The following is a 72,089-nucleotide window of genomic DNA, read 5'->3' as shown; positions in this document are numbered from 1 at the left end:
TAGATTGTCAGCTAAACAGTAAATCTGTAAATCGATCTCCAAGTTTTCTTTGCGCCAAGTGTTCCCTTGTTTAATGTTGCGTGCTTGTGTCTTTAGCTTCCTGCACCTCCGGATCATTATACACTTACCTCCATTCTTACCTGGATTTCTTCTGTCACCGGTCCCTTGCCCCAATTCACTGCCTGCCTGAATCTTCCTCCCAGCTGCCGTCGCACCGTTCACTCGACCTCCTGTCAAAAATATGGAAATTCACCTGCCTGCCCTCCTGCTCACCACAACCATCCAACGCTTCAGGAAATAATGTCTGACGTCTTCCTTCACCTGCTGCTCACTTCGCCACTGCCCCTGGAGAGTCACCTCTCCCTCAACAGCCTCTACTTGCCAGCCTGCCAAGTAAGCAACCTTCTTTACTCACCTAGTTAAAAAAGTCACCTGAAATCTCCTGTACTTTAGATAATACCGCTCTTTCCGTTGCAGTGGATCCAGGCTCTGTGAAGTTTCCTCTGTGCTACGTTCTGCTATTGATTATCCCTGTGTTTAATAAAATCAGTTGTAATCGGCCGTGTATTGGGTCTGATTTTGGGTCCACTTTCACACTGGCCTATCAGCCTTTTAACATATTTAAAAAGCTTGTGTCCGGTCCAGTACAAACATATTTCTGCAACAAGGTGGTAGTACCAAAGTGGCTTTTGCTAAGTTGTCTGCAACATGTAGAGACAACCCTTGTTCATCCCTTGGGTTAGGTGACTTTTTAATACTCAAAGGAGTTATAGGTCAGTTATTTCTTGTAAAATGGCCCAGTACAAAGGCTCGACTCAAAGTGCGTTAAAAAGCAGCCAATGTTCAAAGAAAAACTTTGAAAGACCTCTAGAGAGCCTGGAGAACTATTGGTCAAGACCACTTTAAATAACAAACTCTGGCTCCCTAGAAGAAAAATATAAAGAGATGGCAAGTGTCTCGACACAGTGCTGTTGTTCTAACTTATCAACAGACATTTGAAATGTAACAGTAAATACTCAGTGGATAACCCTAACATCCTTTCATAGATCTTTCAGGCAGAGGAAAGGCGTGTTTTCAATTCATGACAGAATTTAAAATATGATTGAGTAGGCTGAGTAAATTACCCAGATTGAAACTGCTACATCTACAATAAACGCTTTGTTCACAGGAAGTCATGCTCAGCAGATCTGTCTGTGGATTGGCTGTCATCACACCACAGCGAAGACCATCTGCGGGTCAGAGAATAATAATTTACTTCCATCTGTCTGTTCTGTTTTCTATCCATTCCTACCTCCATTCCAAACCCATTCATCTGCTTATGTTGTATCCATTTGTTCATTTATGTGAATTGTATTTAGATGCTCAGTCTGTCTCTGCACAGTCATCATTATTATCCTTGTTTCCTGTATTATAACAATTAGATGAGAACTCTTGGTCAGCAAGTACCTTGACCAAGAGCTCTTAAAGCGTTGCTTGGTCCTTTGAGAAGTTTTGGTGTTTAAACCTTCATTTAAGCACCATTTTTTTTCAGTGCATTCAATAAACACTAGATTATTTTCCTGCAAATCCGATAGCATGACTGCCAGATTAGAAAATTAAACTCTTGCTACTGCCTGACAGTTAGAGATCAGAGGCTACTTGACTAATTACTTTCTAAACATGTTATGACGGGCGATGATGCAGGTTTCTGTTGATAGAAGTAAAGCCCCTGGAGGTTCGTGCTGTGTCATCGTGGCAAAAACAAAAAACAAACAAATGAACAATTTTGTGGTCACATCACATTAGCAGTGATCCAAGGAATGCCAATTGAAATATGCCTCTGCAAAAACAATCTGGAGACGGCCTTTTTAATTTATATTCATGTTTTGTCAGTGTTTTGTTAGACTTCTCTGAGAGGGTTATAGTCTGTCACACAAATAGCCCTTTAAAATGTTCACTAGTACAGCATGAAAATAATGATGACATTAACTAAATTAGGAAAATATGTTCTTTACCACTCTTAAATTTCTCTCCCTCTCACATTTGTGAAAGAGCAACTTGCATCTGGTAAAGACATTTAAAGTAGGATGGTAATGATCTCAAGCCTGACTATCAGTAACTGATGATATGTTGACAGATTCACTTACTGAAGCACTATAAGTGCACTGTGTGATCTAACACTACCCTACATCTCCATTCTCCATGTGACTGCTCAATAAGGCTTTGCTCTGTGCACCGGTCTTCACTGCATCCGATGAGTTCTGACTTGCCACTGACTATATGTGTCTGTCCACTGCTCCTCTGATCCGTGCATGACCTTAGCTCTTTTCCCACTCAGCTGTCTTTGTAGCCCAACTAACTTTGTGCGTCCAAAGTGCAAAATTCACTTGTGAATTTTCTTTTAATTATGCATATAGACAGACTCTTTAAATATCTATCTAAAGTATGTTTATGCAGCTATAGTTTCATTTACACTTTATGTTTTTGTCAGATGTCAAAAGCAGTATGAAATTCCATCATGGCTCATTAATATTGCATCAACCAGTATGCATTACAATGAAAATTATTCTTTTTTGATCATTACAGTGTCTGATAAAAGTGGCCTATTTTCACATTAGGAAAGGAAACATGACAGAAAAGCAGACTTCCCTCACAGCTCGCCAGCCTCCCAGAGGGAAAGTCATAATCTCTGGTTATGATGCCCAAACCTAATTTATTGTAAGAGAAACTTTACACAATACTGTGTTCCATGTCTTCAACTTCATGTGACATATGACAGTTTGGCATAAGTTCAGCAAGAATTATGTTTTCGTTATGATTTCTTTTTCTTTGATGTTTTCCTGTTTTGGGTAGTTTTTTTTTTTCCAGTTCAGTCTGCTCTGTCACGTTCATCTTCTTATGCTGTCAGAATCCTCCTCGTTAATTTTTTAAGTCGCCACCACATTCACCGCATTCAAAAAGATGTTGAAAACATTCCTTTGAGACTCTGATCCATGTTAACATAAATGTGCCACATACTATCTGCAAATCTATTGTCAGCTGCAAACTCAAGCAAAAAAAAAAAGAGTTCTATCACATCCCAAAGGTGCTGTGATGCTCTGGTGAATGGGAATGCCACTGATGTTCAGTGAACTTACTGTCTTTATCATAAAATCAGTGTCGAAATTACTTCTGCATTATTACATGGTGCAGCATAGCACTGAAGGTAGCCACTGAAATAGGGGTAAAGTGTGGCTGTAAAGGGAAGCGGAATGTACAAAGAAAGTCTTCCTCACATTATTCCACTACCAGCATGTTGAGACAAGGCAAGTTGGGTCTACATAATATGTTGATCTTCATTATGGTCAGGTTTTTATTTTATTTTTTCAATTTACTGCTGTATTCTTTTATTGAGCCTGTGCCCACTGCAACCTCGGATTTGTATTTGTTTTTTTCTTGTCTGACAGGAATGAAACTCGATGCGGTCTGCTGCCGGTGTAGTTCATCTGCCTCCATCTTCTGTGGCATCCAATCACAGATGCTTTTCAGCTCATCACAGTTGCAACAAGTAACTCCCCGTTAGCTCTGTTAGATTACTGGTAGTTGTTTCATCCTTAAACTAGTGTGATTCAAACATTGCTGGTTGTGGTATGGCATACATTTGATACCAAAAGTATGTGATACCAAATGTATGCCGTATCATTATATATTTGTATAGTCTGTATGTTGATACCAGGTTGTGGTAAAACAACCAAAAACTAAGAAAATCAGGTTTCCCCACTTCAGAACAACTTAAGCAGTGTGATGGAACAGAGCACAAAGAAAAAATAATTATCTGGAATTAAAATGTTTATTTTACCGCTGCAGCATATTTTAGCAATGTTACCGTGTTCATCTCTTTTCCTTTTAACATCAGTGTTGCTTTTTACTGGTATGTGTTTTATGTTCTTTATAGACTTTTATTTTATAACCATTTGATAATGGAGTAAGTCACGTGATCCATGAAACACCCTTTTTAGGTTGGTCACATGCTGCCAGTGACATATCAGTCATGTATGGATGGCACTGTTAACTTAGTGAGTTCATAACCAACTTTGTGTGCCCGTTTTCCTAAACACCTGCGATCGGGTAAGTGAATCCAGGTAAAGGAAAGACCCTGGATATCCTGAACTCAGTTCATATTATAGGGCCCTGATATGGTCTTCTATTGCTGTAGCTCATCTGCTTCTGGGTTTGATGTGTTGCATGTTCAGAATTATTTTTCTGTATGCCTTGCTTGTAACCAGTGGTTACTTGAGTTTCAATTTCCTTCCTATAAGAAACTATAAAAAATAAAGACATCTTACTGACAAATGATTGATTGCTATAGTCTTAAAAACAAAACAAAACAGCAAACATCCTCTGGGATACACTGCAACTGATATCCAAAATATGAAGAAGTTTGCATTTTGTACTTTCTACCTATGAATCACAGACAAACTCCACATGCAACAGAATGAAAATTGTTGCTGTAGGAGACCTCTCACCATTACTCTAATGCAACTCTCATGTTCAGAAGTTCTAATTGCATTAATATTTGCCATATAATAATTTACAAGGGGCACTTTAATATACGCACTTATTACTCTACCCAAATATGCAGGTATCTTTCCATCATCTGGATACCCCTACCCTAAAACAGGCAATTAGGATAAGTAGTCACACTAAGCTGGTTATCAACTTGGGAAGTTAACTCAGGATTTCTCCTGGGCATTCACATGAAAGGAGTGGTGTTGCCAGCATCTAAACGATCACAACTATGGATAATCATTCTGGTAACAGACTGGCTGATTTTGCAAAGGAAGATAATATTGGGAAAAACATGAAGTTGTTAAACACAGACTGAAAGCAACACAGCTGCTGCAGACAAAGCAGTGTGAGTGTGTGTGGGAGGGAAAGGACTGCAGTAGTTTAGTATTAAAATCACTGTATGAATTTGTGAGAGCTTCAAATGTTTTGTTCAGTAAGAATGGAGAAGAGCTACTACATTAACCTTCATCCTACCAACATATTTTACATACTCGGACAATTTATTGAGGTCCCTTAATTATTTACTGCAAGAAGGAATCATAAAAGGATAATCATAATAATAATTTAATAGTATTAGTAGGGGTAGTATTGAATTTATATGACGAAATCAATCAGTATAATATAAAATAACTGAAATAAACACAAGAGCAGTCAGCCCAGAGATGTAATCTTGCCACTATGTCCTGGGTTTGTCATAGGGGCTCACATTACATGCCAGAAACACTTCACCTATGAGGCACGCTGGCCAGATACTCATACCACCTCAACTCACCCCTTTATATGTGCAGGAGTAGCTGTTCTACTCTGGGCTCCTCACCCTGTTTTTAAGGGTGTGCACAGACACCCTTCGGAGGAAACTCATTTCCGTCACTTACATCTGTGATCTTATTCTTTCAGTCAATACCCAGAGCTCGTGACCGTAGGGGAGGGAAAGAACATAGATCAGTTGGTAAACTGAGAGCTTTACTTTCATCCTCAGCTCTCTTTTCACCACAGCAGACTGATATTATGTCTGCATCGCTGCCTAGATCGCAAAAATCTGTCTTTCAGTCTCTTCACTCCACTCCACTCTCTCCTCACTCATGAACATGCTACAAGATACTTAAACTCCTCATCTTGGGGCACCAACTCGTGGATTTTCATAGGGAGGCTCTAAATGCGTAGCCAGGGTGAGGAGGGTGCCCACTTTGGAAACCTCAGAAAAGCATCCCTGCTTTTTGCAGATGATGTGGCTCTGTTGGCTTCATTATGCTGTGACCTTCAGCATGCAGTGGAGTGGTTTGTGAAAGTGCTGGGAGTGTACACCTCCAAGGGTCAGCACTTCCAGGTCTGAAGTAGAGCAGCTGATTTCTCCTTCTGGGTTGGGGGAGAGAGGCTGCCTCCAGTAAGGAAGTTCAAATGTCTTGGGATTTTATTCACAAGTGATGAGAGCATGAGTTGGACGGGGTTCGTATTGGATTATTGTGGTGAAGCGAGAGTTAAGCCGAAAGGTGAAGCTTTCAATCTCCAAGCTCATATACTGTATGTCCCAGCCCTTGTCTGGAATAGCTGGCTTAGCCTGCTGCCACAGCAACATGAGTTTGGATAAGCAGAAGATAATGGCTGGATACTATAATAATTAAGTAACATGTTTGAAGACAGGAAGGAAAGCCAACAAAGATGCCAACTGTATAGGTTAACAGACTTGTCAGTATCACAACTTTATCAATAAACATGAGCACATCTGATAAATTTTAATGGAGTATTTCTTCAGATACATTTCTTAGAAGGTAAACAAGCACAAAAGGTGCTTTGTTTTAGGATCTTTAATTAATATTTTTATAACAATAAAATTGTCTTGAAAATATTGAGACTACAGTCAGGTAAACCCTAACCTTAGCTGGATAAGATGAAATCTTACTTGTTACTTACTTATTTGTACTTCTGTTAATCTTAGCAATATAGTGTATGTAAAAGGCAATTTTTTGTAATTTTCTATGTTGAATATTTGTAAATTGTTGCCACTGTCCTTCCTCTGTCTTGTTTTGTTGAAGTTGTCGCGTGTTTCCTCATCCTGTGTGTCAAGTGTATTGTATTTAGATTTGGATTAGTTTCCTTTGGTTATTCCTGTTTTAGTTTGAAAGTCTGTTTTCTGTCATGTCCCATTTCATTTTTATTTCCTTCCTTCCTTCACTGATTGTATTCATCTGTTGTTTGTTTCTTCTTACCTGCTTGCTTGTCTGCAAGTGAGTCCCTGTAGCATTCCTGACTTACTACTAAGTGATTTGGGTTTTCTTTGCTCCTTTTTTTGATTTTTGTTTAGTCACTTTTTTTTATTAAGGACTTTGCATTGGCCTAAATAAATGTCCGGCTTTTAAAAAACTATTCTTTCTGACAGTAACACAATTTGTTTTTGATTTATAGCCCCCTTTAATTGTACAGCTGCATTGCAGTTCTAATAGTTCAAACAGAGAAAACTTCCAAGAGAGAGAAATTAAAGAAATGTCTCTTTGATTTTTCTCTGTTTAAAAGATTATCTATGAAATTACTACTTTCCTTTGTAGTGAATACATGAGGATTATCAAACTCTTTGCCAACAGTGTGATCTCAAGATAAGATGTGTGTGTTTTCTCAAAACATTTTGCAAATGACTTGTAAATGAGTAGTAGTGAAGGTGAAAACCACTGACTGTTAAGGTGATGGAGTCCTGTGAGATTATATCTGTATTTGTCTGTTTTTAGATACAAATGTATTATTTATCAAACCCAAAAAGAAACATACTTATGATTTGTTGCAATTGTAAGTGAAAGAATTGGAAATTTAAATTCCCTTTACATACATTATATTGCTAAAAATACTTGCTCTCTTGTGGTCCTGGGTCTTTTGACCCAGTGTTTTGTGTTTTCTATTATTGTGATGTATTTTTGTTGTGGTTTTCTAGCTCTTTGGTTTTGTTCTTCCTCAGTTTAGTGTTTAGTCATTCCTGTCTGTGTGTTCCTCTGTGTTAAGTCCTTGTTCATAGTCTGTGTCTTTGCATGTGTTAGTTCCTGTTTTATTTTAAAGGTCAGTGTCTAGACCTCAGTCGGTGTGTTTCCCGTTTTATTTTGAAGGTCTGTGTTTCTTGTCAGTGTTTCTAATTTCGCTTCCCCTTGATATGTCCAATTAATCCCAGCCGTGTCTCCCTCCTGTCTCCCATCCAGTCAAGTTCTTCCACACCAAACTTGCTTACCCAGGCCTTTATGCACCTTGCTTTGTGCACTGGTGAGCAGTCATGTTGGAACAGGAAGGGGCCATGTTCACACAAGATTGGAAGCATGAAATTGCCCAAAATTTATTTTTATGCTGAAGCATTAAGAGCTCCTTTCATTGGAACTAGCCCAACTCCTGAAAAACAACCCCACACCAATATTCCCCGTCACAAAACTTTATACTTGGCACAATGCAGTTGGACAAGTTTGGAGGACTGTAGCAACTGACTTTGCAGAAACTTGGCGACCTCTGTACACTATGTGCCTCAGCATCTGCTGAACCTGCTCTGTGGTTTTATGTGGCATTTTGAATCTTGGGCAATATATAAAGAATGTGTTTTTTTTTTTAAGCATCCCAAAAACAAGCAAAAAAAAAAAGATATCGGGGATGCTCTTGCATCAAATATCTATGCTCATCTTACCTTATCAAATACTTATTTACTTTCTAATACAGAAAATTTGTACTACCGGTACTCAATTGATTTATTACCTCATTAAAGCATGATGCTTTATTCCGAAATCTTGCTGCACCACTGTTATCAGCTTTACCTATAACAACAATTGATACATCATTTGCTAGATCTTTTAGGGCCTGTCTTTCCTTTGGGGGTAGATTAGAATAACATCTGTTTGCTGCAGAAGTGAAAAAATAGGAGAGACCTAACCTCTTTTTCAACTAAATGACAAAAATGTTGTACACAGGCAATAGTTTCTGGGGGAATAAATAGGCTTAGGCTTGAATTTCTTACTTATTTGTACCCACTAATTGGTTTTTCCTCACTCCAGTAAGCCGGATGTACAGAGGGAGGGGTATGAACAGAGTCCTTACATGGAAAGAATACTTAAGAAAAATTTAAACAATTTAGTCTTATATTGTCACTCCATCATACAAAACAGACAGACCTTTAGATAAAATGGCATTTCCTAATAACTGAGCTGTCTCTTGGAGAGGTCTTCTTTGCATATTTATCTGTGCCCCCCTTTATTTAAGATTTCTCAACACTTTCTGCCGAGTGTAGGTACCTTATCAATTTTAGTCCCCTTATAATACTTTGGAATCCAATATTTGGATAAAGTTGGCCCATGGAGCATACAGTATGACTCCTTCTTCATCAGGTGTCCCATCTATTTAAATTAGGAGTATAAGCATTCTGGGAGGGATTGTGAAGAAAGAAAAATCCACAAAAAATCAAACGTGGAAGCCAATTACTGTGACCATTCACCCCATGTCACAAATATTGCAGCTTTCCCCATGTTTATATGGAAAATTAAAGCACCTGGGCTCTTATACATTTTATACTTGAATAATACAGGCATTTTTCCATGGTAAACAGAGCTATGAATATTTGAATTTTGGCCAATATTTGGTATACCTTAGAAAATCCTGTTAAAAATAGTAGACAAATTTAAAGACCAGTAACAAAATAAATTCCAGTTCAATCTGATTTTCTTACATTTTTTTTATTCATGAAGAATTCATGGCTCCTAAAGATAAAAAGGCAGTGAGGTGAAGCTAAAAATCTATAATTATTCCACAAAATAGAAACCACTACATGTCCTGACTTAATGCCAAGGATCTTGGGTTTTCCCACAAAAAGTGCTCTATGATGGGAAACCACTAATTTCAGCCTGGTTAGTGCAGATTATAGGATAAACTATTTCAGCTTTCTGCCAGTAAAGTCAAATTACCATTTTTCCCAGCATGGCACATGCGTGTTGTCCTTCTTTGTTCTAGAAGAGTGTGAAACATTAACATCAGCTTGAATCTGCACACCACAGGGCTAAATGAATTACTTACACAAAGAGCATACAGAAGAGAGACAATCCCAGAACATCATGTAAAACAGATGGATATAAAATGCAACCATCTATGAATAATAATGAGCAAATATGAGATTTCTAAAGTAAAAAGACAACCCCTTCTCAAGATATTAGGACAATATATAAATAAAAACAGACTAGAAAGACTTTTAAATTAGCTCTACCAGTATGGTGGCTCCATGGTTACCACTGTTGCTTTACAGCAGGAGGGTTCTGAGGGTTTGGACCCATGCTGGACTCTTCTGTTTCTAGTTTGCTTCTTACTGTATTTTATTTATTTATTTATTCGAACCAAGCTCCAGCTTCTCCCAACATCAGGCAGACAGGAATTCTAAATGCTGATATTGTTCCTTCCTGATTAATAAAGGTTAAAAGAATACACAGGTTTTTGAACTACAGCTGCATGCTTGGAAATTTTACTGATAGTCACTATAGTTATTTTGATTTTCACTAAAGATACCTAAAGTCTCTTGTAAATGGCCTTACCCTTTATAAAATCCCCCACTGATAATGCTGAGCTCCCATTCCCCTTCAAAGAAGTACTGAAGTGTTGTTTGAATACTATCATGTTCCGACAGTCTGTATTGTACCCCAGAGCTTAGCATGTTTCCTTATCCTACCAAATTGTCCTTTCACAGATACCTTAATGTGAGATACAGCACATAAAAGACTGAGATAGAAGGGGAAGAGATACAGGGATACCATTTTCAAGTTTAAAGTTCCCACATGGCTTGGAAGGTCGTTCTATCTGGGTGAGAGCTCTCTTTCTAACCATACAATATGTGGCTTACAATCCATTTATCTCCATCCAATCAAATGAATGGAAAGTAGGAGACAGAGGGATTGATTTTGTAACAACGCTCAAGCTATTAGTGTATCATTACATGAATGCAGCACTATAATTGTCACTGACACAATGTCACAGAATGCTGCATTTCATGGAAAATGTTAATGGGCACCACATGTTTATATGATGGGCTCATTTTAATTATTGTTGATTAATTGGTTTATAACTTATTTTTGTATTTTTTGTCATCATTACAACCATTAAAAATATCCTTGAAAAATTGGCTATTTATGCATTATTGTGCTAAATACACACAGACAATGCTTCTGACTTGAAAGATTATCTGGGTAAACTCTTTTCAGTGACTACTCAGTTTGAAAGCCACAAATCATTTTTACTGTTTTGTTTTTCATATCCACAACACTAAACTGCTAGAGACCTTACAAATCAGGCCCAGCTGATGTCATAGATTTAAACAAAATAAATTAGTTTGGATAGGATGCAGTCCTGCATGTTTGTTGTGGACCTGCTGAGAGAGGTATATAATAAAGCCAGATCGACAAAACCAGGCTTTTTTTTATGTTAACTTGCTAAACAAAATCAGAAGCCCTGATCAGAGATGGGGATGATGCTGATTAACCTTTAGATATAAGGCTCTCCCATAATTAAGGATTTAATTGATTAAATTGATTTAGTTTTGACAGAATGAGAGTGAAATTAATTATACTGATGGAATATTCTTTCTGATAAACAGGATGCCAATAGATTAATCAAATTTCCAATCTATGGTTTATGTGCTGCAAGCAGCTGCAAAAAAGCACATTGATGCAGTTTTGCAGCTAAATACCTGCAAACCTTGGGTAAATAGACTTACAGTTGTGAGCTTCACATCTGCATTGCTTATTGAGTACATCTTCAAGAAAATGATTAGCGAAAATGCGAAAAGCTGAAAAATTGCATGTAAAAGATGGAAAAAAGCAGTCATATACTAAGTAAGAAATATTTTAGCAATATGGCTGAGGCTAAAGATCATACAAATCCACTTGACTGTTATTTAAGAAAGTTAGAATTGCTTTAAGCAATATGGACTAAAGCTAACTGACATAAATGTTTATTTTAGGGGTCACAGAAGCCCTGTGCACGGTGTTGAGACTGAAGTTTTAAAAACCAAAAACACGTACATTTAACTCAGCTGGGCTTGACCTGGCTGCTGACTGATATTAGGTTGGCTGTTCTCAACACTGGTATTGGCTCCAGAATCCATATTGCTTGCACTTAGAGAACTGATGGATATCTCTCTAAAATATTGCAGCTGGCCTTAGTTAAATAAATAAATAAATACAACTTTTTATCAAGGTGAACTATTACACAGGCTGAACCAATGCTATTATCACAGTAGATAAACTGACAAAAAAAAAATTTGATTTCATAAGTTGATGTCATGAGTTTAATGTTTTATGTAGCCTTTTAAGCCAATAAAGCTAATGATTCACTTCAGATACTCAGATGGCAATGACAATGGCAATTTTATGTGCTTAACAACAAATGATAAAAACATAAAAACCCATATAGTGTTTACAATGCCTTAAGGCAGTGAAAACAGCAAAATAACATAAAAATTAAGCAGAGCAGATGTCAGGATGGTGTGCCCTGCACTCCTGTGGCCTTAAAGCTGTACAGTATCCAGTTCCAAACCGCTCAACATTTTTTATTTAGAGATCATTTAAAGGGTAAATCAAAATGTGTATTTAAAACAACACATGGAAGCTGAGCTAAAGTTTATGCAGACATTCTGTATTTGTTTAGTGTGATAACAGATTTGTGTTTTTACTGAGTACACCTTTGTCCAATCGATTGTTAATTATTAATGACTATAGTGTGATGGAAATACTATGCTTTCTTCAGCAAAAGGAAATGAACTTAGCCTAAACATGTAACATTTTTCTGCAATGAGGCTATAAGCAAAGAGGAGTGTGATCATTTGTGTGCGGAAGTGAGTATTTGGCATAAATTAGGCAAGCCATCACAATTTCTGAGGCAGTTAATTGGACATGGATTCGTGCCATAGGTTGGCCAAAGCCTCTGAAGCTCAGAGCTCATTTGCTGGGATGCAGAACACCTTGTCAGGGTCACAAGGTGGAAAATCTTCATCCTACAAACACACACATAGACGTTTATCAGGCCCCAGATTGACTTCTTGAATCCTATCAGATATGAGCTATTTTTACATGGGATTAACTTCTTCTTTGCAGAAATGCACTTGGATTTTCTGGGCCAAAGATTTGATTTGTAACATGGTTGTTGCATATTGAGGAAATATTTATTAGACGTTACTTTATGTTGCATTTTCTGAACTTGAAACCAGTTAGTTTCAAATGCTGTAGATTTTGTCTAAAATTAGTAGAGTACATAACATAAAGATACTACCGTATCTTACATGATAACTTTAACATGCTGAGCATCATCCTTTACGAACAGTAGCAATGTGAAAATGATGTGTAAACAATTAATAATTTCCTCTCATCACATTTGCTGAAATAAAATTCTAGCAAATTGATATGATTCATGGTAGTATGGCTGCAAGGTTGTAGTTTGAGGTTAAACTGTCATATCATTCAGTAAGCTCAGTCAATTTGCCTACGATATGCCTCATAAACTAACCGAGAAAGTTATTTTTTAGCACATAAAAAAAAAGCGAACATCTATTCATCACAGGGGCATCGGCTCTCCTTAGAGTGCCCTTCTTCTTAATAGCCCCTCTCAAAGTTTTTCATCTCCTGTGAAAGTAGCAGATCCAGTGACCTGTAGTGTAGTTTTCCTTTCACACTGTCTCATGGTTGAACCTTGAGTGAGTCAATGTGTCTTTCTGACATAAAGGGTACAGACGCAGTAACACAAGAAACAACTTCACCCTCCTTTTTCTTGCTGTTAACAAAATGCAGAGGTGGCCTTCTGAGAAAGATCTGGTTTGTCCATTGGTTTATGTAACTGCCATTTGGAGAAATATCACTCTGTGGGTTTAGTGAAGCTGAGCCTTTGTAATCCGCAGCACAGATACTTTTACAAATCCTGTATTTAATTAGATTTCCCCATTTAGTCATTTGCAGACAGAAGCCTAATTCCAGCACAATGCCTACAGTGAGAGCGTATTCCTGGCAAGCCCGTGGATTGCGTCCTATGTTCTACTTCAGTGTGTAATGGTCCAAGGAGTTCAATTTCACCTCAAATATCCCTTTCATTGTGTGAGCTTAACAGAACAGCAACTGGCTTACGACATGTTTTCTTTTATTTATCAAACGATCTGTGTTAAACAAAAGTATTCTTGTGAGTTATTTTAGCAGCTTAGAAAATTGTGGACTTATGAAGAGTGAGCCAATTAAATTTATAGCTTTTATATATAATACTGTGAAGTAATCCTACATGTATGCTTTTTTATGTGGGCTATAATATTTGATTTACAAGATGGCTTGTATAGTAAAACAGATGCAATTTGGCCAAATACACTGTACAACAACACCATAAAAAACAGGTTTAACTTCAATACTTAATTAAATAAAACCTTTCATAAGACAAACAGATTGAATTATTGAGTGTATGACAGTAATTGTTACATGTCTTATTGAGGTGTTCAATACACATCACTGACTGGTTTGTTTGTGTGTGAACTGTTTCAACTGTAAGAATTCATTGTGTACTGACCACCTTTGATTGTTGGTCGTTGCATCAAGAAAGAAAGTTTAATTACGAGGTCAGATAAAACTTTTCAGCTGATGTTGATTTTCTCTAACTGTATTTTGGGAACTATACTGCTGTCGTCATGGCCAAGCAATGTTGACATGTCACTTTCTTTCAAAAATTTGCCCTCCAGGCCTGTCTAGTTCAAATTAAATCCCCACGGACATGTGAAGCTATTTTCACAATCCTCATCCTCACATCCTCATCATTACTGAAAAAAAAACTGCAGCCAGTAATACAACTATATCAACACAATGACAAAATATTTTACTTAACAAATGTACAATGATAGAATAGTAGATCTTTAGATACCTCTAATACACTTGCTTATGGTTAGAAACAATATAATCTTTATTATAAAATATGAAAACCTGATCATAAGTAGTCAAGATTAGATGGATCCGATACTACAGAATTAGGTATTGGTCCAATATCAGGTAAATATAAGGCTATTATCACTGATACAGAATACTTATACTGATACTTCTAGTGTATAACTTCAGCTTAATTAAGGGAGAGCACTTTGTCTTGATTTATAAGGTAAATACATCATCATTATGCAAAATGGTACATTTTTAGGTATATGTTCACTTCAAATAAGATAATTTATTTAACACATTTAGTGGGCTGAGTATTATTTAAATGTCTGAATATAGTTTATGAGTAATCAGTCTGCTGGAATAACAAAAACAAACCCGGTTCCGGTATTTAAAATAGAAATAAAAATAGAATGCAGTGATTTGCCAATATTATTTTATTTGCAATAGAACATAGTAAACTGAGAAAATATATGATTTTAAGAAAGGCATTAGCTCATTAAGTTACTGGCAACAGGTCAGTAACATGGTTGGGTAGAAAGGAAGAAGCCAAGCTTCACAGGAATAAAGATGAAAAGAGGTTCACGAATCTTCAAAAGAATGTGTATAAAATATTTTGCAGCACTTTCAGAATAATATGTCTGCAGTGCATCCAAAAAGTCCAAGAATCTGAATAGATCAGAATGGGATGCACGTGGTCCTCAGGCCCTTGGGCAATGCTGAATGTTGTAATCTTCTTTGAGCCAAAGCTAATTTAAAATAGACTGAGACCATGAGAAAAACGTCTGTGGTCACACAAAATGAAATTTGGAATTTTTTTTCGAAAAACACGCATCCCACATCCTTTGAGAAAAAGAGGAGCCGTACCATCTGGCTTGTTATCAGTACTCATCTAACAGCCCCACTACTGCCTAGAGAACTTGCAGCATGCACATCTGGAAGGCACCATCAGTGCAGGTCTTAGAGCAACATATGCTCCCATCAAGACATTTTATTCAGGAAAGTACTTGCATATTTGTGCAAGACAATGATAAACCTCACATATCTATTAAAACTGCATGGCTTCCTATTACAAGAGCTTGTGATAGACTTCATCACAGTAGATGTCTTTCTGAAAGCGCTGTAACTAAGTTTAAGAATTCAACCCACCCACTGTTATCATCTTCAATGCCCTGTACCAACATAGAGCAGAGCAGCTACCTGAATGCTACTCCAACAGAGGTCATCTGTTAATAATTTTACCTCCTCACTACGTACGACTCTGGATACTGTAGCTCCTGTGAAAACTAAGGTCTCTAATCAGAAGTACCTGACTCGGTGGTATAATTCTCAAACACGTAGCCTAAAGCAGATGACTCATAAGCTGGAGAGGAAATGGCGTGTTACAAATTTAGAAGATCATCATTTAGCCTGAAGAAATTGTTTGTTGCTTTATAAGAAAGCCCTCCGCGAAGCCAGAATATCTTACTATTCATCACTGACTGAAGAAAATAAGAACAACCCCAGAAGAACAATGGGAGGGAGAGCCTTCAGTTTTCAGGCCCCTCTTCTGTGGAACCAGCTTCCAGTTTGGATTTGGGAGACAGGCACCGTCTCTACTTTTAAGATTAGGCTTAAAACTTTCCTTTTTGTTAAAGCATATAGTTAGGGCTTGACCAGGTGACCCTGAATCCTCCCTTAGTTATGCTGCAATAGACATAGGCTGCTGGGGATTCCCATGATGCATTGAGTTTTTCCTTTCCAGTCACCTTTCTCACTCACTATGTGTTAATAGACCTCTCTGCATTGAATCGTACCTGTTATTAATCTCGGTCTCTCTTCCACAGCATGTCTTTATCCTGTCTTCCTTCTCTCACCCCAACCGGTCGCAGCAGATGGCCCCGCCCCTCCCTGAGCCTGGTTCTGCCGGAGGTTTCTTCCTGTTAAAAGGGAGTTTTTCCTTCCTACTGTCGCCAAAGTGCTTGCTCATAGTGGGTCAATGATTGTTGGGTTTTTCTTTGTATCTATTATTGTAGGATCTACTGTACAATATAAAGCACCTTGAGGCGTACTTGTCCTGCTAGACCTCAGTGCAGCGTTTGATAGTGTTAACCATAATATTCTATTAGCACGATTAGAGCACGCTGTAGGTATTACAGGTACTGCACTGCTGTGATTTGTATCATATCTATCTTTTTAGAAATGGGTTTGTATGATGATTTGTAATACTTTCTAAATGAACATTAACAAATGCATCATAACTCAAAATATTATAAAATATACTAAAATATTCTTACAATATTGTTTGCCTGTTTGATTGGACTCTGTGCTGGAGGTCTGGGTCTCACTGAGACCTTCCTCTCCTACTTTCTTTTTTAGAGTCCTCTTTTTTTTAAATCTGTGTTTTATTCCTTTGTTTGTATAAATTGGTGGCGTTGCCACGATAGCTAATAGCCTTCCTACACATATTGCAACTTGCAGTCTTTTCATTTATGGACATGAAATGAGTCCACAGGATGCTTATATTTTTCTCTGCTATTATGCTCTCACTTACTGCAGCCTACATGTGTCTTCGCAGCACTGCCAAGTCACATGACTGCACAAAACACAGCAACACAGGGGAGGGGGAGGAGCAAAAGCGTGAGCAATGCAATGGGAGTAATGTATTGAATGTACAAGAGAGATATTGAAACTAGTATCGACACAATACCAATAACAACTTTGGATTGATTCTGCCTCTCACCGAGATCCCATTACTAGATTAGCCCTAATTTGTGAACATGTGTGGATGTTTGTTGCATCTTATGTGGATGACCTATGTAATGTAATGTAATGTGATATCATGCTATGAAATACTGGATTTGGTAAAGCAGAAATTTACACAATGCTTTATTAAACCTAATTAACTAATAACAAGACCAACATTAAGCACAGGGCTATTACAGTTATGCCTGAAATATAAAAACAACTACTGTTATCATGACTTTTTTCTCTATCGGGAAAGAACGTGAAGCCATTTCTTTCCTAAATGTCAACTGGTCTCAGCACTTCCTTTCCTTTTTGTCAGAAAATCCTGATATTATAGGCTCATGTATTACTTGAGATATATAATATATATATAGCAATGTTTTAGTTGAGTTACCTTAAGTTACCACATTATTGTGCTGATACACGTGACTGCTCACAAACTATGCATATTCAGTGTTTCATGTGACACCATAATTAGGCTGTCATGAATTTCACATCTGTTTATGACAATGTCTTTGGATTCACATACAACACTAAACCCTTCCATGAATAACATGATGGAATTCACTTTCATTTCATGACTTATTAAGCCGACTATTATAAATGGGTTTTATTGATTTTTTTTTTTTTTTTAAAGACTACATGGTTTAATTATACCTCCTGATACCTGCTGATCACAAAATTACGCACAGGATTTAGAAAGTCACCAGCTTTCTAGGCTGTATTTCAAAAACCTAAAAATGCATTAACTTAACATATGCTATGAAAGATGTTTCCAGAAAAAAAAATGTCAATATGCTTTTAAGACTGGTGTACTTGTGCTGTGAGTAGACATCCATCTGTGACCCATCATCCTTAAAGCACATTCCCTACATTAAATTCACACTAAACACTAGGGTATATCTTACCATAGTATTTGATATTAGCTTTGCCATAATTCATTATTGATTTTTTTTTAAAAACTTGATCTTTCTTCAAAATCATGACATTTTCAAAAGAAAACTATTTGAGAGATTAAGCCCAGGGTGAAGCTTCATCAATAATAGCCTGCAGAAGCCAGTGAAACAAAAGTGGAATTTCAGTGCTAGAGATGAACATATCTCTAAACACATGGCATACTTGAACATTCTCAAGGCTGCCTTTTCATAGTTTCTGCTTTCAAACCAACAGTGCAAATGGGAAGTCAATGCTGCTCTGTAAATAATGAACAGAGCAAAATCAGACGTTATTGGATGCACCTGCTTAAAGGGCAACTTTACTCTCTCAGCCAGCTAATAGACTGAACATTTCTGTTTTTGAAGGCTGTTGAGAGATAACCTTTAAAGATGGTGAATTGCTCCTGATGAAGTAGGGTTTGCAGGGGAAATTAAAGGTACATACCCCCCCCCACCCTTTTTGTAATTGGATTCATACTGCAGGCTTAAAGGAACAGTGTGTTCTAGACATTGTGCAGACAACATGCCCTCCTGTATTCTAAAGATAAGTAATAAAGGGAATGGATTCATTTTAAACTGTTTATTTAAAGTGGACTTCAATTCCCTTTCTGGTAAAGGTCAATTTGCCATCTATCAATTCACTTATCCTTCTTCAGTCCATTGTTTGAAAGTTTATATCTAAAGCAGGAGTGCCAAGCATAAGGCCTGCAGGTCAGAATTGGCATGTCAAAGACACCAATCCAGCACAATGGATGGTTTTGGAAAATGTGGCAGAAGATATAGATTTTGGACTTTTTACTACACTGAACAAAAATATAAACGCAACACTTTTGTTTTTGCTCCCATTCCCCATGGGATGGACGTAGAGACCTAAAATTCATTCCAGATACACAATATAACCATCCCTTCCAAACAGTGGTCACAAATCAGTCCAAATGTGTGGTAGTGGGCACATCTGCTATATTGAGATAATCCATCCCACCTCACAGGTGTGCCACATCAGGATGCTGATCTGACATCATGAGTAGTGCACAGGTGTACCTCAGACTGCCCACAACAAAAGGCCACCCTGGAATGTGCAGTTTTGTCTCACAGCAAAATGCCACAGATGCCACAAGCAATGAGGGAGCGTGCAATTGGCATGCTGACAGCAGGAATGTCAACCAGATCTGTCGCCCGTGCATTGAATGTTCATTTCTCAACCATAAGCCGTCTCCACAGGCGTTTCCGAGAATATGGCAGCACATCCAACCGGCCTCACAACCGCAGACCTCGTGTAACCACACCAGCCCAGGACCTCCACATCCAGCAGGTTCACCTCCAAGATCGTCTGAGACCAGCCACCCAGACAGCTGCTGGAACAATTGGTTTGCACAACCAAACAATTTCTGCACAAACTGTCAGAAACCGTCTCAGGGATGCTCAACTGCATGCACTGCAAAAATGGCTAGTCTATATTTAGGAAAAAAATACTACATTTGATACAAAAAGCACTGAAAACAAGTGAAATTATCTGTCCATGCAGCAAGTTTATTTTACTTAATAAGAAATCTTGAAATAAGATTTTTTAATCCAGAAATAAAAGAACACATTTGAGAATTGAAGAGGGTTAAAATAAGCTTTAAAAAGCTCAATTTAAGATAAAATTACTTTATATCAAGTCCCAAAAGTAAGTTAAATATGCTAAATTACAGTCTTTTTTTATGTTTTGAATTCTTACTTGCAGCAAATGAATGCACTGCAACGAGAAAAATAGTTCTAATACTATGAAAAACTACTCAATATTAGTGAAGTATGATTAATTTGTTTCTTGATTCAGGTTGGCTTATCTTAAAATAGAGCTGAATCAATATTAAATCCAGGCAAAAAAACCTTAAAACAGACCTTTTTCCTAGAATACTCCTTGGCTTCTACTGAAATCACAACCAGGACAGGAGTGATATATGTCAACATTTATTTCTCTCATGAGAACAAAATTCTTTTTTTTAAACAATATAGGGCTGCTGCACAATCCCTAAAAGTCTAAATCAACCCTTTAAAAGGCCTAAACAGAGAAAAGAAATTACATTTTTGGCCTTAAACTTTTGTGACAGTCACATAGTCTCACAATGTTGTAAATAATGGCATTACTGACTTAAAACTTTACATGCCTCAGGTAAAGTGTCACTAAGAAAAAAAAACAACAACTTTCATTTGTAAAGCATTATAAGTACAGCCATTTCTCAGGACATTGCTAGGCAAATTAGGAACAAAGTTGTACAAACGTACTACAAAACTAAACAAACTGCAAATGACCTGATAAAATCCTGCTTGGTATTCACCTATTTTTCAAAGAACGACTTCCACTCAGCTATTGCTTTCTTATATGCACTAGTGGCATCTTGATCATGGATGGCATCAGTTATTACCTCAGTTTGTATGACAGAGAGGACCGTTGCAACACATTTTGGGTATGTTAAGTGCAAGGTGTAGTAATATGCCATCAACACCAACATTCCTTCCCAGAAATCCTCCAAGGAGAGAGTGGTCACTGGTATGTTTCCTACAGCAACAATGCTGGTTGTTCCATCAAAAAGCAGCACTGGGGAGGAGAGAGGCCGCTTCTCCAGGTATAGCATTGCATCTTCACCCGGCTAGAAAAGCACAAAAAAAGGACAAATTCTTCAAGATTTTCAATGAAAGGGTTGCTGTGCATCCAAACAGCTTAAGACACAAATAGCAATATCAAGAGTTTAGAATGCTCCAACTGATTTACTGTTGGAATAGAAGAAATAAATGTAAAATATCTGACTTACATAAATATGAAATTTTGGAAATGTACACAGCAAAATCTCCAGTGTTAAATTAACACTGGAGAGTGTCTATATGGGTCCACTCCTCTGAGTGTTAAATACAACACTGTTGAGTGTTAAATTAACACTTTGACAGTGTTATATGTTTAAAAGTAACCTAGTCAGTTTTGAAGATTAACAATGACTAACACTGAGCAGTGCTGATTTTCTAACACTGGAATATTTCTAACATTTTGATTTATTTTCCAGTGTTAGAAAATCAGCACTGCTCAGTGTTAGTCTTTGTTAATCTTCAAAACTGACTAGGTTACTTTTAAACATATAACACTGTCAAAGGTGTTAATTTAACACTGGAGATTTTGCTGTGTATTAATTCTGAGCATGAATTTTCTCTAGTTTGCAGCATTTTTATCATGTCTATTTGTGCTTTTTTTCTCATTTGTTTTTTAAAACTATTTCTTTTAACTTTGTTACATATTCTAGTTTTTGAAGGCCTTTTTAAATATATCATTTTACTGCTTCTACTTGTATCCTAACTGCAATGTGCTTTTGCTCTGTGCTGCCTCTCTGGAGTAGGTTTTGAATAACAATTAAGAAATCCTGAATAAGGAGTAATTTAATCCCTGCTGAATTGAACTTCAACCCACTCTTATTAAGCAGGAAAAGCAAAATAATAATATTAATAATAACAATACAAGTAAATGGAGTACAAGTTACAGTGGCTGGTATTGCAGCTGTTCTCACCTTGAGGATATGAAGGAGAGCCTCACTGGCACTTCCCAGCCGCTTTGGTGGTGTAGTTTTTGAAGGAAAAAGAGATGGAAGTGCATTGAAGAGAGTGACAGTAAAATCCACTGTGAACAGAGAAAAGTATCTCAACAAAGCAATCCGAACATATCTGATGTGTGGATTTAATGTATGAAAAGGCCACTTACCTCCACATACATCCAAGGGGAGAGGAGGTTTCAGGACCTTCTTCCAAATGCCATAGAACTGCACCTTCGAACAAAACTCTGCCCATCGACCCTTCATTTGATCTATGTATTTGCAGTTGGAGCCACCAATGATGCGACGCAGTTCATCCATCGCCTATGACAAAGTTGTGCTCAGTTAGTCAAGAACTAACTAAACCTATCCAGAGAAAGCAAGGAATTTAACTGAAGGTAGTTGAACTTACATTTCGTATGTCTTTGAAGCACGGGTATGCTTCAAATATTTTTCTAGGCCTGTCTTCTTCCCTTGTAACATCTGCGTCAATAAAAGCTCGTCTGGCCTCAAACTCCAGGTCCAAAATTTGAGCGACGTCACTTTGGTTGGGTTTTGCATTGGGTTTCCTGTACATGTTGCTCAAGGTTTTGTAATGTCTTGCCTGCATCTTCAGGCTGTCATGGTCTGCTAGGGAAAGCAAAGAGCAATTGTAAGACATGGTGTAACTAGACTAAATTCAGATTTTTCTAATCAGTCATTTCTAGTAAGGTTGCATGGTTGTTTTTAAGTATAATATTTATGAGAATTAATGTTTAGGTTAAATATGTTTGAGTAATGAACTGACCCTATATGTCCTAATCATTTCCCTTTGTGTCCTTTTCTTATAATGATCATGGATTTATGTTAATTGTTAGTTTGAACAGAATCAAATATTAAAACGAAAGTTTAAGATGCCCGTGAATAAAACTGTGGTGAAAATAAGGTAAAGGTTGTTTACTGTGTATATCGTTCACATCAGTGTGAACAGTGATTATGAGCTGATGGATAAAAATCTTTTAGGTAATTTGATCTATGACAGAAACACTGTGATAAGGCATGATAGATGTGACCAGCATGAGGATTTACATGTGTAAATAATCAGCACTGAGTAACACCCATTACAACACAAAGTGTTAAAATACTTACTATGGCTAACTGGCAAACTGGAATGAGGGATCTATCATATGTTGATTTTACACACCAACTCGAGTTAATGCCAAACCACTATGATTTTTGGAATAAACACTTAGAACGGGGTTCATTGCTGCAACCATATTTTGGAAAGAGCTGTAAGAGGAACCACAGTCAGACTGAGAGGTAGATAAGGGTGATGGTGGACTTACCAACAACATCATCTGGAGGTGCAGTTGAAGGACCTATATCAGACCTGGGTGCAGAGCATGAGGCTGACTTGGATAATAGTGGTAAAGCCAGCGTAGTATTGTTTGACGTAGTTGGTACAGTGGAGGGTAGCGGCAATTGGGATTCTTTCTCTGAGGAAAAAACAGAAGATGAACAGAATGTAATAACAGGGAATAGCTAGAAAGTTAAGGAAAATACTCAACACTGTATAAATCTTGTGATGCACTCTGAACAGAAAACTGAGGGCAGGTGGTCTCTTTGAAGTTTTAGATGTCCAAAAGTCATTAGTACAGCAGACCAAAGTACACACCTGCATTTGAGTTATCCTCGCTGAGGTCATCATTGCTCTCAAGAAGTGTGGTATAGTCACTTGAACCACTTGCTTCACCACTTAGGTCACCTTCAGTCCCATTGTCTGTGTCATCTGAGCTGAAAAGAGTCTTCCTGGGCCTGCCTCGTTGTGGCATGGAGCCCTGCCTCTTCCTTGGAGACTTCATATTTTGGAGTCGTTTGTACAGTTTGGTGTAGATGGTCAGCTGTGGTAAAATAATATATATTTGTACATCATTTTATTATCTCACTCAATTTTAGATATTGTAGTGGGTAAAGAATGACTTACGTATGGCATGTGTGTGTCAGCATCACGTAACATGGGGTAATAGTCGACAATCTTCTGTGACATTGCTCTCATTTCGAGTTTGGAGGGGTATGTTACTTCCTTCCCCATGGGACTAACACGGAGGATTGCAACCATGCTGGTGACTGTGTTCCTTACAAGTCTGCAACAGAGCTCCTTCGACATCCTGCAGTCCTTTTCCTTTCCACTGTGGAGCAATGCAAAGTACTGACTGCGCACCATGTCCAACTCTGAATCTGTATACACCACATACTCTGGTGGGTCTGGCATTTTCATTTTTTTGTCAGCAGTGTAGGAAATGGGAGTGGAAGTTTGAGGCTGACATTGTGACACATCAAAGCCGAAGGGGTTACTCTCGCTTCGATGGAAAGTGTTGGCAACTTGGTCAGTACTCTTAAACTATAACAGTTGTGGGATATAAACAAAAATACACAATTAGGCAAATTAATGCTAGACAATATGGACAGTAATCATCTTCTTAGTGGTATAATGTGTATTTACCTTTTGGCTGATAAAATCCCAAATCTTCTTTCTACGGAAGAAATTTTCATGGCCCGGAAAAAGATCCTTTAGGTCATCCCGGGTAAAGCTTCTCAAAGTTTCCTCATCAATATTCACAGCTGTAAAAGAGAAAAACAACTTCAAAAGTGATATTTATTTCTCTTTTCCTGGGCGTGGCTTATTACATGTCGAGGTCATTTTTTGTCAATAAATGTATTTTAGCAATAAGTAATATTAACAGGATAAAATGTCAAACTTAAAACAGTTTATCAAATATTTGGGAATGCAATAAAACTATTTTTGGGTGTCTTCAAGAATGATGTTCCAAGTCTATTTAGGCAAAGACAGCTCAAGGCTATAATGTGGATAAAGGTCAGAGTAGAGTGCAATCCTAGCTCCAAGTTTCAGAAATGATGCTAACAGATGCTAAGGCTGCTTAGCTAACGTACCAAAATAACTGAAAAATAAGACTTACCCTGCAACACAGACAGTATGGCATCGTCAAACTTGTCCATGCCGTGACAGCAGTTCTCTAGTTCGTTCCAAAGCCTCCACTCACAGTGCCTGGAAATATCCTACAGCTTAAATAAGATCATTTAGCTAAAGTTAACACATTAGCTAGATTGCTAACTAGCAGCAGCCCTCACAAAACACGACTTTATCTTAATAACACCGTTGTACCATAGTATTTTTCAAATCAACTTAATGTTACCAACCTTAAATTACTGTTCACTTTGTTTAGATAAATAATTTTGATCTTCCTAACGGTCCTGATGGTTAACAAAGCAGGGGAAAAGAGTTTGTCCCGCGTGAAAGTAACGTCACGACAGGAACTGAGAATGCGCATGCAGAAAATTATTTATATTTAATTTTTTTTAAGTAAAAAAAAAGAAAAGAAAAATATAAATTCAGTCTTAAACACTTATTGCCTAAAAATAAATATAACTGATGTAATTTAAACCTGAAAAATTGGATAATTAAGGATACATATATTTTAAAAATTGCCTACCTTTCCCATGGTCCCACACTCTCATCTGTGGCCTTCAGTGGAGAGCGGTAAAGTATGCTGTATGGCTACAGCGCGAAAACAGTTCACCATGGCGCTCTGGAGATGTATGATCTGTTTTATCTTTGTTTCTTTAACTCTGAAGGTGCTCCTTAGCCACATAAATGCAGCTCATGGTCGAAGGCAGGATTTTTGGGTTTACTGTGGAATAGATGGCTGTGAACAAGATTTCAGAGTTTTTAACTCATTCTTTCGCCACATTAAACGGACGCACCCTCTGTATTTGACGAATGGAAGCCCACCAAGAGGATGGAGGATCCCCCCAACATCCCACTCTTTAGGATCGGAAAATGTTGGTGTTTCAGTCTTTGCCAACTGTAGTACTGCAACAACAACCAGCACCGTGGAAATATCAACTGGTGGATCTTGGCCTGAAGTGCAGGAGCCTCAGGTTGTTGACAGCCCGATCACGGTAAGTGTTAAACTAAATAAAATGTAGTGTGGCTTCTGATGACAAATTTAGCTATGTCTAACTCCTCGTATTTGGTCCTATATTACTTTTAATCCTTTTCTCCATTTTTAGTCGAGAGAAATTTAACGAGATCTCGCGATATTATACCGCTAGATATTGTTCTTCAAACTGTTACAAGCGATTTCCACTATGGTTGGATTTTAAATCACAATTTCATCCTGCAGGATGAAATAAAAAATAAATAAACAGAATAGCAGTTCAGTGTAGATAGTACAGGCTATGCTGCAGCCGGAGAAGGCACACACTCTGCGGCTGGCATGTCTCCTGGTGAAGTTTGCATCAAAGACACTCTCAGCGCGCTTAAATCTTTCAATGTGGCAGCAATTTGGGTATCTCGTAGGAATTATAAGTGGTGAATACGGTTTCAGGTAAGACACAGAGTATTTGGAAGCACTGTAAAAAAAATCTGTTGGCCAGAAATACTGCCAAAACATGGATAAGAATGATTTTCTTGAAAATTAAATAAATTAATAAATGCATACAATAAAATATATCCATATACTAATACTAACATAAATTCTGAGTGCAAATCTAAATTACGTGATTTAAAAATACATAAATAATTTAATAAATACAACAAACATGTAAAGAAACTAATATCTAAGTGCAAACAAAAATTCATTATTTAAAAAGATAAAATCTCATTCTCATGAATCCAATCCCTAGCCTCATCAAAAAAATGGACAACCCCTTTTTTATTGTTTCTTTGTCTTTGATTTCTTTTCCATTTCTTTTTTCTTTATTCCAAAGAATGAATATTATATTATCTTATATTATATTGAATATTCACAACTGTAACACTAGTCACTGTCATGCACTTTGTTTTTTAATGGACCAATCATTAGGTGTAACTGATTATACCTGTTATGTAAGAATTTCTATAATTGGCCAGGAATTTGGAGTAACTTTGTTTTTCTGCTCTAAAGGAAGAAGCTGTTGCTACAACATCCTTTACCAGACATGATATTACCAGATCTGCTGCAGCTTTTGCTATCTGTGTTCAAGAACAGTGCCACTTATCACAGGTATGTTATAGTCTTAATGGATCAATACATTACATAAGGCAATCAATGTCTTACTTGTTCATAATGGAATTCAGAATTATTATTATTTTATATAAATGCAGAATAAGTTACTTTTATTTCAAATGTTTTCACAGAGAACGGTCAAACATATCATCTCAGGAGTGCAACAGTATCAGGCTGTTCTTTTGGATACGCTCAAGGAAAGAATGAAGACAGTGTTTGAAGATAATGCCGAGGGAACCACTCAGCTTCAAGATGAGGCTTTGGCTACATTTGATAAATTCATGGATCCTTTCTCCACCATTGCATATGGACAGAGTAGAGCCATAGGGGAAATGTTCTGTCCAGTCAACGCAGAGGAAGTAGTAGTATCCCAGAAGATATGTTGGGTAAAGCAAGGTCTTTCAAGGGTCATGTCTTTAAGGAACAAAAGTTTTTACTATGTACCATTAATTGAAAGTCTAAAGCAGTTAATGACTAATGAGAGAATCTTTACCATGTTGAACACTGCACCACAAAGAAGCAGAGAGGGATTCTTCTATGATTTTAGAGACGGGTCCCCCTTGTTTTCTCAGAGGCCAAATGCATTGCAATTAATACTGTACACAGATGAAATTGAAATATGTACCGGTAACCCCTTAGGGTCCCATGCTTCTGCAAACAAATTGGTCATGTTTTATTATACTTTAGGAAATATTGATCCAAAATTTAGGTCAAAGTTAGCTGCAATACGACTTCTTGCTATTGCTAAAGCAAGTGACATTTCTCAGTGGGGTATTGATGTTGTACTGAAAAGAATACTTCAAGATCTATCACTGCTTTACAATGGTGTAAGGATTAAAATGTCAAATGGTGAAATTGAATTGTTTGGTGCTGTTATAGCCATTTGCGGAGACACGCTAGCCCAGCATGAGATTGCTGGCTTTAAAGAAGGGATTGGTTTTGCTTATAGCAAATGTAGACACTGTGAATGCAACTTTGATGATATGCAAAGTGTTTTTGAGGAGAAGAAGTTTGTTCACAGAACTCTGGAGAAACATATCAGGCAGTGTTTTGAAATAGATAAAGCAAGCACAGATTTATTGAAAGCATCCCTCAAAACTACTTATGGAATTAATAGAAGAAGCAGACTAGTTGATGTTCCTGCATTTGACCTGATCAAACAAACTCCACAGGACATAATGCATGTTATTTTTGAAGGTGTTGCATCAATGGAAGTTAAATTTGTATTAAAACACCTAATTCTCTCAGGACAATTAGAATTAGACAAGTTTAATTCAGACATTCAAAATTTTCCTTACTCACCTCTTGAAATACGGGATAAACCATGTCCTATTAGCTTTGGCACTTTAGCGGCTAACGACAACAAATTGAAACAGTCTTGTGGACAGATGCTAATTCTTTTAAAAATATTACTTTTTCTTTTGTATGGTGCGGAGAGTGAGTATGTTGTATTTATTAGAAAGTTAATTATGATAATTCAAATAGTTCTTGCTCCCATTATTTCTTTACAAACTGTATTGCAACTGAGAAGTATGATTGAAGAACACCTGTATCAGTTCAAGCAACTTTTTCCCGAAGCCAATATAATACCTAAGCAACATTATATGTTGCATCTTCCCAGTCAAATCTTATCGCTTGGACCTTTAATAAGGAGTATGTGCATGCGCTTTGAGGCAAAGCACTCCTATTTTAAACAGTGGGCTTCTAAGTTAAATTTTAAAAATGTTTGTAAATCCCTTGCAAACCACAATCAATTTCTTGAGTGTTGTCAAAATGAAATAGGCACTGAACATCCTATTTTTGCGAAAGAAAAGGAATCCGGGCCAGTATCAGCTAAAAATAATGAATATGTTAGGAAAAAAATTAAAGAATTTTTTGGAATAGATGTCATGCAGTCTGTTGTCTCAGTGAAATGGTATGTTCTAAATGGCAATAAATACATTGCTGGGAAGTCCATGATTATTGCAGACGTGGATGGCACTTTCCCTGTGTTTGGACTGATAAAGGATATCTTTTTGATTGACTCATCTTTTATTGCTTTTGAGTACCAACGCTATGAAACTTTGAATTTAAATGAAGACTTATTGGCATATGAAGTAACTGTGCCCATTGTTGCTCAAGCTACAGAATTAGCCCATGAGCTCATTGATTATACTTCATACTTTTCTATTAGTTTTAGGGACAGTGTGTTTGTGCCAATCAAATACAGTCTTTCTGATATTATTTCCCATAGAAATCACCCTTAAGATTAGGGTTGCACCAAGTATTGGCTTAGTGTAGTTTGTGATGATATCAGTTGACAGTCATTAAATGTTCCCTAAACCAATGTCAATGTTGTACCACATAATGCTGGCATGCTGTGACAAACAGCTGTCTTTGAAATGTGATTTGTATCATAAATTGTGGTTAATTTTTTTCCTTTATATGTACAACTTTGAAGTCAGACATGATTTTGAATAAATCATATTTTCAACAGGTGCCTTGTGTGAATTTCCTAAATCAAGCAAATTGAGTTTGTCACTCTATCTTGAAACAAGTGATATTTTGAGAGACATCTGGTGAGAGACCTAATGTAGGCTATTTTAAGAGTTATTCTTCCCATTTCTGGATTTCTGTACTAATATAGACACAATTATATGGTTATTCTCAATTTAAGTTTATTATCTAAAATCCAGACTTAGAAACAAGTAAATCTTTTTTAAAACAAGGCAAATAATCTGGCCTGTCTAAAAATAGGATTTTAAATCATGGCAAGCACCAGATAATTTGCAGTGTGCCCGTCGTCCTCATCTGGGTTTTGACCTGACTCCAGCTCGTCGCCGTAACAGACTTGTGTGGGCAAATGCTCACATTCGATGGCGTCTGGCACGTTGGAGAGGTGTGCGCTTCACGGATGAATCATGGTTCACATTGTTCAGGGCAGATGGCAGCTGAGAATGTCCCAGTTCTTGCATGGCCAGCATACTCACCGGACATGTCACCCATTGAGCATGTTCGGGATGTGCTTGACCGGCGTATACGACAGCGTGTACCAGTTCCCACGAATATCCAACAACCTCGCACAGCCATTGAAGTGGAGTGGACCAACATTCCACAGGCCACAATTGACAATCTGATAGACTCCATGCGACGATGTGTTGCACTGCATGAGGCAAATGGTGGTCACACCAGATACTGACCGGTTCTGGGTCCCCAGACCCCCAATAGCGCAAAAAACTGCACATTCCAGGGTGGCCTTTTGTTGTGGGCAGTCTGAGGTACACCTGTGCACTACTCATGATGTCAGATCAGCATCCTGATGTGGCACACCTGTGAGGTGGGATGGATTATCTCAATATAGCAGATGTGCCCACTACCACACATTTGGACTGATTTGTGACCACTGTTTGGGAGGGATGGTTATATTGTGTATCTGGAATGAATTTTAGGTCTCTACGTCCATCCCATGGGGAATGGGAGCAAAAACAAAAGTGTTGCGTTTATATTTTTGTTCAGTGTATATTTTCATAGGTTTTACAGACATTTTTGTTTTTTTTTACTGATGCAGATCTTCCACAGCCATTCATCCTTAACCAAAATAAATAAATAATAGATAAATTTTTACACATTTACAACTTCCAACTTTAGGCACTAATTAAAGCCTAAAGAGTCGCCCTTACAGATTTCTTTCATTTACTACAGCAGCTTTTCTTTCAATTGCGATACCTTTTCTTACATTAAAATATCCCAGAAATTAAAGGTGTTGTTAAGCTTCTGCACACCGACAAAAAGGATTTACACTGGTCTGGCACACATAAGAGCAATGTCGACTGTATGTGGCCTGCGATTTACATCTCAGGCCACGTCCCTGATCTAACGTGTCATGATCAGTAGGTGAGCGACCAAACTTGGCAGACAAGTATATCTCGGAACCCTAAGAGGGTTCTTATCTAGATCGCACATCATGATCATCATCATCGATTTGCCATGTATCAGAAATTATGCTCCTTGCCTAAAAACTAAGCATACTCACAATGCTTTCTGTATATAGAGACTGAAGTGGTTCAAACTGTATGTAGCATGTTGCCATTGCACGTTGCCATGGAAACATATCTACATTTAGTTGGATATGTATAAATGCTCTTTTATATTTTGTTCTGGTTTACTACTGGCGATACTGCAGACTAGATTCTAAAGTAATTGATTAATCTATTGGTATTTATCAGAGAAAATATTAAATTGCTCTTTTCACTTTGTTTTAATAGAAAAATAAATTTTAAAAGGCTACCAAACAAGTCCTTTTGGTTCTGACACAATTCCATAATGAGGGAGAAATCAAAATCACTTCATTTTTAAAGAGCTCTAATATGCAATGTCAGAATTAAACAACAACATTAAGAGTGGATTAAGCGGTACAACAGCGTTATTTTTTGACCTGATTTGCCGTACAGCTTTATATATCCTGTTCTCCTGGCTGCGGTACATAACCAGTCCATTGTGTGCAAAAAACAGTCAAATAATATGGTTTTAGATTTTATCTAGTCAGCCAAGTTAATATTTAGTGCAGCATTTTGTGCAAACATAAATTATTTGACAACAACAGGTGGGATAAAATGTAAAACTCATCATGATATTGTCTAAACTGGACAAAAATATGGAATGCATGACTCTGACTGACATTCCATAAGCTCTTATGGCATTTATCAATTCTGTACTGCTACTTTATTTATTATGTTTATGTAAGATTAATCTAAAATATCTCTCCCTTATATTTGGACATTTATTTAAAAAAAACATTAGCACATCACGTATTTACAGTCATGAGAAAAGAAAGTGTTATTATTGTCATTGACAATGAAAAATAAATAAATAATAATAATAATAATAATAATAATAATAATAATAATAATAACAATAATAATAATAATAATAATAATAACAACAACAACATGGTCTTTATCAGGCCTTTAAAATTAGATAAATACAATAACAGATGAGCAATAGCACACTAATCTGTGTCTTTTAATCTGTGTCTATACCTTGTAAAGCACTTTGTGATCTCTTATCTAGAAATGTGCTATATAAATAAAATTTTACTTACTTACTTACTTTACTACAATTTTTTATTTAACAAAAACCAGAAGTGTTTGACAAAATGACGTACACTGTCACTGCTTCTCTAGGAATTAGCAGTGTAAGTACCAGCGAAGTGCGCTTAAACAAATACACTTTCTTCTTACTTCTTGACTGGATGAGATTTCTAGATAAAAGAAAATATTACTTATTCCTGACATGCAGCCTCTAATGAGTCTTTCAGTAAACACAAAACCAACACAATCTCACCCAAAAATCACTTTCCAATTGCAACTGCAGTCTTGCTGTAACAGCATAGCACAGTTCATCAATCAACTATAAATGAGCTGGGTTAATTAATAGGCAGCCAAAGGGTATCTATAAACATTAATATTCTTCACAATCACGACTGCATCCAGACAGCCAATTGGAAAGTGGTGAGATAGATGTATTGTAGCTGCCTAAGGGTTGTCAGGGGGAAAATGCAAGGTAGAAGAGAGGTTAAGCACCTTGGGATATTTGCAACCTCAACCTTGGGTAGTTAATTGAGGAGAAAACACAAGTGAAGTGTGCGTAACAGTTTCTAGTCTCACATGTGACTGTTGTCCCAAAACAAATTAAACCCTATAGGTATTTTTTTCCATGCAGCGTACCAGTTATTTTCAAACTATGGAAGAACATGTCAGTCACAGACAATTCACCAGAGACCTGCAATTCTCATATGCATGTAATTAGACATGACTTAGACTTTGTCATGTCTGATAACAAGCTGATTAAAAAAATTATCCAATTATGTCCTATAGTTGAGGTCTTACATGGCTCTAGGTAGAAGAGCAGCATTAAATCAGTGAAACTGGGCAAAGATGGTGGAAACAAATGTCTTATACTTGCTCTGTCTGAAACTTTTTGTCCTACTTTTATGTTAACATTTTGTGCAACTGGATCCTGATCACATTGCAAATTCATAGAGATAAGAACTGAATCCTTTTACTATTTTGACTGAAGTTAAAGGCAATTAGACATGAATTACTTAGCTTAATTAGAGAAATACCTCAGGTTAGCCGGGGGGTGCATAATGATTTAATTTCAAAGATGAGAAAGAAAAAAAAATATTATTGATGAGCACACACACGTGTGCACACGCACAATGCTTTATTTTCAAATAGGCAGTTGCATTCATTTATGCACTCATCTTTCATTCATATAATAAGGATTTAGCATTTGATGAGATACTAAATGACAGGCACCTGTCTGAGTTTTGGGCAGTTCTTTATTCATCTCCCATTTGATGGAGTTGTTGATGTGACAAACATCACTAGCACCATTGTTTAGAAATGTCTTTTTGCACCCCCATCTCAGTTTCATTACAAGAGGAAGCAGAAAGTTGATCTTGTAAGACAGCCTTCTGGGTTGCTTAATTTAATCAATAGTAGTTGATTAAAACCTTGCTCTCTTATCTCATACCCTGCACTTGTTATGATTGCCTTTGGGAACTGAAACCATATCTGCATATTTTCAGAATCTCAGAGGATGGATAATACAGTAGATAAACAGCAATATTTTGAAGTACATTTTAATTAAATATCAATGTTATAAATTATAAAATACCAAATTCACTAGACAGTTGCATTATTATTTTAGACAACTGCATTCAATATTAGGCAGTGGGTGTCTTTCCTGTTTATGAAAATAAATGCTATTGATTCAGCCCAAGTGGTTTATATTAAACGAAATCATGAATGTAGAGAGATGAAGGAAATTATATATGACATATTCTTAATTTATTGCTAATGAACAAACAGCCAGATGTCAGTGTAGCTGACCTTAAATGTGTAAAAATATAAAGTCACATAAGGTTATTTGTTTTTAAATAAATACCACTGAGTATTCATGCGCCTTCCCTGAGTCAGAAATGTGTTTTTTCTTTTTCAGTGACATTGAGTAATTTAATATTATCTCTAAAGTGCTGCTGTTGATTTAACTTAGCCTGCCAATATATTTCCAGATGTTTTCTTTCACACCATATGTCATAATCTCAGATGTATACGTTATGCACAACGTGACAGGGCTGTATGTAAAGACTAATAAAATAGCCTAAAAGTAAGATTTGTTTTAAGTTATATATTTTCAAAGGGAAACTCTATGACTACTTTAAAAAAAATAGGTCAACAAATTTCAAGAAATAACGTAACACCATCAGTAGTTTTACTTTTCCTACTGTTTTGTGCTCAAGCATTAATCAGGTCGCACAATATAAACATAAACCTTAATGTGGAAAATGACTTTTTCATTTTGCTGCATTTTAGCACTTCAGTTGGGAAAGCAAAAATGTGCTTTCATGGGCTTTTTAAACCAACTGATTACTAAGTGCAGTAGTTAGTAGTCATAGCATTCGGTGCATTTATCTGGGATGGAGTCAACATACTCAAGTCACCAGGTTCATCATAATTAAAAATAAAATATGTCCTTCAGGGTGACAGTGTGCCTTACTGATTTGTTTTTAATAGATTTGCACAAAAATAGAAGTAAAATAAGCTGCATCAGGCTTTGGCTACTGAAGAAATACTTGTTTGTTTGTTTTTTTTTAGCTAAATGATAATGATTATTATTATTATTGTTAACTTTATGAAACAAGTAGTACCACTGAGGCTGAGATCTCTTTTTATATTTCTCTTTTCTTTTATCTACCTACTAAATTTTAAGTGGGTCTATAATGCTTGTGATTCATGGTTCAAACTAACTATTTATATACCTGTATCCTTTAACACACATGTCTTCTCTGTCTTGACTGCTCCATAAGTCTCCCTGTTCTCATTAAGCTTTATTTAAAGAACTGGAAGCTGTGAGTAGGAGGGAGGATTGCAAAAAGGCAAGCAAAATAAAAAGTGTCATATGTGTAAGTAGCCCAGCATATAATGTGTAATGTGTTGCTCAAACTAGAGCCACAAGATGGCATTAGGATTTGTGCCTTGTATTTTGACTCTCCCTCATAACCTTTATTTAACCAGGTAAAAACAAAACTCTTGGATTAAAAATCTCTTTTACAACAGTGTCCCCGGACACAAGGACAGCAGTACACATACATACACATACAAATCCATAAAACAGTTAAGTACAGGCAAAGAGTAGAAATAATAAATAAGTAAAGCTGTCAGGGGCTGGGTCTTACTTTGTATTGTTGATTTCTCATGTTAATATTATATTAAAATCATGTGCTATTCTTAAGTTAAGGGTCGAGTTGAGTTATTTTGTATAACTTATGAGATAATGATATGTTCTAGTATTATTAGTAATTGAGTTGAGTTTTAGTCTGGTTTTTTCTGTGCTTCCCCGTCTATGTAGGTTCCTTGTGTCTCTCTCCTCTGTGTTCCTCTCCCTCTCTCTCTCCCTCTGTCTCTTGTGTCAAGCTTGCATGTCCCAGATCATGTCTCTCCATGTTTCCTGTTTTATTTTGAAAGCCTTGTTACTATGTTCATTGTGCTTAGTTTTACTTTCCCCTGTGGCGTCATGATAATTTGTGTCAGCTGCGTCTCCCCAGGTGTTTCCACTTCCCTCATTTCCCTCCTGTCTATTTAAGTCCTCTGTTTCTCTTTGTTCATTGATGGTGTGTCTGTTTTCCTTCCTCCATGTCATACTGGATTCCAGGTACCTCATGATGCTGGTCAGGTTACGTTCATATTTCATGTTCACAGGTTTTCTCATAATAGTTACTCTTGTATACTAGTGATGGGCAGATGAAGCCTCATGAAGCACTGAAGCTTTTCATCCAATTGGTTCACCCCAACGCGAAGCTTCTTGAAGCTTCATTTGCTCTAGTAGGACACCTACTGGACGTAAAAATATTAGTTGGCATGAATTTGAAGAGTGTGGCATTTTGCACACAGCCTGTAAATGTCAACAACAAAAGGAGTGTGTAAAACATGTATATTGTAGTGATGGCAGTATACTGTGTATATTTATGCTGGCAGTATGGAAAATGATTATTTGGAAATGCCTAAAATGGAAATGATCATATACTGTGAGGTGTGGACAGTGGTTGTGCTTTTGTAACATTGAGGCAAGGACAGTGATTAGTGTTTAGGGGACACATCATTGGTTTTTATTTAAAAATAACAGTTTCTCCACTGTGGCAGGTCGTAGGCGATTATTTTTTTTTTTTTTTTTTTTCCCCTAAACTGTCTCTAACTCTCACTAACCGCAACTCTCCATCAAACACCCACATTTTGAATGAAGTCTGAGGGGTTTATATCGCTGTCATAGCTCGCGGCAAAGTTCGAACCGCTTCCTGAACCAGTCACGTGGTACAGCCGGGCAGCGAGGCTTCGGACGTCATCATTTTCAGCTCCTCCCATAAATGAAGCAAGCCTCGATACGCGCTTCGCGGAAACGCCCCCTCCATTACTCGACACACGCTTCGAAGCCTCGATACAGAACGTCACATCACTATTGTATACTTGCTCAGAAGCATGTCCAAGACTCGCTTATCATAGTTTTCACAGTCTAGCTTTTCCCAGTTTAGGTTTTACTTTTAGTTTTGTCTCTGTTCATTTTTGCCTTGTTTTGTATTCGTGTTTTTGGCGAAATAAACGACTCATTTTTTGTTAAGATTCCATTCTGTCTCCTTAAGTGTCTGCACTCCACTAACACACCGGCTGCTCTGCTATGACATAAAGTATAGAAACAACCAAGCTCTAACTTTAATGTCAATAATTTAATATCCTAGTAAAAGTAATTGTCTAATGCCAGAAACAAAATGAATTATAATGAATTACGCAAAACATTTGCTGCCTGAATTAACTGCATTCAAGTTTAAAATGTAAACTAATGTGAGTGTGTAAAGATGCAAAACTGAAGTGCTTGTCACATGTCAGCACAGTATCTGTGCTGTTCCTAGGACTCCACCCTTCTGGACACAGATCTCAGATGTTGCTCCTGGGATCTGCTGGAACCACTTGCCCAGTTTGGAGGTAACCATTCCAGTTATCATGAGGACTACTCCTGCCTCCACCTTCCACATCTTTTTCTATCTTCTCTTTGCTCTTGGTATTTCTCAAGCTCCTTGTGTTCCCACATCCTGATTTTACTGTTATTACCTGTGTCTATCACTACAGCCTTCTTCCTCTGCCTGTTATCACCAGTATATCTGGTTGTATACCCTGCCTGCTAGCACCTTGCACCAGGCTATTATGTGCTGGATTGTCTGAGGTTTTGCCTGGTGTTATAGACCTCAGTTTGTATCAGTCTTAGATGTTAAAGCTCATTCCTGTGCTGCCATGGTTAGTGCTTCTGTGCTGTCTTTCAATTTGGCTTTGTCCAACCATTGGTAGGAGAAATGGTGGATATTGAAAAATCCTATATGTCAATAGTATATGCCGTGCAGAGGCCTGTCCTTCTATGACAGTAGTTCTTGCTCTTATTCTTTCGTTCTGCTGCCTGAGGTATTCAATTACATTTTATTTATATTATAAGGCAGACCCTACAATAATACATACAGAGAAAAACCCAACAATCATATGACCCCCTATGAGCAAGCACTTTGGTAACAGTGAGAAAGAGAAACTCCCTTCAGTGCAGATTCAGTGCAAAAAGGTCTATTAATACAGTGAGTGAGAACAGTGATTGAAGAAGAAATACTCAATGCATCATGGGAATCCCCAGCAGCCTACACCTATTGCAGCATAACTAAGGGAGGATTCATGGTCACCTGATCCAGCCCTAATTATATGCTTTAGCAAAAAGGAAAGTTTTAAGCCTGATCTTAGACAAAAAAGTAGAGATGGTGTGTGTCTCCTGAATCCAAACTGGAAGCTGGTTCCAGAGAAGAGGCCTGAAAACTAAAGGCTTTGCCTCCTATTCTACTTTTAAATACTCTAGGAACAACAAGTAAGCTTGTGGCACAGGAGCGAAGTGCTCTAATGTGATACTATGAAGTCATTAAGATAAGATGGGGCCTGATTATTTAAGACCTTGTATGTGAGGAGCAGGATTTTGAATTCAATTCTGGATTTAACAGGAAGCCAATACAGGACAAATCTGCTCTTTCTAGTCCCTGTCGGGACTCTTGCTGCAGCATTTTGGATTAACTGAAGGCTTTCCAGGGAGTTTTTAGGACTTCCTGATAATAATGAATTACAGTAGTCCAGCCGAGAAGTAATAAATGCATGAACTAGTTTTTCAGCGTCACTCTAAAATTAGAAATATCTTGAGATATTGCACAAACGGATTAAAAGCAGTGCTACATATTTGTTTAATATGTGCGTTGAAGAACACATCCTGTTCAAAAATAACTCTGAGTACAATAACCTGAATTTAGAAGCAGAAAACAAGAGGTCATCCAGGTCTTTAGAACATTCCTGCAGTTTAACTAACTGGTGTGTTTTCTGGCTTCATGGATGGATAAATTTGTCATCTGCATGGCAGTGAAAATGGATGCTATGCCTTCTAATGATGCTGCCTAAGGGAAGCATGTATAATGTAAACAGAATTGGGCTTAGCACCGAACCCTGTGGAACTCCATAATTAACCTGAGTGTGTGAAGAGGACTCTCCATTTACATGAACAAATTGGAGTCAACTAGGTAGAAAACCACTGCAGCGCAGTACCTGTACTGCCTGCAGCATGTTCTAATAGAATATTATGGTCAACAGTATCGAACGCTGCGCTGAGGATAAGCACAGAGATGAGTCCACTGTCAGAGGCCATAAGAAGATCCTTTGTAACCTTCACTAAAGCTGTTTCTGTGCTGTGATGAGCTCTGAGATTCTTCAAAAAAGAGCCCCCTGCAGATGATCAGTTAGCTGTTTGACAACTCTTTCAAGAATTTTTGATATGAAAGGAAGATTGGCCTATTAGCTAAGACCGCTGGGTCTAGAGAGGGCTTAAGTAACAATTTGAGGTCAACAAACAAAACCACCGCTATTGGTCTGACACTAACCCACATTGGATGGATCCCTCCAAGACTGTTGGAACAACAAAAGTGAAGGTTTGGTGTGGTATATGGGGTACAACGATAGTGGGTCCATTCTTCATCAATGGAAACCTCAAGGCCACTCGATATTTGAAATTGCTACATGATGTGTTTCCCTCTTTATGCACTGAAGCTGGCACATTCCCTGAGTTTTTCCAGCAGGATGGTGCACCACCACATTATGGGTGCCAGGTCCAAGCATTCCTAGATGAACAGTTTCCTGGAAAGTGGATTGGTCGTCGTGGGCCAGTTGAATGGCCCCCAAGGTCTCACGATCTGACCCCCTTAGACTTTTATCTTTGGGGTCATCTGAAGGCAATTGTCTATGGTGTGAAGATACGAGATGTGCAGCACCTGAAACTACGGATACTGGATGCCTGTGCTGGCATTTCTTCTGCGGTGTTGCTATCAGTGTGTGAAGAGTGGGAGAAGAGGGTTGATTGACAATCCAACACAATGGGCAGCACATTGAACACATTTTATAAGTGGTCAGAAACTTGTAAATAACTCAATATAAATGGCCCACCCTGTAGTTCTGACACTCACTAGTCCTCAGCTTCCCTTCATCTGTTTAGTGTACAGTTTCAGGATTTGGGATGAAAGCCTCCATGCACGTAAGGAGCTTTATTGTCTCTTACTGAATAACTACAAAGCAAAATGCTAATAAAATGCAATGAGGAACATATTTTTAACCTTTACTGGTGAAGTTGACAAACTAGAAGAAGACATGGCAACATAATCATTCACAGATTGGTTCACTTAAATGAACCAATATGTGAATGATTGTACTAAGAACATTATTATTATTATTATTATTATTATTATTATTATTATTTTAAACTAAAGTAAATCCTGGCTACCAGTTTTTAAGTGACATAAAGAGAAATAACATAATCCTGATGAAATAAATAATGTCACTGCAATTTATGATTTATTAATTTTCATTTCGTTTTATTTATTTACTTTAAATCGGTTTCTCTAACTGCCCAGAAAAAAATGGAATCTCTAAATTAATTTTCCTCAGAGGCCACTGGTAATGATCACTTTCATGCAAGGTTTCCCTTTAATTCTGGAAGTACTACAGTAGACTTTGGCTCAAAAATACATAGAGAAACCTATTAGACAGAACTGTTACATTTAAGTTATTTTAAGTAATTTCTGTTCTTGCATATTATTACATATTGCTAACTTTTAAAAACTTCAAATGGATGACTAATGTACATTTTTTCTCTCTCTCTGTTGACATTACATAAAATTTAACTGATTCTATCATTAATTGTTTTTTCCAACTATGATATTGTTGTGGTGTGGTGGCATTTTGTACAGTGGATTATTTTTTTTATTTTTTTTACACCTGTCCATATAGGATACAAACTGGACTGCACTGCTAACAATGACAGTTCTGTTCTACTCAAGTGTTTCAGAAATGCATGAAAATGCTACATCAAGCCAGCATCCTCAAGCAGTTGAGTGTGAGGATACTGGCTGAGCTTTTATGCTTCTGCTAAATACATTAATAAATACAATCCAAATGGCTTTTAAAACATGTTTTTCTTTAGTAATAATGGTAACTCAATTAATGAGAAGTATAGTCCACTCGGTGTAAGCTGATCACGAATGCCACAGTTTTCCTTTGCCTTGGCTGACAAATTGAAGTCATATGAAGACAAATTATAAATTTGTTAATCCTGTGTACTATTGGCCATCAAGTGGTATTGTTAAATGGTAAGACAAACCCTCTCTGTTTGTTAAAGGTGTTACTTTATTGAGGTGCGGGCTCATGTTGTGGTCATGCTGGAGAAGTTGGTCATTGCTCATGTGAACTGTAACACGAACAGTGCATTTATACTATAACCATTTATACTGTTGCTTTAGGTGCATTCTACTCACTGCAATTGACTCTTAAATGATAGGTGTCCCAACTCAACCTTTTTTTTTAATTTTTTTATTTTTTTATTTTTAAATAACAGTTTGTTTCAGAATTTGAAAAACATTTATACAATCTGTCTTTAATCCATCTCAGAATCTATCCCTCTCTACTCACATATACCTAAAATGTATTTAAAGACAAACTACTCGTGCACACCTGCTTTCAGCCTATAGCTGCCAGGCCAGTTCCACAATAAGCCAAAATGACACAAAGAGTGACATAATTTATAAAAAGGATGACAACGGCAAACACAAATTTCCTGTCAGCCTGGTCACTTGTCATCTTTTAACCTTGGATCCTATGAATAAAACTATGAAATTATAACAAGGAGAAAGTATTGGATGTTTTAATAGAACTTTAGCTTAACGTCTGTAGAGTTATCAGAAGGAATTCAAAATAAAGACAAACTTTGCAAAACTGACGGGCAAAGTTCCAACAGCCATAGTTACAAATTGACTGTTGGACAGTTTGCTTTTTGAAACCCACTGCTATCATTCTACCTCACTGATTTTGACAGACCGGTTCCATATATTCTCCTCACAATGTGCACAGACCTATTGTTGTCACAACAACCTTGGTTCAGCAATAAAAAAAATAAAATAAAAAAAAGTATATAGTTGACATGGCTCTGCTGTCCAGGGCATGTCTGTGGAAGACATGGCCAACTGAAGTATTACTGAATCAAACTTAATATGAAACCCATAAAAATTGTGAAGTTATGTGTTTGCTTCCATTTCCACTCTGGCCTTGATATGAATCTTTTTCAAAAAATCCTTTAAAGTTGTGCTGAAACTGGATAAGCTGTCATCTTCAACACTGAGGTTTAAATTGAAGAAGTTGATGATAAAAATACTGTAGGAAGTTTGAAGTCTTAATCTTTATTTATTCTTTTTTTTTTTTTTTTTTTTTTGTAGTCACAGTGCACAGTAAGAAATTATTTTAACCCAAATACTTGAGTTCAACTTTGGGGTACGGTGTACATTTTAGGACATCGTCAGGTATCAGAAAAAAAATTGTCAGGTGTCAGAAAAAAAATTGTCAGGTGTCAGAAAAAAAATTGTCAGGTGTCAGTTGTCAGAAAAAAAATTGTCAGGTGTCAGAAAAAAAATTGTCAGGTGTCAGTTGTCAAAAAAAAAAAGTCAGGTATCAGAAAAAAAATTGTCAGGTATCAGAAAAAAAATGTCAGGTATCAGAAAAAAAATTGTCAGGTGTCAGACAAAAAAGTACGGAAGCGTAGAGCTGCCATCCAGGCAAAAGAAAAATACAAGTGTATCACGTTATAACGTGAAAGGTTTATTGTTCTAACAAGATACTTTTCCTGTTTGTACAATATACTTTTCACGTTTGAACAACATAATATCACGTTATTACAATATACATAATCATCACATTCGTACAATATAAATATTATATTGTACGAACGTGATAATTGATTCCTTCCTTATATGAATGGTCATTCTTTTTTGTTTGTTTGTTCTAGTGACAGATTATTTGTGTTTGTTTTTAGCAAATACATCTGCAGTGTTTGAATTGTACACCAAAAGCTACTGGCAGTTCAGTTCAAAACTTAATAGGAACATTTTTTCATACAGCCTTATCATCTCATCTAATCGACTGCGAGAAAGGGGGGAAAAAAAACATATTTATCAACGTGTCAGAGCACTCCTTACATTGTGGTACATCTTATCTCCTATTATATTGTACGAACATAATCATCACGTTCGTACAATATAATATTTATATTGTACGAACGTGATAATTATGTATATTGTAATAACGTGATATTATGTTGTTCAAACGTGAAAAGTATATTGTACAAACAGGAAAAGTATCTTGTTAGAACAATAAACCTTTCACGTTATAACGTGATACACTTGTATTTTTCTTTTGCCTGGGTGGCAGCTCTACGCTTCCGTAAAAAAGTTGTCAGGTGTCAGGAAAAAAAATTGTCAGGTGTCAGACAAAAAAGTTGTCAGGTGTCAGAAAAAAAATTGTCAGGTGTCAGTTGTCAAAAAAAAAATTGTCAGGTATCAGAACACAAGGTACCAGAGAGAAAATCTTCCTGCAGGTGGCGCTGTTGTCATGTCCCACCCGAATTGATTTCCAAATATGTCATCAACGTGTGACCGTGGGAGAGCGTAAGGTCATTGACCTCACCGGAGTTTTACCGTGGTTCAGGCTCCTAACGACACAAGGTAAGTTTAACTTTTTCTCCCTTTTGTTCATATTTTTGCCACAGTTGTGTTATATTAAGTTGCAGTTATGTTGTGAAAGTTACATATCAGAGACGGAAAGCCAGTTTTGTACGAAACCAAATCAGTACTATTTTTGTCTGGCTAATTCATTCTAGCTAGCGACAGTGGTGAAACGTGATTCAAATTTAAACTGTTCAGTAATTGTTTTGTATACATTTCAGCAAATGGACAAGCTGAAAGCTCACGAGCAGCCTGCATCCTTTCTGTCGCTCTTTTTCTTTATTTCTCTTTTCTATATTGCTACTGTCGGGATATTTTTTGATCCCGATATGTTTTTTTCTGTTGTTGTTTTTAGACTTTGCTGCAATATGTCATCTGACGATGATGAAAGGAGTATCCGACTCTGGCTGGTTCCCATGACTGTACCAAAAATACTTTTTTTTTTTTTTTATTAAAAAAAGAGCATTAAAAATAAATGACTAAAGTACAACTTATTTATTAACTACTGTTCACCTCTTTCATATCAAAGAAGTGTATTTTTTTGCTACACATGTTTTATTTGTGGGCACTGAATAGACGATGCTTTTAGTGTAATTGCCACATAAAAAGATTTAGTACTTTACTGGTTAATTACTTATGTTCAGTGTAAGAGGTGGGTGATCAATTAGACTGTTGTTGTTACACTTAACCTTTCAAGATATGATGATAATAACATTGTTCAACAAAGGCTTAAAACAAAAGGAAATCAGCTGTGCACTGAATTCATATGGGCATAAAATAAGGTAAGTCTGCATTTCAACAGTTTCCGTGACAACTCTCTAAAATGACAAAACATGCAGTTTGCATTTAATATAATGTAAGTCTGTGTTGTCTTTTAACAGTGAGAGGCATCTGAGACGAGTTTTAAAACTTCTAGGGTTGAAGCGAAGATGCCCCCAACGACCTTTTACTGAAATCCACAAAGCTGTGGAGGTAAGCGTTAAAACATCAGTGCAAAAAATATATATTTTCCTGAAGTCTGTGTCATGAGCTATTGTAGAAACAATAAATGTTATTTTCTGTAGTGATTTAAAAAAAACAAACATTCAATTGTCTGTTTGTTTGTTTTTTAGAGTGAGATGAAACAGTGGTCTCCTGAACAAGGAATCAGGGCAATGGTAAAGCGGGTAAGGGATGTCAGAGGAGTGCGGCCTTGTTACAGGTTGGTTAAATAGTGTGTATATGATCAAGTGTTCTCTTGTTTTACTGTTGAGCTCAGAGTAAAATCTATTGTTACTGTAGAGACGATGTTGCTAATATAATGAGGTATATGGATGCAAGTGGTCTTCAGAGGAGATCTCCTGGAAAGAAGAAAATTCCCCGTCGGAATTACATCAGCCGTGGTCCAAATGACACACGGCACATTGATGGTATTTATTTTATCTTTTCAATTAACCTTCCAAACATGTTTTGATGGTACTTCTGTTGAAACAAATTGTAATTATTATTTGTTGTTTCATATAGGCAATGATAAACTGAAGTTCTTTGGAATGTGGATACATTTGGGGATTGATGGGTAGGTTTGAATATGGCATTCGCTACTTAATTTATTATATTCAGTGATAGTACAAAGTTGCTTCAAGATAAGGATGTGCGGTAAACTGAGGTGTTATCTCTCCTGAGTAGTCTAGGGCAGGGATGGGCAAGTCCAGGCCTCGAGGGCCGGTGTCCTGCAGGTTTTAGATGTGTCCTTGATCCACAGCTGATTCAAATGGCTAAATTACCCTCACAACATGTTTTGTAGTTCTCCAGAGGCCTGGTAATGAACTAATCATTTTATTCAAGTGTGTTTACCCAGGGTGATATCTAAAACATGCAGGACACTGGCCCTCGAGGTCTGGATTTGGCCAAGCCTGGTCTAAGGGACCAAGATAAAGTATGAATAGTGAAGGAGGATTCAAGATGGCGGTTTTTAAAAGGCTTATTTCCTGCTAGTCTTAAAGTTCCATTTCAGACTGGCAGTTAATTTCAGGGAGGGCCAAGACCAACACAACAAACAAAACATCCCTGATATAAAGTAAACAGAATTTAACTCCAAAGAAAATAAAATGTACAATTTACGATAACCTACCTAACCAACACATAAACAGGAGAATACAAGGGATTACAAAACAAAAGGCAGCTCTCCCCTCGCGTCAGTCTGAACACAGTCAAGAGTCACATTCAATTCCAAAGGCATGTAAGCCTACACAACTATGGCAGTCAAAATGGCCGGAGGAACCAGAAACAACGCCTAGACATAATACAATGGAAAACCAGCATACTCTTGGGGAATGTAACAAAAACCAAACATAGTGCCAAAACATGATTAAATCATATGTACAAGTGGCCACTTTTCTGTTTCTTTCTTTTCAGATTTTCCAGGAAGGTTCTATGGCTAAAGGTGGGCACATCCAACCGCAAGCAAAACTTTGTGGCCAGATACTTCTTTGAGGCTGTTCAAGAACAGGGTGGTATGCAATATACTAAAAAATGGGGGGTTAAAAAAGATTACATTTTGTTAATAAATTTATTTTTTCATCATTCACTAATTATCTTCAGTTTGTGTCTTTAGGCTGTCCTCAAATGATTCGGGGGGACAGAGGAAAGGAGAACCTTGTTGTGGGTCAAATGCAGATGGCATTTCACATGCGAGATCTTGGGAATCAGGCATGGAGGTGCTTCAGAATGGGGACATCAGTGCACAACCAGGTATGTCTTTAAGCTGGTAAATGATATTTCTAAAGTAACAACCTGACAACAAAACTGATAATGTCATGTTTCTGTTGTTTAGAGAGCTGAATGTTTCAACAGTATTTTAAAGCGGACATGGATTAAGAAATGGCTGACAACATTTGAGGTAAAGCAAATCTTTCACCTGTAAAACCTATTAACAAAGAGTAGCCATCCAAATTTCGTTAAACATACGATGGATTAGTTTATCTGAAAACACAAGGCCAGAATCTGTGTTTATGTACATCTGTACCTTTTCACTAATGAAATTCTCACCTTCACAACTTATGTCTTTTTCAAAACAACATGCGTAGGCCATGATGGAGTCTGGGATCCTTGAACTGGACAATCCTGTGCACATGTAAGTCAATATTTTTAGACATGAAAAATAATCAAGCAGCAGTATGAAAGTATGTGGTCTAGGAATGCCTTTGTTTTTTGAGTACTGATTAAAATTTAGCTTTTACTTATTCTACCTCAAAGAAGCAGATGAACATATTAATTTTTTAATTCTCCTTTTTCATAGCAACTGCTTGCAGTACTCACACTTGCCACTGCTTCAAAGAGACTTAAAAACGGAGCAAACAGTTTGGAACACCCATGACATCCGCAAGCAACGCAATGCACCTGGTCCATTTGGGAAACCCGACCTTCTGTTTACCTCACCACCTCCTGGTATGTCATTTGAAAGCCTGTGGGGTTTTATTTTTTTGTTTGTTTTTTAACTTTCATTAGTTTACTTTTACTTTGATATAGCACTCTTCACAGGATAAAAACCACAAAGTGGCTTCACAATAATATAAAACAGATAAACATAAAACAGCACAATCGAACATACAGAATAAATGCAATCAAGGAAACGTAATGATGGAGGCAGAGCATTCCATGACCTGGGAGCCACCGCTTTGGAAGATCTATTGCCTCTGGTCTTCTGGTGGGACTACTAACAGCCATTGATTAGATGATCACAGGCTGGGAGAGGGAGCGTGGGGTTCTATAAGATCAGAAATTAAGGCAGGAGCTTCACGATTCGGAGCATTGAAAGTCATTACTAAAATTTTAAAATGAATTTTCTAAAATATACTGGAAGCCAGTGTAATGAGCGTAAAACTGTTATAATGTGCTTTCTCTTTTGTGTCTTCCGAAGAAGCCTACTTGTAGTACAATAAGAGATTTCTGAATTTCTACTGTCAATACTAAAATGGCTTCATATTGACACCTTTAACTAAAAATTTATCTAAATGTTTGAGTAATATTTCCATCTTTAAGTTTCTGTAATAACATCTGTAAACACTGACTGCTTCTTATACAGGTTCTAGAACAGCTTTGTCATTATTCATTTATTTTTAACATTCAAAGTGAACATCTTTTCAATATTGTCTTTCATTCGCAGGATATGGCAATGTGCTGCACATTGTTGACCCAGACCTTTTAGACTATGCCAAGCAATTAATCTGTGAGAGGGAAGAGCCTTCACTGGTAGCAAACCAGGAATTCAGAGACATGTGCCAGAACATTTTAGAAAACAGCCAGTTTCCCTGCACACCTGATGGTTGCCTTGCTGCATACCTCATGCTAGTCCAAGAGCTCACAACTGCCATGAACAGAAATGCAGTTCCTACACTTTCTACGTTTGCCGAGGCAAATGACATATACATCTTTCTGAAGAGAGAGAGGATGGAAGGTGCACCAGTAAACATTTCCAATGACCAATAAAATCATACAACAGTGTTTGTTAACATTTATTTATCCTTGTTTAAAATCAACAGGTAATTTGAAAACTGTCTGACCAACAAAATGTACAATAAAATGTTGAAATACAATTGACAAGGTGCCATCTTTCATAATGATTCAGTGTTTCATTTACCACAACTTTTGTTAACAATAATGTAGAACATAATTCACATTGAAAGACTTTTGAACTGCAGACTGTAGCAACATTACCACTTGTAGCCATATCGGCTCGTAAGATCAAGGCCTGACTTGAGAACCTTAACAACATCAGATGCGGAAGGCCTTGAGTCTGGGTCATAGCTCACCAAACCACCAAGAAAACTGTTTTTGTCACTGAGATGTGATAGGGCATGTGGTGGGGTTTTGGTGGCCATTAGTGCAGCCAGTTCTCTTTGTTTTTTAACCATCCACGGAGCGGAACCCGTCAGGATCTCCAGATATGTGGCTCCGAGGGACCACATGTCTGTCTGGAACGAGGCCTCTTCAAACATCAGTATGCATTCAGGGGCCATGTAAAGATATGTGCCACCAGCTGGACCAGTAGCCTGGGCAGTGAACTTACTCCCTTGACGAAGCATCACAGTGTCTCTTATGTTTGCCATGCCCCAGTCTGTCAGGACTGCCTTCTTAGAAGGGTGGTGAACCTATAAGGTATACATATGAGAACTTACCAGGTTGTCTAAAATTTCACAAATGTTATCAAAAATGTCATTCCAAAGACCACAGCTCATAATTGGGGAAAAAAAAACCCCTCAAAGCTTTTAGCACCCAGATCACCCAATCACTGCAGATTTATTCTGAGATTGTTTATTATACCCAACATTAAAATTAACAGATTGGTTAATGATCCAACCCGGTTTTATAGTCCTGTGCATTTTTTAATCCCCATTCCACTTAAGCAAGTGGTACAGACTAATAAAATAATAGAAACTTTCAGTTTGTAAAGCCTAAACTTACAACATGTTTGGGAATTTTGTAGGTGTGCAAGAACCAACATATTAAAGAAAAATTGGACTATTAAATAAACAATGTAAGGCTTCTTACTTAAAAATCCTTTATATGAATATGCCAGAAAAGTTTCTCATTGTTCAAATGTAGTGTTTAATAGACTGAAGAGAATAAAGTTAAATAAATAATATACTATTTTTATTTTGATCTTCAAAAACAAAGTGGAGAAAAAGAAAAATACAATATGGCTTACCATGACATTTGCTGGCTTTATATCCTGGTGAATGATTCTCTGTGCATGGATGTACTCTACTGCCATGGATAAGTCCAGTGATATGAAACCGGCATCATCCCCTTCAAGCTATCAAGACAATATATAATATTAATAAAACAATGCGTAGCCAGGTGTGACAATCTAACATGTCAGTCTTTTTATATGTTGTACACAAAGATGGTTTCAAGTACATATTTAAACAAATGCCAGCAATAAAAAGTTCTTTTTTAATATGAGGGTATTAAGATTATTCACATCTACCTAAATGTATTAAACATAAAATTATGAGTATTGGTACCTTCACCAAGCAGCTGTCTGTGTGAAGCACTTGCTGCAGGGTTGCGCCATGAATGTATTCAGCTGCCAACAAAAAGCAGGACTCAGTGCGGGCAACTGCCATGAGTCTGACGATGTTGGGGTTAGACAGTCTCCTAATAAAACAGAAACATGTCCGAATAAAAAAAACAAAATAGAGGCATATTATGTTACAGCTTGAGGAAGAATCGATTTTGACAATGAAAAAAAAAAAGTGTGTCAAAGTTCTTACAGTGAAACATTTATCTCATGATGAATGTCGCTGTCCTCCATCCCTTGTTGGCCACACATGATCCTTTTAACAGCTGCTGGAGTACCATGAAAAGAACCTCTATTTTCTTTGCAGTTAAAAAAATTAACTTGCAAACATTACCAAAAAATTTAATAAAGTGTTGGATTACCATTTTCAAGGTCTTTTTTAAGCTGCTCGTAAGCTTTCAGCTTGTCCATTTGCTGAAATGTATACAAAACAATTACTGAACAGTTTAAATTTGAATCACGTTTCACCACTGTCGCTAGCTAGAATGAATTAGCCAGACAAAAATAGTACTGATTTGGTTTCGTACAAAACTGGCTTTCCGTCTCTGATATGTAACTTTCACAACATAACTGCAACTTAATATAACACAACTGTGGCAAAAATATGAACAAAAGGGAGAAAAAGTTAAACTTACCTTGTGTCGTTAGGAGCCTGAACCACGGTAAAACTCCGGTGAGGTCAATGACCTTACGCTCTCTCACGGTCACACGTTGATGACGTATTTGGAAATCAATTCGGGTGGGACATGACAACAGCGCCACCTGCAGGAAGATTTTCTCTCTGGTACCTTGTGTTCTGATACCTGACAATTTTTTTTTTGACAACTGACACCTGACAATTTTTTTTCTGACACCTGACAACTTTTTTGTCTGACACCTGACAATTTTTTTTCTGATACCTGACAACTTTTTTTCTGATACCTGACTTTTTTTTTTTGACAACTGACACCTGACAATTTTTTTTCTGACACCTGACAATTTTTTTTCTGACACCTGACAATTTTTTTTCTGATACCTGACAATTTTTTTTTTGACAACTGACACCTGACAATTTTTTGTCTGATACCTGACGATGTCCTAAAATGTACACCGTATTGGGGTTAAGTTCATCTAAACAAATTAAACAGCCTATGTAAGTTATTCATACTGTATAAGTAATATAGTTGTTCTGGCCATTTTTGTTGAATGTTTATAAAAAACGCAATTTGTATTCATTTTTGTTTTTTCTTTAAAGTTGTAAGAATATGCTGACCTAATTTTGTTATGTAAATTTGGAATTCATTTTATTGTAAATGTTTTTGGAAAGTGATTGGATTATTGGCTTATGGACCCTCCCATTAATCAGGGGATTAAGACCACCCTGGAGGGGTGTGGTAAAGATGGTGTTTTTTTTTTTGTTTTTTTTGCGCCAAATGTCTGATGGGAAGACGGGAGGGTTTTTTGACCACTTTTGAAGTTGTTAAAGCAAATTAACTTAAACTTTCGTTTAATTTTAAGTTTTAAGAAGTTATTTGGTTTTTTGTTTATAATTTTCCACAAAATAAACGGCATATGATTTTTAAACAATGGAGTCAGAAGTGCGTTCTAAAATAAACCTCCCGTTGCCACCCACGGCCTTTTCTTGGACGTGTTTGGAACATAAAAGACCGTGACAATAGTTCTCAATGTCTTCATACAATTTGTTCAACAGAGGAGATGCCCATGGCATACACTGCCCACTCATCTTCTCAGTGTTCCAACTTTTTCACACACAAAGACAAAGCTTTAGTTTTGGTCAAATTGGTGCAAGTATCTGAGGCTGGGATATCACACCTATTGTTTATTTCTTAAATATTGCCCTTGACAATATAATGATAACTTTTATAGAGAACAAGTAAAAAAAAAATAAAGAATTCATATAGCATTATATTACTCTTCTGTATACCTCTTTTGAATGCTGACATTTCACAGTACTTTTTTGTATAATATCAGGAGAAAGAGACGTTAAATGCAGACCCCAAAAGATTCAGTGGGTCAAGGAATACACCACTAAACCTATTAAAGCAGATTTAGTTTTAATAGCTCTTCTAATGTTTTTTTTTTTTTTTATGTTTGTGTTCCTGGCTGTTAGGTTTGTAAAAGTGGTGCAATGTGCTGGCAATACAGAGCTTGAGAATGTTCTTTCAATGCAATAAAATGTTAATGCCTGTGTAGGCTAAAATGAACCACCATGGGTCATTCACAATAAGCCCAATCCATTTGAGAAAGGCAGCGCTGCACACTCTCCATTCATAATATACCACACCATTAGTTCTAATGGATGTGGGAAGATATCTGCGCTCCAACAATAATGAAAGAGCTGTTGTGGAAACATTCAACCATTGCAGAACTTGAGAAATAGATTGCAACAATGAAAATCTCTGTGAAGTCTATTTGACTCAACAAATCAATCACCATTTTTAACAGCACAGTACAGTATCTACGAACACAAACCTTTTTGTGCTCTATGAAAATCCAGATGGATCCATAGAATAGAGGCATTAGCAGCAGAAATGAATATGTCACCATCTGTAATGTCCAAATCTTTATATCCGCTTCAGAGATATGAGTGGTTTATATCAAACATGACTGCCACTATCCACTCTTAAGTATTTTTAACTGTTGCCGTTGAACAACACAATTAACCTCCAACTGTTACATTTAAATTTTACTGGCCACTTCCTAGTTGTTTTGTGCATGTCTCACCTCAGGCCCGAGATGCTTCCAGGCGGCTTAGCTGGATAAATATGTCAGTATGCTCCTTTCCCCTGAATATTCAGTTTGTGACAAAACATATTAAATAAATTGTACATAAATATCCTAAATGACAGTATACTGCTGACTGTTGGTCAGTATTCTCTAATACAAACCATATGAATATAGTGGTGACGAAGTCCTAAACAACAACTAACCCTTTATGATGTGACACATAAAGGGATGTTTTCATCCATAAGAACCACACATTGAAGAAGGTCCTGTTAAAGTTTCAACACTGACTCTCCCAAAGTTTCCCTGACATTAAAAATGGGTCTGGGCTTTTATTAATTAGGTTTTAGCACAAAAACATTTCTCCTAAGTTTACAGTCACACTAAAGAAAAGTCAGTGGTTGCTCCTTGATTGCGTTTCATTTTTTTTTTTTGCCCTTGGAGACCAGCTGCAAGTAGGCTGGCAGCAGTCACTCTTAGACAGCTTACTAAAAGTCTGAAAGTAACTGAACTGCCACCTAATTTATAAATGTTAATAGATTTCCAACACACTGTAAGCAAAATCAGCCTATTCACACTAGTGAGTGCATCTCTTTGCAATGGGAGATTTGTCTCAGGTGATTTCCAGCTGGTTGTATTCTGGTTATAGTCCTATATAAAAAGCTGTCAGGTACTAGTGTAATTTCCCTTTTAAATTGTCCTCCTGCAGCAACTACTGTATGTCATTATTTGCAGAAGAAATTCATAATTCTGTTTCAAATCTGTGAGGTTCTGGTTGAGTCTGAATGTGATCACTTAATGTGGATTTGTGTTTTAATGTGAATTACTCTGTATATATGCAGCAACAGAAGACAACGAATTTGGATTTTTCTCAGATTTACGTAGTTAATCGCTGTTTTACTCCAAAAGGCGACCTGACTCCATCTTCTTGCTGTTTTACTGCCATCTTAATGCACCAGACAACTGGCTGTGAGTCACAGATGAAGCAACCATTTGAAAGGCAAAGAAATTTCAGGTTCATTGCACACGGTTACAACACTTTTGGTTGTGCTGCAGTGTGTGACTGCAGGATTGGAAATGAATTGTGAAGGTTTAAGTTGATAAAAGTACTGTACACATATGATCTTTATCTTCATAAGTACCTTAGTGAAACATGCTGTTAAGGTTTTGAAACTCCTGTTAAAATAAACAAAACAGTCAATGACAGTCAGTTGAATTAGGAATGCATTTAACACTATGACCCTTGTTCAAATCTGATGTTTTTACAACCCATCAAGCCACCCTGGCATCCTCTTTTGGTTCTCTCATAATCACTAGAGAGTTTTTGTTCAAAACACGTTTTTGTTATTTCCCCAAATGATTGATATAATCTCCAATTATTGAAAGCGCATAGAATCTAAGTCATCTCTCCTTAAGCCAGACCTTCCCAAAGTGTGGGGCCCACCCCCCAGGGGAGGCGCAGAGCCATTGCAGGGGGGGGGGCGCGGTATGAAAAGGGGGGGAAGAAAAAACAAAACGCTTGGACACTGCTAGCACAGGGCGCCCACAGAAATGCAAAGCAGGAGATGAAGTATCGCTGAATATGTTTCCAAACCAATTTCCTTCTAAGCCAAAGACTAGAAAATATGGTGAAGCATATCTTCCCTTTGGCTTCACCTGCACAGGGTCCGAGGTAGGTCTCCCCTGCAGAATTGGTTTTCCCTGCGTCGGGAGCAGCGCCGGGCTGTTTAAATCACGGACAAACAGCATCCTACAGTTGTTTATGTTTTTAAACCCATTTTGCACAGAGAGGCATTTTTTGAAAAATGCATTGGTAGCAATGTTGAATATTATTACTTATTATTAAATAATCACACTGTGACGCCTCTGCCTTTCTAAATGGAGGGACAGTAACTGCGTGTGTATATGTTAGCGTGTAAAACCTGAAGACGGTAAGATTAACAGTAATAGCAATTCATCTCGGTAAACAATGACGTGGCGCACAGTGTGACGTGAAAAAAGGCACATACCTTTGACGTTGCGTGACAAACTCTGTACTCCTCGTCCAGAAACAGGAAAAAGGAGTTTTAAAAAATCTCAGTTTTCGGTGATTCGGAACGGCATTTACGTGTGGACGAAACAGCTGCGTTTTCAAAAATATCCGTGTAGGTGTGGGCGTAGCGTAAAAGAGTTAGTAGTTTACTTTCTTACTACCTGTAATTTATTGCAGATTACTTGTATTTGCTTAATTGTTTACTAAATGTTTGAGGTGTGAAAGAAACCGCAATGGAGCAAAATATTGGTGTGTGTGGTTGGAGGATGTGGTTGTGCGTGTGCACGCGCAAGAAACGAACATTTTTCTTGTAAAACAAAGGGGGGCCCAGCAAAAAAAGTTTGGGAACCACTGCCTTAAGCTAAGTTTCAAACAATGCAAACACTAACTTCTCCAGAGATGGCTATGGGTGTAATACAAATATTATACAGTTCATGTTGCAATCACAAGTAGCCCTTGTGATCTGCGATAAGTCTGACCCCTTTCCATTATTACTGTGTGAAATGTCTCAAAGCAGTGGAAGTGAGAAGCATGCGTTTAATGTGGTTGCACTTTACTGGCTTAGATTAATCTACGTCTTTCAAAGATGCTGATGGTGACAAAGGATGAAAAATATAGATTCAGCGTTTACTGAGGCTGCACTGTCCTAATTGCAAACCACAAAGCACTTTTGGAGCATAGCAGCCTGTTTCCTTGACCGTCCCCTGACAACGTGAAACTTGTGCCACTGTTACAACAACCCTCAAAAACACTTTTTTAAATCCAACTTCCCCTGATCCCTGACTCTCGTCCCTCTTTAAAATGTACTAAGCAAAGGGCAGATCACCAAGCAGTATTTTAATAGTTAATTTGGGAGGACATATATACAGTTTATTCTAATTTTTTGTAGCGCAACACTGAAATACTGTAATTTTGTATCTAAAGGTCATTATTTGACTGCTCATCTTGGATGCTGGTGGCCCATGTAATTTGAACTCTATTATCTTGTCAGACATTCTTAGAAGTCATAGGCACAGGTCAATTATGTACCCTGACACTTTTCACAAATTGTCTGGATTTGTGAAATTTCCTGTCAAAATTAGACTTTAGTGTAGAAGGAGTCGCTTTGTGAATTGCAGGTTGGATTTTTCTGGAGTTCCAACACACACAGAAAGATTTGGATTGGGCGTCTCCCAAGGGTATATGACAACATTACAGGAAATGCAAACCAAATTTATCATGGGTATATGAAATTGAACTGCACTTGTGACTTTTTGGAGAGCGGTCCAAGCTCTTTACAGGTTTCTGTCTTTTTGTCTCATCTTTCCCAGTGTGGACTTAGTATCTGTCAGGTCATTATTTACCACTGTTTCCAGTCATGGTTTGTACTTGATGTATCATGCACTTTTTATCTGATGTAATATTGAGGTATTGATGTAGTATTTTGTGGGATAAATGCTGCAACCCAAGATGCAATAAATGATGGATGGATATCATAACTGAATTCTTTCATGTACAAAATGTTAGAATTACAGCAAAGTGTTTTCCTTTATAGTTCCATTACTAGTTATCCAAAAAGATCTTCTAAAAGCCATTTTTACAGATATGCAACTACTGTAGTGGACATCATGAGTACCAGAAAGGAAATACACCTAAACGTTTGTTTTAATGTATGATCATGTATGGAAGGATCAATGGGGGGGCAAAATAAATAAAATTATATATAAAAATTCCCCTCTCACCCCTGTGGGTGCTCTTTTGTCCTTCAAACTTTGCTGTTCCTAGGACTGCACTCTACTGGACAGATCTCAGATGTTGTCCCAGGGATCTGCCAGATCCACTCGCTTAGCATTGTTGCCTTCACCCTCCACATCTTCTTCCTTCTCTCAGCCCTTGGTATTTCTCGAGCGTCTCGGGTTCCTTCTTCCTGATGTTGATATGTATGTATATATTTATTATTTTTGTGTTCCGCTGTAAGAGTGTTGACAAAATCAGTACACATCCAGCAATATAAACACATGCCAGAATACCCCATACTGCCTTTGTTGCTGTTGCCACATTAGGTGTATCCAGGATCACACTTTGCCATACTCTCTCTCTAACCCACGCACGCACGCACGGCTGGCAAAGTTAGTAAATGCAGTGTCACCAGAGAATTTTAAATGCCAGTATGAGCTGGAATTCACCTTGAATTAGCTTATTTTCTTTATAAATATTTAATCACCTTAAGCATTGATCTCACTTGTTTTAATATAACGATATTTTTACAGCCGAGCTTGCTCTGAGTGACACCTTGTAAAATCAAACCAGTTAACCAAAATATCTCAGTTACATTGTGCGTTTTTCTTTATTTATCTTGAATCCTGAATAAGATGCGGTGTGAGCACAGACTAATAACAGGAAGACATGACAGCTGTGACATGCAGGGCAAACCAGATTTGAGCACACAAGAATACTAAAAATCTTTGTGGCGGTTTGGGATTGCGAATGAGCCAGAGGGAACAGACTAACATGTTTCTGCATTCAAATATGAGACAGGAATACTGATCGGCTCTTCACACTGCAGCTTAGTTTAGTCTCCTTAGTGCAGTTGCATAGTCTTAAGTGAGAAGCCCTATCATTAGGCATACATTTTACCATGTTGACAGGAAGAGAGTGACTGGAAAGCAGCCTCAACTCTGATTCCACAGACTGTCTATGTGGTCCAAGAAGCAAGCACAGTTGGGAGTGACTGAAAAGCAGATTATTACTTTCATCCTCCTCCGAAATCTTTGAAGCTATGCAACAGTAGGCACAGTCCTTGAACCTGAGACGCAACAGCCAGCTTTAAAATTAGAGAATTCAGTCTGCTTTGTATTCACACAAAGTATCTCGTAGAAGAAATGTAAATTTCAGATGCACAAGACTGCATCATTATTCCGGTCGGCACATTGTTAAAAGCAGGCAGACGGATGTAGATAATTGGTTTGCTTTGCAGTTACAGTATTTAAAAGCAAAGAATTGCGTCAAAGAACAGCAAAAGGGTTGAGTTTTTAACTTCGCTTATCTCAAGGTGGCCAGGCAATAAAAAAAAAAAAAAAAAGATAGTCCAAGTTTTCTGGAGCATCTCAATGATCAAAATCATGGGGTAAAATCCATACAAGGTTCCTAATGGTGTCAGAAATCTGAGATGAGCTGTGAAATTGTTCTAAATTGTTGTTACAATGACAGATGAAGAAAAGGTTTGTGACACAGTTGGCAAGAAAGACTGAATTTAGGCTCAGTTACTACAATAAATATATTGTATTACTACTACTACTGCTACTATTTGTAAGTTTGTTTTCTGCTTTTTTTCATGTTATTTTAAACATTTGGCAGTTTAAACAATATCATACAATATAGTTTGTTTATTAAAATAACTAGAACTTAAAGTTCAAAATCTCATGATCTCCTAATTGCAAATGTAACACAGTAAGGGGAATTGTTGAAAAGAATATATCAATGGGCCAATAGGCTCGACTATAGGAGCACAGGGGTGTGTTCAAATGAGACACAGAGACAAGAATGTAACTCAAAAGAACCAGCCAACTTTAGTGACATAAACCATAAGATTGACAAGCACAGGTTAAAGACACTTTACAATGGTAGAAAGGAAACTTACAAAAATTAAAAGAAAAGTAAAACACAAACTACTAAACAATGACTTGGCCAAGTGTTATTTTTGGTTTTCAATGTTCGGGTTTCAATGCTCGGGTGCACCCTAGTAACCTGACTCCTTAACTCTTATAGAAACAGATTACACAAATCCAATGTACATTCAAATGAAAATCTCACACTCTTTTCACATGTGGAGAATGCTCTACACAACAGGGGTAAAGTCCAAAAAATTCCCAGGGTGTGAAAGAAAATAGGGATGAAAGAATGTCAGTCAGTGGTCTTATGTATAACCAGCTGTGCGTGAAAGTGTGAGTGATACAGTCCTACCACACCGCAAGGTGCAGCAGATCATCAAGTGGAAAAGAAGCGAATCTCAGTCTCTCTAAGTCCAGGTGGGAAGGCTCGCCATCTATTTCACCGGAGGAATCCACCTCAGGAACAATTCAGCATACAAAAAAAAAAAACCTGACCTGTCAACAGACAGGGTCAGAAGAGCAATTCAAATATTAATTATGCTGTTCTAGCTATAATTCACAACTTAGGATTTTGTTTAAATCACATTCAACATAAATTTGCAATAAAAATACTCAATTTTGCAAAAATAAAACATCTCTCTTACATAAACTATGCATTAAACCAAGTAAAGTCAGTGCATATGCATATATGTCGCATATGCGGCAATTATTAATCAAACAATTGAGATTAATTCAGTTTCTCAACGATAAAATGTGAAACAGACATGAACTAACTGAGACATACAACATGTGCTCACCGATCTCAGCGCATCACGGCCGAAGACAATGGCATAGTGTCTCTCGGTCGGAAAATGCAGGGCTCTAAATAACGTAATGTACAGGACATGTTGTCTCTTTAATAACCGTAATACGACATGAAGGAAAAATAAACATAAGTTGCGCTTCAAGTGTTACCTTGCTTCTGGAAGCAGATTGAGATGAACTTCCAGGCAGTTGATAGCAACCAGAGCTAACAAAGGCTAACAGTTTACCTCCACGTGGTACTTTCTAAAGTCACCAGAAAAATGCAGCATTTGCCTGTTTACTCACTGCGGCTACTTCTAACATGAAAGTTAGCTGATAACCAGTGAACTTATGTGCAACATAGTTGGTTGCAACTTATATCTAATACTTTTTTCCAGCTCAAAAGCTTCAGTCTCTCTTTTCTCCTGCCAGCACGCGACTACCTCCACACATAGCAGCAAACACAGAGCACGTAGGTGGGACATACAGCGGCAGACTGCTCTCCCATTGGTCAAAACATACTGGGACCTGTGCATTTCGATTGGTTGGGCAGGCTGTCCATCTCTCCTCATATCAGTCCTTAAAGTGGTACCCTCATTGTATGTGGGTTACACAAAACTCAAATATATCAATGAATTTGCAGGTACTTGGTCCAGCTCTTGTAGCTGATCTATATTTTGTTCTGGTGGATAGAGCTTAATGAAACTTCATAGCCTCTCTCTTACATGAGTAAATGAGAAATTAAGCATCAGAGACAGTTTCTCATTTCAGCCTAATTAAAGTTTTAATTGCTTGATGTTGAGCACAGCATGTTGTGAAAAAAGCAGACTCACCATTAGGCACACCAAGAATCAAAAGAAGCACTGAAAATACAAACAAAAATATTACACGGCAGCTCTTTTGCATAATTGGTCATGAATAGTCAACTCCCCCGAATTTCTTGACAAAATGAAAGGGGTGGGTCCATGTTTGTAAACACATGCACTTTGACAGCTGTGTTATGTGCATGTTTATCTATTATGATTGAGCAGTGTATGTATAAGACGGCAATACTGAGAAATACAGTAGGTGGACAAAAGACCTGGGAGGCTAATCCTATTAGTTTTGCCATCTCCAGGAATCTACATTTCACACGGCTGGGTTGAAGCTAATGGCTGCTGGGTGTGCATGCCAATCTCATTAGAGCCAGGTGTTGGGATTCAGCTCGCTATTCCTTCTTTTCCTTCTTTGGCAGTGTGTATGTGCTCTCTAATGCTAAGACCTGACAGTGGCTTGCTACAGTTTCTTCTCATCCTGAGCCCAATGGACACCCGTTGTGACAAAAATTGAAGACTTTCAGATCTTTTGTGATCACTCAGCCCCATCTTCCTGCAGCTACTGGTCACCCTGTAAAGGAAAACTGCAGCAACTCATTTATGTTTTCCATTACAAGTGCACCTGAACTTATGGCCTACATTTGGAGTAACGTTTGCTGAATTTATTATTATTATTATTATTATTATTATTATTATTATTATTATTATTATTTTCATGTTATGCTTTTTGGAAAATCAGCACATTTTGCTTTGAAGCTGATTTGTTCTTGGATGGATGGATGGCAACAATACTGTCATTTTTAAAGCAATGTTATTCATTTTGCAGAGTCTGTTTTATATTTTATCCTGACAACTCTTTGTGGCTTTCATGTACATCTAAACTCTTGTTTAGTTAATTATTAACATTTCAAATTTAGTGATGGCACTAAAACTGATTTATGGATGTTGACTGACTTGTTCACTGATATTAATCTTGAAGTAAAAAATTTCTAATCCTAAGGCAATCTAGCACATTTGAATAAAAATCTTCAATGTTGTGTAAAAGGTGAATGCTGCAGTTAAAATTAAATTTCCTGATGCAACACTGTAGACTGCATTCATTCAAGGCCATCTGTCTTGAAATGTAAATCTTAGTCTGCCTCAAAGTAACTGAGTGAAATCTTTTCAGCCAAGGCCTAAAATATATATCAATCTAGTAGTTGCATGCTACTGTACAGGCGACACTTAGTTTTGGTAATATCTGTTGTAAATTTGGAATATAAAACCGAATATTTTCTTGCAAATAAACCACATAAAAGTAGCAACAATAAACTAAAATAATAAACTATTCTGGCAACAAAAAGATAATGTGTTAGATAATTCAGTGCTAGCGTTACTGGTTGCTTATCTTTTTTGTAAATACTGTGTTTCAAAGTTTTGGGGGGAAAAAAAAAAAATCCTGAGTCTTCAAGTCAAGGAAAGCATGCATGCTATACCACTTCCCTCGTCACCTGTATCTGAGTAGAGGACAATGAATTGAATGTGCTGACAGCTATACGTAGACAGCACCAGTTGTCATAGAGATTAACTGTCAATCCAGCTACCATCTGGCATTAAAGTCTGATGTACTATACATCCCTCAGTGACTTCCACACATTTTAATGCGCCACATAAAGGCTACTGCAATTCCTATACTGGCAAGGGCACTGAGCATATACAGGCACAATAGTTCAGTTGCTGAAAGATCAAACAATAGTAACAAAAGCACCTCAGCTTTTTCCTCCAGCTTCTGCTTATTTTCATCGTAATTAATTGCACTTCAAGAACAGCCAAAAATAATAGAAATGTGATACGTACATTGCTTAACAAATTTATTTTTATGACCACCTCCCATAAAAACAAGACAACACAAATACTCTAGAAATCTTTTATAAAACTAAAATTAAATCTTTTATTTATTAGGCAAATAAATAAATTTTGTGATCATACCCAAATTTGAGCCTGCACAATGGACTTCTCTGAGAAGTCGGAAGTTAAACAAGCAGAACATTTAACCACTACAACTATTTTCAGGAACGTGAGTAAATAGCTGTAATTTGGCACCTTAGTAAAAAACTTTTTAAAAAAAAGGTAAAGTATTTTACGTTTTTAGCTGTTCTTCTTCTTTTTTTCTTTTTCTTTTTAAGGCACGTTTAACATTCAGCAACAATTATGTTTTATAAATGGAAAATATCTAAAAATAGGGATTGGGCATACTGGTGGATTGTGTTAATTTAAGAAAAGTGTGGCATTAACCTCACACTGGGCCTGTGGTCTAATCAGTGTGTTAAGCACTATATCAGTTTTAGATTTAGCAGTAGGTTAGACCAACATTATCCTTATGAATGTTACTTCACTATTGATGATTTAGAATGATGAGTGCCAAATGTTGTGCTGACATAGTTTAAAGGAGCACAAGATGAATATTGTATTAATTCCTTTAAAGAAAAAAAACTTTCTGGAGGTTCATATGTATGATAGATGTTGTTTACTTGGTAAATAGGATTTCTAACTACATTCATAGCAGTCTATCCAAATCACTATGAATGGGCTGTACGATGTAGCTACTGCATGTCAAATGAGCACCATTTCAGGACTGCAGACTCATCGTCCTAATGCAGTCAGTCTGCTAAGTAAAAAGTGAGGAGGAGTTTTCCTTGCCTTGCCTGACACATCTAGAATATTACCATGAATTCCAGCTGGAAGCCTCATAAATCATCGGGGCCTATAGGACAAAGGGGATCACATGGCACCCGAGTGCAGGAGATGCTAAAGGGTTCAGCTTTAGTAACGATAAGAGCCTCCATTCAGAGAGCAGGGTTGTGGGAAGTAGATTATCAGTACAAGTGAGGTCAGGGGATGGAAGTATAATTAATACTGTATGAGTTAAACCTATGACATGCTTCCCCTGCTATCCACCACTATCTGATTTAAGCAGAAAGGACGAAGGAGAAAATGTGGGTGGAGAGAAAGCACAATGGGTGGGTGAGAACTGGAGGGTGGGGGACCCTGCGAGTAGTAAGGAAATGCTTCTCTCTCCCTTTCCAGAGCTCAGTATTGCTCTGTCTCTTCTTATTAGAAAGCTAATGCAACTGTCTGTTCTAATACTGGAGAGCAGCTTTTATTCTTTTTTTTTTTTCCTCCTTCACAACCTTTTTCTATTCCGTTCAGCACTAATCTGTGCAGTGGCAGCAGATGATAAGACGGGGCACATTCGCTTACTCTCTGTGCTTTTTACGAGCTTTGTCTAGGCACAGACCGTACAGTCATTTGTTTCAACAACTTTACAGTAGAATTTGAGTGAAAAAGGTCAAAACTTTTTCAGGTGAATTTTTCTGTTGAGTTTCTATCCTAATTCTTTAGAGGTTTTCTGTTGATATTGCCCTCCAAAACCTGAAAGAAAGTAGGAACTTCTTTGTTTTAAGCACAAAGAAGCCACAGTTTTAAGGCTTCTGAAGTGCACAAAGTGTTGGAGCTTATGGAGGTATTGTTCTCGGAGACAGAGGATGAATTTTAGAGTGAATTTAAATCTTCAAGCTTAACTTTTACTGGCACTTGTATTGTAAAGATCAAACATGTCTTACTGGACCTTGAATGCAAACTAAGAATCCCCATCCAGAAAGAAAGAAGGGATTCATGAGGACTTGTCTGTAGATAATTCTGATGTAACTCCACTTCTGGCTTAATGGAACTGCAAAGCACTGAGAAAAAGACAATTAGCTGTGATAAATTCACATTGTGTGCATTTTCTAAGTTCTTCTTTGTAAGAACAGAAGCGTAATACCTTAAATGTAAATGTCAGTTTCTCTTCACAGCTTTAATGTTTTTGCCTCTCCATAAATGACTGCATTGATTAACATGCAATTATGAGCAGCAAATAAGGAATTAGGCTCTTGATAAGAAAAAAATAATAGGAATGGAGTGATGTGCCACATCGGGGAGTTCATTGTAGCTAGTTCACTCTGAAAATGTCTTCCGTGGCACTGTTTGTGAAAATAAAATGGTGTGCCATGTTAGTAATAAAGAGGAAGCACTCTTCACAGTTCAGCAGCAATGCTGACAAAACAAATGAATAATCTGGACTGAGTATGTTGTTTGTAGATTACCAAGCCTCCCAGGGAATAAGGTTTATAGTTTTCAGAACAATGTACAATTTAGCTTTTTTAAGTAAACGCAGACCTTTTCCAATATACTTTCCATTTGGGTTTATTGCTTGACAGAAGAGAATACTTAAGAAGTCTGTCACTAAATATCACCGTATGGGGAAAAACAATGAAAATGCCATGCGATTTATATTGATGACATAAGAGGCTTCTGACCGGAATTCACTGCCAGAGGTTGCGAACAAGTCCATGGACAGCAATTATGCACAAAAGAACACCCCACGAGACCTGAAAAATACAGCACACCCTGTAAGTGTCCTGATCAATCACGTTACAGATGTTAATGCCTGAAGATAAAGTCAGAGCTGATTCAAGGTGAGAACACTACAACGCTCTGTCAAGGCCACACAGCACTGCAAGGTGAGGAGGAAATATGCTTTAGGTAAGATCTGGGACAGCCAAAGTTGAAATATCTCATTGATTTAAACTAATCCTTGCTACTTTTGTGATCTGTTAAAGGCAGTGTTGACACGTGGGTTAAAGCTGTAAGTCAAAGGTACTGCAAGCAAACCTTGATGACATTTGAACACCTTCTAGAAATGCATTCAGTGGTAACAAAAGAAAAATCCTTATTCAGTATAAAACCTACAATATATTATATCCAGTGGCCTTTCTTACAAGTAAAAAAAATCAAAAGGTGTCACTTAATGTCGTGGAAGCAACATTTATAGGGGCAGTCTGTGGCCAGCAGACACATTAAAACTTTGATGTCCTGTTGTGCAAGACATCCAGGAATCACGAGGCCCTCATAAAGAAACCAGTTTGTTGAAGTGGATACCCCAGCGTGTCATTTGGTACTCGTCAGGTCCTCTCTTGCCCTCGTGGCATGATTAAACTTTGGAAGAGTCATCAGATTTGCTGGCACTTGGAGATTAAGCTGATCTCAGACAATCCCTCAAGCAGAGGCAACCCTCCGCCATTGTAATTTTATGCTAATAGAGAGATAACTTTCACATTGTAGCAGGCAGAAATTCAAAATTCTCTCTCACTCATTGCTTCTTCCTCTCTCCTCTCAAAGTCTCACTTTGTCTTCCCTCTCTTTCCGCTATTCCTCCTTTAGATTTTGATAAAGAACCCCTCTGGACACTATTTAGTTTCAGTCAATCTAATCTTGTGTGTGGCTCTATATGATTGTGTAACACTTTCTCAACCTTTTGTAAATGTAGTGGATATACAGGATAGTTTTAAAGGATCACACAGGAAGCTTAAAAGCTTTGTTCCTTTATATTTGTGTCTCGTTTGTTTCCTTGTACATAAGCTCCAGTTGCTCTCTCATTCAGTGTGTTTTGAACTTGTGCATTTTCTGGATATCAGCTGGTTTCCAGGTTCAAAAGAGTTCATTCTGTACTAAACAGAGGTTGTTTTTTTTTAACAGTTCTTTGAAGTATAAACATTGCTATTTTTCCACTGCAGTGCTGTTTTCTTAAGAAACAATTGTGTCTGTGTTTAGAAGTTATCACTCAACATTGGCCACGAGACTGGCTAGCAACCGGTTGCTAGGGAAACATTGTTCTCAGAATGTTGGTGACTGGTTGCTGAAGATTTTTGGTTGGTGCTGGGTGAAATCAGACAACCAAGTTCATTGTCATGGTTGCAAGTAACTCTGACTTGACTCTGACTCCCTAAGTTTAAAAAAACAGGTGGAGTTCATGACAGTGATGAGAATGTAATAAGTTTGGTTCTCCTCAGTGATTTGAAATGAAATGGAGACTTTTTACAGATTTTGCAATTCTTATGGCTTTTGGGAAAATATTCTATGGATTAGCACAAGTTTTTAGGACGTTTGAGTCCCATTCATTGACTGTAGAAAACAGTCAATGGTCCCATTACATTTGGCATAAATCTAACACAGCGTGTTATAAAATGAATATCATATCAACGGTCAAACACAGCGATAGTACTTTAATGCTTTGGCTGCTTCATTCCATCTGCTTCCAAACAATCCTGAAAGAGTCCAACCATCAGTTTGTGTCCCGAGATTCAAGCATGCAAGTCCACCTTTGAAAGGCAAAAAAGAATATTTTCTTTTTCTCCATTATTTATTAAATTGTGTGCGTCTTTATAAAAAATCTTTCCCTGCATTTTCACTGCTTTTATTTTAGTGCCGGTTATTTAAAGCATAAAAATTGTCAAAAAAAGACTAACTAATTTAGCACTTCATGCAACATGCATAAAGTCAAACCCAAATGCTGTCTGTAGGTATGTTAAGCCAAACTAGCACAATTCTGCTGCTAAGAGAACAATAATACTATACTGTAGTTTGAAAATCAATTCATCATATGTGAGGGAGTCAAGACAGATATCTAAACATGGGCATGTGTACTTTTCTTTTATTTGCAAAAAAGAAAAAAAAGCCACACAAATGCTTTCACATTTGTTGTAATGATGTCATTATTGTTAAAATGACTGATAATAAAGCCGATCGGTGACAGATGTGGACTGACACAGCTTGGGGGAAAGAAGAGATAGCTGAAATATTTTGACTTCTCTTTAAACCACCTGTAGCGTCAGCCAGATGGTGGAGTTGAAAGGGAGGGTGTGTTGGGAGGGACATCTCACTGATTATGTCCCTATTCACTTGAGGGTGCATCTGGTGTATAAAGAGTCTGTTCATGCTGCCTCTCCTCAAGCAGTAACCACTACTTTTTTTTTTTCATTTTTAGAATGTCGAATATGAAGCGCTGTGTTTTTGCAATAAATTAGGCATAATGAGAGTGTCCACAAAAGCTGTCATGAAATAGACTTTGTTGCATTCTTTTGTTGAACAGTAAGCTATCTCATATTTAGAGCTGAACAGCGCCCTTTTTTTTTCTTTGTTTTTTTTTTTTTGTTCTGTTTTTTGTCATTCATGATTGTAGTGTGTCTTATAGGTAATGCACAACTGTATTCATTCATTCACTTATTTAATTTTTTTGTAAACGTTTGCTGGTCTTCTCAGATCAAAAATGAAAGTAATAGTATCTTCGGTTTCGAAGATAATTCTCGACATTAGATATAGCAGCTAATAAAATGATAGCACTGATGTAGTATGACTAGCTGTGTTTTTGACCTTTATATCCTTTCACACAGTGTTATTGTATGACCGTAATTTATATCTTTGTAATAACAATTTTTCAAATGTCACTGCAAAGGAAGTGTTAAGGTGAGAAAGGGTTCACACAACCTACAGACAATAATTACTTGAACTGGGAGCGTTCCAATATCTTATGGAGCTTAACGCTGAATCTCAGTTTATTGTTACATTGTCCACATTGTATTTTAATGTTAACTCAGCACTAAAATAAAAGCAATAGTATTTAAATAGGGGTTTTCTGCTCTCACTGGCGACTGCAATTCCTTAACGCTTGGTGATTTCTGCGGCAGAAGAGACACATGTAATGCCAGTGTTTCAACTAAATTCAAAAGTTTCTCAGAAAAAGATGTGTCCCTAAAAGAAATGTGTTTGGTTGAAAAATCTCATACACACACACACTATGAAGGAATTGATTCAGTTGTAAATGCAGACCTACCACAGTTTCACATGGCAACAGCCCACTCCAGTGACAGCAAAACAATGCACCCAGCAATGCCACCACACTGCAATAATGGCTCAGGGAATGAAGCTGAGATGGCAAACCCATCAGATCACAAGGAACCTGAAGCAACTGTGCTGAAAGAAAAATCTGCAGGCTCCACCCTGACACCAACAGCTCCAAAAGAATCTGAGATGGCTTACTATACAGCGTAAGTGCAACAATGCCTATGTCATGACTGCTTGATGGACCTCTATCAGTCAGTTGTTTTGCCACAAGGGGGACCTGCAGTGCACAGTGTTAGGCTGGTGGTTTTAATGCTGCTAATCAGTGTGCTCTACACAAATATATATATATATCTGGCATAAAACAGCTGCAGTGATTTAAAGAAAAATCCAACATTAAAAAGTCTTTTTCAAGGGGGTGTTTCTTACCATGCAGGTCTAATTATCTGATTCCACATCGTCCGACTAGACAAAATATTAGCACATCTTGCTAGCATTGCCCTACTTTCCACCATGTCATCAGGGTTGAAAAACGATTTCATCTACATCTCCCTTCATGAGTGAAATGGGAGCAGAATCAATTAAAGAGCATAACCTTCAGCTTATCAGTCTATTTCATCGGACTAGCAGGTGGTCCTGATCATCTTTACTTTCTGTATACTTGAGAAGCAACAGACGGATGCCAAGCATAAACACTGCAGCTTTCTGGATAATTTGTTTTTTAGGTCTAGAGCTACAGTAGAACAGAGGCTCTAATTTGTGATATAATGAAAAGAGAAGCCTAAACTGCCCCATTGACAGTAGAGGTTGCTGAAGCAGTAGATAGCATTTCTGGACTTCTAAAAATGACGCCTACAATTTCATACTTAAATGAACTTTATTATATTATGGGGCACATTCCCATCAATCATAAAAAATATGCATATGCATACACACCCTGAATTAATTTGTGAAAAAGGTTTTCTATAGATGTGTGTAGATTCAATTTAAATATTATCAGTAAGAAGTTTGTGAATGTGCAAAGTATATTTCAGTGAATGTAAGAAGTTGTGTATTTTTTCCAGTTCAACATGGGGGACTCAAGCGCAGGACTCCAGAATCAGCTGAACACAAGCATTTAAAGAGTTCACCAGGTGTATATACAGGAAGTGCAGGGCAGTGCTATATATAACAATGTGGGGAACGGGGCTGCAGGGGAATCCAAAGGGGGGGAATCACTCGTTCTCCAACTCTCCACACTCACGACCGCAGTTCCTTTCTCCACACTTGACACAAAGATTCACACTGGAAAGGTTATCCAGGAGGTCTGTAGGCAAGGAAACGAGAATGGGTTACAACATTCACAATAGACACTTGAGTTAGCTTGAGCTATAGCTTGACTCTCACTGACGCATCGTAGACAACGATCCAGCGAAGACCAGCAGACTCCTCCTGGCTTAAAAAACCGGATTGGCTGCATTTTTAGGTAAACAGCTGCAAAAAACTTTGTTTGCAAAACAAAAAAAAGAGAGAAAGTTGTGTTTTCAAAATTGGAGTTCAAGTTATTTTTTCTTCCAATAGTGTTAATATACTACACAGGTCATAAACAAGATGTTTTTAAATTTTCATTGTAAGTGGGCTAAAGCAGTTAATTAAAAGTAGTCTAACATAAATGTAAATGCTGTAATTTGATTATTTTAATAAACAATGTAACTTGGATGGGTTCGATGCTGGTGTGACCACAGTGCACGCGTCTAATGTTGCTCACAGTGGTCCAAGGGATCGCTCAGGGAGTTTGTTTGTTCGCTCAGACACATGAAAAAATAGAGGGAACATTGCTTGGCACCTTACACTCAGTGAGTTGATTCTGAACTCTGTTCTAGAGCCAAGGTCTGAGCTGTAAACCATTTAGTTACAATATTTAAAATACAGTTAAGGAATTATCAGTAGATTAGGCATAGAAAAGAGAAACTTACCAGGAAAGAAATGAGTAAGAAAAAATATTTCCATACACTGCTGCCCACAGATATTATGGGATACAAAGGGTTAAGACTTCACTTTTTTAGACCCAGAAGGTAAGTAAGTCTGTCTGAAAATTATTTAAACAGAACAGTATAATGGACTGGTCTAAATAAAACAGGTAGACAAAGGGAAGGGATTTAGAATTGCTGTATGCGGTTAACTGTCTTACAGGTTTCAGTTACTTGCTTTTTTTCGCAGAGTGAATACTTGAACATTTTGAGTACACTTCTAAACTTGTGAGGATTCATTTTTAAATTTAAATCACTATTATGGAATGTATACACGAACTGAAGAGTAAAAGAGGAAGTAGAAATAGAAATAAAGGAAAGGTAAAAAAAAAAAAGTAACATGAAGCACTTGAAGAACATGAAAGGGAACACAAACACAGCCCAACATCACACAGGAAAAGGTGCACGGTCAGAACTTTTACTGACACAGTAAGTACTACATCAATATCTAACACAAGTCTACATTGCAACATGGGCACATTTCACTGGCCTCTAACCAGCAGGCCATCCTGTCATCCCAAGAGAATACAGACTTCAGGACTGTCTGGACAGTACAATTGTAAGAGATGAATAATAAGGTCATCACAAGAAGAAGAACAGGACTGAAATGACAGGTACATAGGTCCTTGCCTCTCTGGACTTGTCACTTTTCCTTTTACGTACGGAAATATCACACATCTCTCTTCTGCATGTTTGGATCCAAAGCTTTGTATTTGTTAGTTTATTGTCACGTGTTTATGTTCAGTTGTGTTGTCTTGAGGATAAAGTTTCAGGGAAAGATTAGTAATACTCCCTCTAGAACTCGCACAATAACCAGAAATCAGATGTGAAATAACCAGTTCCTGTTGGAGGTTTCCTTCTATTATAAAGGGAGTTTTTCCTTCCCACTGTCACCAAAGTGTTTGCTAATAGGAAGTGGTATGATTATCTGGGCAGTGTTGTGGTGATTTGACACAATATAAATAAAACTGAATTGAATGTGAATTGTACCCATCAAGCAGAAAGATAGCAACTGTTCCACACCACCTTGTTGCTGATTGGTGGGCTATACACAAGGCTAGGGCTAGAAGGCTATAGTGAGCCGTTAGGGGGAAGAAAGTTATTGCAAAGATTATATACAGTGACATTCACTACATATTTGCATTTAGCACAAAACAAAATGCTGTCTTGAATGCCTACATAAATTTCTTATCTGATAAGGGTCTAAGAAAAGTGTAAATGTGCACTGACGGATGCGCACTGGGTTAACAATATAACCAGTGAGAGAATGCAACATTTAATTACATGCTCTGCTCTTTCTCACTCAAGAGGGGTTATTGCCTTTTTTAAGCAATAAAAAACACAAATTGAACTTTAATCAGATGTAGGACTTAATTTTTCTAGTCTTAGTTACACAGATCAAACTTGTTGTTTAAATACAGAGTTGAAAATTTCATCCTCTAAATTGACTACCATAATATTTATGAACTGATATTAGTCAGCCTGTTGTATAGAGATATTTTCTAAATCCACGAAGTGCTTTGTGCTCTGCAAAAAGGAGTGTTATGTTATAATATGTATACTTTATTATGGGCTAAAGCACACAGTTACTGTTCAGTTGTTGGAGCAAAGAAAAGTGTAACACTTTCATTTCCAGTAGAACGGAGTCGTCATGACTTTTTATCCAACAAAACCATTAAGGATAAAACATAATTTTTGCCCTTCTGCCTGTGCACCTGTTAAAGTAAAACATAATTTTAGCCTCTTCTGGAATCCATTATCAGACTGCTAAAGAATGCTTAAGAAATTTCAATGAGAGAAAAAGGTCAAATGGGTGATGGGAAATTAAGCAAACCTTAGGCGTCTTGGAATTACAAAAATAATAGTGTCCACCGTATAGTGATAATTATCCAAAAATTAAATGGAGGGCTCACATTGACTGCCATTCCTTTAAGTAGTCAGGCTAACACTACGCTGAAATCATTTATTTTGCCACAGGTGGAGCATAATACTATGTGCATTAAAATTTAATATTATGAATTAAAAGTTCCCTTTGGTCCTCAATAAATTCTTTTGTTAAAATGAAATTAATCAGTTTAATTAAAGTTAATATAGAGCTATGGATTCAATCATTAACCCATCCAATGGTAATGTCAAGGATTCACTTCCTGTACTTACTTAATGATCAGCCTATATAATTGTCTTTCATGATTCATATAAGAGAGGTGCATTTTAAATTGTTAAGTACTAAATTGAATTACAAGAATAGTAATGCTTATATATATATTTGGGGCTTATGTCATGTACTCAAACAAGAACCAGGTCAGTTTTTTTCTTTTCTCAAAAAACACGAAGGAAGACAGCTAGAATTTCCCCAAAGGATGTTTAAAAGACAAATACCCACTGATTCTGATTAGGATTCTTCGCACAACAATAAGAAACTGTCCTTATAGCTGATATCTGATAAAGCCTACCCATCAGGTAGTCCAAGTGACTGTTCCATTACATACCAAGCATTTGACCATCATTTCAGTCTGGTCAGTTAATGTGATGATGCTAGAAATTTGTTAACACCTGTGTGCCACTGTCTTGGCTGTGATCACACAACTATTTGTTAATTTACAATGCAATTTCCAAGAAAATGATGAAGATTTTTGTCACCAATTCCCAGTGTGAAGCTCAGCTATTGTCACTGCCAGCCCCTTAGTAAGCCTTGGCAAAGTACATACTGCCATTTGTCTCCTCTAACACAAGTGAAGTTGCCAGCTAGTGCTTTTCATTTGACAGTGTGGGGTTTCAGTGGAGGGCTTCACATCAGTTACTTCTATTTTGTCATGACAACCAGCACAGTTTATACGTCTTTTCTGAAAATAATGTACTTCCCCTAATTTTAAGGAAGGTGGCAAAAGCATGTCAGGCTGTAGTCGACTCAAAAAAAAAATGGCCAGCATTAATGGAAAATTGTGGGTTGTTCATGTAGCATAGTTAACCATGAGTATGCATACTCATGGTTAACTGGTGAGAGAAGCTAAAATCTGAGGTAATATCAGAGAATGATATCCTCAGATTGTTGTATATTGTTCACCTGTAGCAAACATGGCAACTGTAAGCTATATAATTCCAAATGCCATTTATTTTATAGCAAAAATGTTATGGATATTAATTAACATTTTGTTTTAGTTACATTTACACTCTGTTTAAATGAAGAAAACTAATAGGCTAAAGGTGTTTGATTCAAACAGAAATATGAGTAAATGAATAGTTAATTAGAATTATGTATAAAGCATAACTGTCAAGCAAAGATTCACAGCCTTGGCTAACCAATGAAGAGGTATACTAAAGATAGAAGCCTGAAGAATAAACCAGCATTTTTTTCACTAAACCATCCACGGTGTACTCTCAGTGGCAGGGGAACAATATGGGGGAAAAACCCACCAAGGCTACAGACAGAGCGGTACTGGAAGAGCAAATGGGAGAAGAATGCAACACGTAACATTGCTCAGTAGCTAGTGGAGCTAAAAGCAGACCACAGCAATCTCCCTGAACAGGATCCAGCAACCATCACAGCTGAAT

General features: G+C 37.2%; 3 protein-coding genes and 2 long non-coding RNA genes across 9 annotated transcripts; 2 read left to right on the top strand and 3 right to left on the bottom strand.

Moving 5' to 3' along the window:
- Positions 1-20,086: 20,086 nt before the first annotated feature.
- Positions 20,087-25,324, bottom strand: LOC146676854 (uncharacterized). Its single transcript, XM_085415554.1, has 10 exons — positions 24,832-25,324; positions 24,591-24,679; positions 24,116-24,234; positions 23,597-24,013; positions 23,288-23,513; positions 22,959-23,108; positions 22,046-22,263; positions 21,804-21,957; positions 21,613-21,722; positions 20,087-20,709 (listed from the first exon to the last, which is right to left on the bottom strand). Exons 1-10 carry the CDS (start codon positions 24,960-24,962, stop codon positions 20,398-20,400), a joined length of 1,926 nt encoding a protein of 641 aa, XP_085271680.1. The 5' UTR covers positions 24,963-25,324; the 3' UTR covers positions 20,087-20,397.
- A 155-nt stretch (positions 25,325-25,479) lies between these two features.
- Positions 25,480-27,544, top strand: LOC146676853 (uncharacterized). Its single transcript, XR_014912976.1, has 3 exons — positions 25,480-25,593; positions 26,580-26,678; positions 26,813-27,544. It is a non-coding gene; the product is annotated as an uncharacterized LOC146676853 (long non-coding RNA).
- Positions 27,545-42,641: 15,097 nt separating this feature from the next.
- LOC146676852 (uncharacterized) lies at positions 42,642-47,297 on the top strand. Its single transcript, XM_085415524.1, has 13 exons — positions 42,642-42,825; positions 43,181-43,218; positions 43,523-43,607; positions 43,707-43,797; positions 43,938-44,026; positions 44,107-44,234; positions 44,329-44,380; positions 45,220-45,317; positions 45,419-45,555; positions 45,638-45,703; positions 45,891-45,937; positions 46,103-46,251; positions 46,970-47,297. Exons 2-13 carry the CDS (start codon positions 43,194-43,196, stop codon positions 47,290-47,292), a joined length of 1,290 nt encoding a protein of 429 aa, XP_085271650.1. The 5' UTR covers positions 42,642-42,825; positions 43,181-43,193; the 3' UTR covers positions 47,293-47,297.
- An 8-nt stretch (positions 47,298-47,305) lies between these two features.
- LOC146676851 (uncharacterized) lies at positions 47,306-49,602 on the bottom strand. Of its 4 annotated transcripts, XM_085415542.1 has the most exons (7): positions 49,522-49,602; positions 49,249-49,300; positions 49,080-49,155; positions 48,831-48,963; positions 48,512-48,619; positions 47,894-47,954; positions 47,306-47,854 (listed from the first exon to the last, which is right to left on the bottom strand). In XM_085415542.1, the coding sequence occupies exons 2-7, from the start codon at positions 49,295-49,297 to the stop codon at positions 47,517-47,519; spliced, it is 765 nt and encodes a 254-aa protein (XP_085271668.1). In that variant the 5' UTR covers positions 49,298-49,300; positions 49,522-49,602; the 3' UTR covers positions 47,306-47,516. The 4 variants fall into 4 exon arrangements, with proteins under 4 accessions (XP_085271668.1, XP_085271657.1, XP_085271663.1 ...); XM_085415531.1 differs by having other exon boundaries at positions 47,306-47,954; positions 49,522-49,601; XM_085415537.1 differs by having other exon boundaries at positions 47,306-47,954; positions 49,080-49,152; positions 49,522-49,586.
- Positions 49,603-49,878: 276 nt separating this feature from the next.
- LOC146676850 (uncharacterized) lies at positions 49,879-58,620 on the bottom strand. 2 transcript variants are annotated; one of them, XR_014912963.1, is made up of 3 exons: positions 58,187-58,620; positions 58,020-58,093; positions 49,879-57,722 (listed from the first exon to the last, which is right to left on the bottom strand). It is a non-coding gene; the product is annotated as an uncharacterized LOC146676850 (long non-coding RNA). The 2 variants fall into 2 exon arrangements; XR_014912964.1 differs by having other exon boundaries at positions 49,879-57,727; positions 58,030-58,093.
- Positions 58,621-72,089: the final 13,469 nt, after the last annotated feature.

Source organism: Rhamphochromis longiceps, linkage group LG2 (genome assembly GCF_057381845.1).
Source record: "Rhamphochromis longiceps isolate RC_006_pf linkage group LG2, R_longiceps_female_GT1.1, whole genome shotgun sequence".
In the NCBI taxonomy this organism is placed as follows: domain Eukaryota; kingdom Metazoa; phylum Chordata; class Actinopteri; order Cichliformes; family Cichlidae; genus Rhamphochromis; species Rhamphochromis longiceps.
This window is presented reverse-complemented; position numbering and strand designations above follow the sequence as displayed.

Coding starts and splice junctions, on each gene's coding strand:
- LOC146676852 (XM_085415524.1), top strand. CDS start 43,194: ATGTCATCTGACGATGATGAAAGGA. Junction 44,027..44,106: donor GGAGTGCGGCCTTGTTACAG/GTTGGTTAAATA, acceptor TTGTTACTGTAG/AGACGATGTTGCTAATATAA. Junction 46,252..46,969: donor GTTTACCTCACCACCTCCTG/GTATGTCATTTG, acceptor TTTCATTCGCAG/GATATGGCAATGTGCTGCAC.
- LOC146676851 (XM_085415531.1), bottom strand. CDS start 49,297: ATGGACAAGCTGAAAGCTTACGAGCAGCTTAAAAAAGACCTTGAAAAT. Junction 48,620..48,830: donor CAGACAGCTGCTTGGTGAAG/GTACCAATACTC, acceptor TTGTCTTGATAG/CTTGAAGGGGATGATGCCGG. Junction 47,955..48,511: donor TAAAGCCAGCAAATGTCATG/GTAAGCCATATT, acceptor TATACCTTATAG/GTTCACCACCCTTCTAAGAA.
- LOC146676854 (XM_085415554.1), bottom strand. CDS start 24,962: ATGCGCATTCTCAGTTCCTGTCGTGACGTTACTTTCACGCGGGACAAA. Junction 24,235..24,590: donor CATACTGTCTGTGTTGCAGG/GTAAGTCTTATT, acceptor TCTCTTTTACAG/CTGTGAATATTGATGAGGAA. Junction 21,958..22,045: donor GCTTCAAAGACATACGAAAT/GTAAGTTCAACT, acceptor ACTTTGTCATAG/GCGATGGATGAACTGCGTCG.